Source organism: Pongo pygmaeus, chromosome 7 (assembly GCF_028885625.2).
Source record: "Pongo pygmaeus isolate AG05252 chromosome 7, NHGRI_mPonPyg2-v2.0_pri, whole genome shotgun sequence".
Classification (NCBI taxonomy): domain Eukaryota; kingdom Metazoa; phylum Chordata; class Mammalia; order Primates; family Hominidae; genus Pongo; species Pongo pygmaeus.
Genome location: NC_072380.2, coordinates 1,502,041 through 1,562,988, shown reverse-complemented (window position 1 = coordinate 1,562,988; position 60,948 = coordinate 1,502,041). Strand labels below are relative to the sequence as shown.

General features: G+C 48.3%; 2 protein-coding genes and 1 long non-coding RNA gene across 4 annotated transcripts; 1 reads left to right on the top strand and 2 right to left on the bottom strand.

Moving 5' to 3' along the window:
- Positions 1–11,019: 11,019 nt before the first annotated feature.
- LOC129042244 (uncharacterized) lies at positions 11,020–12,435 on the bottom strand. Its single transcript, XM_063668497.1, has one exon. The coding sequence runs from the start codon at positions 12,433–12,435 to the stop codon at positions 11,572–11,574; it is 864 nt and encodes a 287-aa protein (XP_063524567.1). The 3' UTR covers positions 11,020–11,571.
- CLN8 (CLN8 transmembrane ER and ERGIC protein) lies at positions 11,020–35,703 on the bottom strand. Of its 2 annotated transcripts, none has more exons than XM_063668498.1 (3): positions 35,685–35,703; positions 25,581–26,246; positions 11,020–16,957 (listed from the first exon to the last, which is right to left on the bottom strand). In XM_063668498.1, exons 2-3 carry the CDS (start codon positions 26,121–26,123, stop codon positions 16,640–16,642), a joined length of 861 nt encoding a protein of 286 aa, XP_063524568.1. In that variant the 5' UTR covers positions 26,124–26,246; positions 35,685–35,703; the 3' UTR covers positions 11,020–16,639. The 2 variants fall into 2 exon arrangements, with proteins under 2 accessions (XP_063524568.1, XP_054353957.1); XM_054497982.2 differs by lacking the exon at positions 35,685–35,703 and adding an exon at positions 33,039–33,199.
- Positions 35,704–41,077: 5,374 nt separating this feature from the next.
- On the top strand, positions 41,078–56,335 carry LOC134739979 (uncharacterized). Its single transcript, XR_010127140.1, has 5 exons — positions 41,078–41,296; positions 41,709–42,009; positions 44,550–44,860; positions 47,627–47,737; positions 53,169–56,335. It is a non-coding gene; the product is annotated as an uncharacterized LOC134739979 (long non-coding RNA).
- The last annotated feature ends 4,613 nt before the right edge of the window (positions 56,336–60,948 follow it).

Sequence of the window (60,948 nt, the reverse complement as noted above, 5' to 3'; positions counted from 1 at the left end):
GGGCTTTATTATGAACGGGCTAGGTCAACAGGACTGGCCTCGGGATGGGACGTGGGTTTGAAGAGAAAGAGGAATCAAGAAAAATCCCAAGAGTTTTGACTTCAACACCTGGAAGGAGAGCAGCCCCCTGTACCGAGATGGAGGTAACAGGAAGAAAAGCACCTTGTGGGGGAAAGCAAAGCCCTGGTGTGGGTGGCCTGAGGCTGTAGAAAGTGTGTGATGCCCCAAATAAGGTGTCAGCTGACTCAGTATTCAGGTCTGGGCTGGAGATGAGATTTTGGGAGCTTCTGGGGTATGGATGTGATTTATAGGTGACTTTGCCTGGGAAGATCCTACAGATGGAGAAGAAAGACAGGAGGAGGTTAGGATGATGGGAGGGGGACGAGGATCGGGCTCCAGGATCCCTCCCAAAAAAGCCCTTCTGGAGGAAGGGTTGGTGGAGCAAGTGCTGGCCGCCGGTGCCCTGGCAGGGGTGACTGTGGGGGGCAAAGGGCGCTGTGGTGGGCTTTGGGCCTAAGAGACAACAGGAAAGAGGAGGTGGGGCTGGCGTGTGTAGGAAGTCCTTCTGGGTGGTTTCTCCAGAAAGAGGAGAAGAGGTAGCTGCTGGAGGGATCTTTTCATGAAGATCCAGGGGTCTTTTCATGGCAGCAGCTCTCAGCATGGTGTAGATAGACCAGTACCCCTGAGTGTAAAGGGGCGACGGTCCCGGGTGGAAGGGGCTTTGGACAGGCACAGGAGGGGAGACGGCGTGGAGCCTCAATGCTGGTGGGCGGGGTCGATGTCATGGTAAGCAGACTGCGACAATCTCTCAGGATTTCTCCATAAAACCTAGTGGACAGTGAAAAAGAGGGGAGAGAGAGAGAGAGAGAGAAAGAGAGAGCAGTGGGAGTCCAGGCAGATGTGAGTTTGTGACCCAGGGAGGAAGCCTGGCAGAAGGGGCCCCTCTCCTCCAGATCTGGGGATCTGGGACCTAGGAGTGTCTTGGGATCTGTAATGACTGGGAAACATATGGGGCAGTTTCCACGGCAGCCCCAGTGCACCAACACCTGGTCCAGGAGGACAGAGAGATTTACTGAGTCCAGACTCCAAACAGAACTACACAAATGGGAAGGTGTGGAGGGGGACGTGGGTCCTGATTTGCAGACTGGGGCCTCCAGCCTTGGATGAAGGAAGTTAGGAAGGAAGGAAACAAGGAGAATTCAGGGACAGCTGGAGAAAAGGCCTGGAGTTCCTACCGGTCTATGGCAAAAGCAGCAATCTTGTGAGTGGGAGCACTATCCGGGGCTGGGTGGGTGGGAGGACTGTCAGGGAGGCTCGGGGCTGGGTGGGAGATGGCCCTGCCTTCCTTCCCCTCCCCTCTTCTGCAAAGCAGGCAGGTCTGCTCGTCCAGTCCTCAGGGGATGCTTAACCTCACTGTACTTTCAGCTATTTGTTTTTTAAGAGTTTGACTGTAACTCCCTGCCCCCAGATGCTGGCGGTAGGGCTAGAGCTAATGGAGTGGTTGGCCCAGACTCTTTCCCTTCCCAACCCCAGTTCTGGGGAATACCTGACCTGGGATCCTCCGACCAGTGTCTTATACCCCAGGGGGAACACACCCACTCCAAAGAGCTAACACCCAAGGACTGCAACCCCTGAACAAGAAACGAGTTGAGCTGAGGATACTGTTTAAAGTTTATTTATTTATTTATTTTATTTTTATTTTTTGAGACAAATCTTGCTCTGTTGCCCAGGCTGGAGTGCAGTGGCGCGATCTTGGCTCACTGCAACCTCCGCCTCCTCGGTTCAAGCGATTCTCCTGCCTCATCCTCCTGAGTAGCTGAGATTACAGGCCCACACCACCACACCTGGCTAAGTTTTGTATTTTTAATATAGACAGCGTTTCACCATGTTGGCCAGGTTGGTCTCGAACTCCTGACCTCAGGTGATCCACCCACCTCGGCCTCCCCTGTTCAAAGTTTTAAAACAGATGCACCAAGAATTTATACAAATAAACATATTCAAAGAGATAAAGGCAGACACCAGAGACATAAAGCAGGGAAGAAGGAATGTCTAGCATCCAATGAAATAATTGAAATAAGGAACATGATGAGGCCAAATGCAGCCAAAGCCAGGTGAGCAGGCTAGAGGCAACTTGCCCCAAAGGCAATAGGAAAAGAGAGAATGTATGAAAGAACAGTTAAAGGTGAGTAAGGTAATTAAAGAAGTGGCAATGTACAGATAATGGAGTTCCAGGAACACAGAAAAATAAAAATGGAGAAAAAAATATTCGAAGGTAAAATGAGAAAAATTAAATGAAAGCTCTCAAGTTGAAAGGGCTTAGAGAGTGTCAAATAGGATGGATGGGAAACTTACTCATAATTGATAGTGAAACTCAAGAATATCAAAGAAAATTCCAAAAGTTTCTATGAAGAGCAGATCACCGACAAAAGAGTAAGTTTGATTTCAAAGTTTCCAGCAGCCACAATGGGTGCCAGAAGACACTGGAGTAATATTTTTAAAGACCTCAAGGAAAATAATTTGACATAGAAGCCAGGTGCAGTGGCTCACACCTGTAATCCCAGCACTTCGGGAGGCCGAGGCAGGTGGATCATGAGGTCAGGAGATGGAGATCATCCTGGACAACATGGTGAAACACCATCTCTACTAAAAATACAAAAATTAGCTGGGCATGGCAGCACATGCCTGTAATTCCAGCTACTAGACAGGCTGAGGCAGGAGAATCCCTTGAACCAGGGAGTTGGAGGTTGCAGTGAGCCGAGCCAAGATCATGCCACTGCACTCCAGCCTGGCAGACAGAGCAAGACTCTGTCTAAAAAATAATGAAATAAATAAATAAATAAATAAAATAAAATAAAATAAAACATAAAAAAAGGAATTTTACATAGAATTTTATAGCCAGCTCAACTGTCACTGAAGTATAAGCACATATCAAATTATCTTCCAATATAAAAGGCCTCAGAAGATCCACTTTTCCAAAATTCACTTTGAAAACATTCTTCAAGGAAATTAGAAGATAAATAAATCCAGGAGGATGTTGATAGGAACTATGGGTATAAAAAGCTTTAGATCAAATAGATTTTGGTAGTCTATTGTTATCTAAAAAAGCCAGGAGCGACCAGGCGTGGTGGCTCACGCCTGTAATCTCAGCACTTTGGGAAGCCAAGGCGAGCGGATCACAAGGTCAGGAGATCGAGACCATTCTGGCTAACACGGTGAAACTCCATCTCTACTAAAAATACAAAAAATTAGCTGGGCGGGGTGGCGGGCACCTGTAGTTTCAGCTACTCAGGAGGCTAAAGCAGGAGAATGGCGTGAACCCGGAAGGCAGAGCTTGCAGTGAGCCAAGATCGCGCCACTGCACTCCAGCCTGGGCAACAGAGCGGGACTCCGTCTCAAAAAAAAAAAAAAAAAAAAAAAAAAAGGCCAGGACCAAAGTGAGGAGAGAAGATGAAGTACATTTACAACAATGCAAAAGTAAATATTTAAACAGAATCAACATGGGAGTCCAAAGATTTAATATTAATCTGCTCAGGAAATCAACACGATTAGCTATGTATTGATGTGGATCTTAAACTAAAGGTAACCACCATTAAAATCTATAGGAGAAACTTAGGGAAAAAGAAAGGAATGTAAAAGCCAATTATGAATGAAGGAGGCAGAAATAAAGTCCTGCTGCAACCAGACATGATCAACTTAATGAGCTAAAACACCAATACGAAGCTTGGATTTATAAAGAAAGAATCAACAGTTTTCCAAGAGAAGCATACTTAAAAGTAAAGGATACTAAAAAGTTTAAAATAAATAGAAAAAGAAGTGCTAGGCAAATTTGAATCAATATAAAACTAGATGGTAGCCCTGCTGTCTGCCAAGTCCCAAGCAAAGTAATCACCAACGAACAGCATGATGTTACACACCTGAAAGAGGAAACAGATGAACAAGATGCAACCATCATGATCATATGTGTACTTAAGAATGTTTCTTTGAAAAAGCAAAAACTGACCGGGTGCCGTGGCTCATGTCTGTAATCCCAGCACTTTGGGATGCCGAGGTGGGCGGATCTCCTGAGGTCAGGGGTTTTTGAGACCAGCCTGGACAACATGGTGAAACCCCACCTCTACTAAAAATACAAAAACTAGCTGGGCATGGTGGCGCATGCCTGTAATCTCAGCTACTCGGGAGGATGACGCAGGAGAATCACTTGAACCTGAGAGGCAGAAGTTGCAGTGAGCCGAGATCGCGCCACTGCACTCCAGCCTGGTGACAGAGGAGACTCCGTCTCAAAAGAAAAAAAGCAAAAACTGACACAACTATACAGAGAAAAACATAAGTTGGCAATTATATTAGCTATTTCTTAAAACATATAAAATAGCAGACATCAAAGATTTGAAACATACAAATTCTAAATTATTATATTTACATAGAACTCTGCATCTGATGGCGACTATAGTTTTAAAAATGCATAGAATGTTTACACAATTTGATCATACATCATGAAAAATGTATTTAGCAAGAAAGAAACACAATAAACTCTAAAGCAACAAAGTGTGTTCTAATGTAATAGTATAATACATTTTGAAATAAATAACAAAAGGATAGAAGTTTTAAAATACCACATTTTTGGAAAGGAAATGACATTACTAAATATCCCTTGGGTTTAAAAGTAAATCAGAAGAGGGTTACAAAATATTTAGAACCAAATGAAAATAAAAACAAAAATGTCAAACTTTGTGGGACAATGTTAAATTAGTACTTAAAATAAATTTTATAATTTCAAATGTATTTACAGGAATCAAGAAAACTTCAAAATAAAACAAAATATTCAATAGAAAAATCTGAAAACTGAATAGAAACACTGAATAAATTGAAAACAACAAGAAGAAAGGAAATAATGAATATAAGGACAGAAACAAATAAAAAATTATCAAAAAAAATTAACCAAAAAAACCACTTACTTCTTAGAAAGATTAATAAAATAGAGCTTGAACAAGACCAATCAAACCAAAAAACAAGCAAGTAAGATACAAATCAACAAAATATAGAACAAAAGACCCTACAGATATAAAGAGATTTGCTAACATAAAAAAGTACATTTTTAAAAATGGTACATTAGTTAGGAAATATAGATGAAAGACGTATGTTTTTCAAAAACATAAATGCTGAAATTGTAACAAGAAGGATTTTTGTAAAAAAAATCCTGCATGATTTCATGTGTAAGACAGCCTAGAACAGGCTAACTAATCTAAGGAGAAAAATAAACTAGAAAGGGATCAAAGATCTAAATGTAAAAGGTAAAACTAGAAAACTCTCAGAAAAAAATATGAGTGTCAGTCTTTGCAGTCTCAGGTTAGGCAAAGCCTTTTGTGATATGATCCAAAAACCACAAACAACAAAAGGAACATAGAAACTTCTAGAAACATCAAGAGAGTGAAAAGACAAGCCCCAGAGTGCAAAGAGGTCCGTGCAGACCAGGTGTCTCATAAGTGGTGTGCATCTAGAATAGATCCAGAACTCTTCCAGCTCCACGATGAAAGAATTACCCCACCAGGCCAAACGGACACAGGATGTGAAGAGGCTTTGCTCTCAGGAAGACACACGAAGGGGCCAGGTGCCAGTGAGGTCACTCAGCATCATCAGCCATCAGGGAAATGGGAATCAAGCCACATTCAGGCACCACCACGCACCCACTAGCATGGCGGTCGGGACGCAGATGGATAGTAACAAGGACTGCTGAGGATGTGCGGAGCCCGGAACCCTCATGCACTGATGGGAGCGGAAAGCAGCCATGGGTGCAGGTGCTTCGTGAAACGGTCTGGCAGTTCCTCAGCATCTAACCACAGAGCGAATGTGGGACCCAGCAGTTCCATTCCTAGTGGAATACATAAGAGAGGGGACGCCTATGTCCCCACAAAAACATGCAGACGATGTTCATCACGGAATGGTTCATAACAGCCAAAACGAGGAGATGACGCAAATGGCCATCAACTGATGGACAGCTACATAAAATGTGGTCAATCCATACGATGGGGTATGATTTGGCAATAAAAGGGAATAAAGTACTGGTACATGCTACAACACGGATGAACCTTGAAAACGTGGTGCTGTGTGAGAGAAGCCAGGTGCACAAGGCTATGTATTGTATGATTCCCTTTATAGGAAATGTCCAGAATTGGCAAATCTATAGAGACAAAAAGATAGCAGTTGCCTAAGGTCAGGGAGGAGGACTGGGGTGGGGCGGGGGGGGGGGCCGGGAGGGGTTGGGGGGGAAATGGGTAATAGCTACTAATGGGGACAAATCCTTTTTTTTTTTTTTAGTTGATAAAAATGTTCTAAAATTGATTGTGGTGGTTTCACAATTCCATGAATACTAAAAAAGCACTAAATACACTTTAAACGGGTGAATTTTATGGTATATGAATTATAGTTCAGGAAAGCTGTTAAAATAAACGAACTGGTTCCTTTTGGAGAAAACAGGGCAGGAGAAATAGAGAGGAGAAGACATTTCTCTGAGCATAGCTTTTTGAATAGTTTTAACTTTTGGAATCATGACATTTTACATATTCAAATAATAAAATTATCAAGAATCGGGGAAAATGCTACAACAGAATGCCAACAAAGGAACCCAAGTGTCTTTCAAATGATTAGCCATCATCTGAAGGAGAGCCGGGACAAAACAAATTTAAGTAATTTTTGAAGACAGCACTTTGACTGCATGTCCTCAGACTAAAGAAAAAAGCTGCAAACAGATCTGGAACTCTCCATGAGTTTGTTTCTTGTGGTCCTGTGGGTGGAGCCATTCCAAACCTGCTCTGTGTTACGGCGTGTTTGAGCCATGCGTGATGCTGCCTCTGCTGCTGTGAGCTGCGGTCGTCACCATGCAAGACGGGATATGCAGGAATGAGGCAGGCAAGGAAGTGCCGTGGGGCTGGGTTGCAGCAGAGGTAGAAGGGTCTGGAGGTTCTGATGGCCCATGAGCAATGAGCACATCTCCCACCCACATCTTAACTTCTAAATCCCATTCCTCACTAAAAAGAATCAGAATTCTCAGAGAAAGGGCTGGATCCAGCTGCAAGGCAGAGAAGGTGCATCCGCTGCATAGAAAATAAGGACGTGGCCAGGCGCGTGGCTCATGCCTTTAATCCCAGCACTTTGGGAGGCTGAGGCAGGCGGATCACAAGGTCAAGAGATCGACACCATCCTGGCCAACAAAGTGAAACCCCATCTCCACTAAAAATACAAAAATTAGCCAGACGTGGTGGCGCATGCTTGTAGTCCCAGCTACTTGGAAAGCTGAGGCAGGAGAATCGCTTGAACCCAGGAGGCAGAGGTTGCAGTGAACCGCCACTGCACTCCAGCCTGGCAACAGAGTGAGACTCTATCACAAAAAAAAAAAAAAAAGCAAGAAAGAAAAGAAAAGAAGGACGTGCTCCATATACACCATGGAATACTATGCAGCCATAAAAAATGATGAGTTCATGTCCTTTGCAGGGACATGGATGAAGCTGGAAACCATTGTTCTGAGCAAACTATCACAAGGACAGAAAACCAAATACCGCATATTCTCACTCATAGGTGGGAACTGAACAATGAGAACACTTGGACACAGGGCAGGGAACATCACACACCGGGGCCTGTTGTGGGGTGGGGGGAGGGGGAGGGATAGCATTAGGAGAAATACCTAATGTAAATGACGAATATAATGGGTGCAGCACACCAACATGGCACATGTATATGTAACAAACCTGCACGTTGTGTGCATGTACCCTCAAACTTAAAGTATAATAAAAATAATAATAATAAAAAGAAATGCAGACATGTTAAAAAAATAAAATAAGGACGTGCTCAGAACAAGGACTGGTACAAAGAAGGACACTGGAACAGCCTGAACAGACCTCCACAGCAAACCTGGAACAACGGGAGCAGCAACATCAGAACAACAATCAATTATAACCCACTATAAATAGAATAACATTGCCGAACAGAGAATCCATGAACCCACAGGGATAATAAACAAACACTGGAAAGAAAGTAGCCCTTCTTTATAGAATGCGGTAAGAAGTGACGGAGTTGGAAAATTAGCATATTGAGCCATCCCCATAAAGGTTGAGTGCAAACGTGACTTGGTGCCAGTGAGGCCAGCTTGGGGCAGGAGGCAGCTTTGTGGGCAGACAGGGCGTTCTCAGCCTCAGCAGATCTCCCGCAATACACCAAAGGAGGAGGAAAATCAGTGACTATTCAGCGGAGGAACCACCTTATCAGGGACCAAAATTAACATTGCCAATCAGGGCAAGCTGACAGATGTCTCTGCATTTGATATCTCAAGGACATTGTTTACAGAGCACTCCAGCCAGAAATATGTAACTCGAATTCCATCCTGACAAAATACCAGACCAAACCAAATTGAGGGCATTCTTTAATATAACCGGCTGGTATTTTTTCAAAAATATCACTGCTGTTAAAGACAAAGACAGGCTGAAGAACTGCAGCAGATTAAAGAAGAATAAAGAGATGTGATTACTAAATAGAGCATGTGATCTGGTACTCTGTCTTGGACCAAGAAAAAAAAGGAGAGGAAAGAAACTGTCAAAGTTAGAATGAAAACTGTAGATGAGATAAAAAGTACTGGCTCCATGTTACATTTCTTGAATTGATAGCTTATGTGGTTACATAAGAGAATATCCTTATTCTTAGGAAATAAACACTGAAGTGTGTTTGTTTGTTTGTTTTTTTCCACATAGTCTCACTCTGTCTCCTAGGCTGGAATGCGGTTGCGCGATTTCGGCTCACTGCAACCTCCACCTCCCGGGTTCAAGCAATTCTCCTGCCTCAGCTTCCCTAGTAGCTGGGATTACAGGTGTGCACCAGGCTGATTTTTTGTATTTTTAGTAGAGACGGGATTTCACCATATTGGCCAGGCTGGTTTCGAATTCCTGGCCTCAGGTGATCCACCCGCCTCAGCCTCCCAAAGTGCAGGGATGACAGATGTGAGCCACCGTACCCAGCCAATAAACACTAAAGTATTAAGGGGTAAGGGATACAAAGTAAAGTACGGGAAAGAAAGAAAGAGAAAGAGGCAAGGAGAGGGACAGAGACAGAGGGAAAGGGAAGAGAGACTGCTATGACAAATGTGGCAAAAAGTTAAAAATAGATAAATATGGCTAAAGAGTATATGGAAGATTTGTTCTTTTCTTCCCCCTCAAATTTCTGTAAGTTTGAAATTAGTTCAAAATAGGAAGCTAAAAACAAAAATAAAATGGAACAGAGTAACTTCCTTTAAACCAGGAAGCCTCCTTTTGAAGCTGCAGCATCTGAGATGCAGGCGGCGAGTCCAGGCCCCTCCACTCTGTCTCCCCTCCCAGCCAAGATGATTTTTAAAAGTCCACAGTTGCAAACTGTTAGTGTCTCCTAGTGAGGGTTTTCTATCATTCACGTGGTTAACATGGTTAGCAGGTTAACACCTTCATCCTGTGTGTTTAGGAACCTCTGTGAGAAAGGGTAAAGGTGAACACAGCAGGTGGGGCCGTCAGGCCGGTGTTTTTCTTGCGTGATGGGACCCCAGGCTGGTGGCCCAGGGCTGTGCCACCCGTTGCTTCCCATGCCTGAGTGTGGATGTGGATCCGCATGCCTGCCCCTCATGGTGCCAATGGCAGGTGCCCCTGTAGGCATCGGAACTGCATTTCAAGCAAAAAGGAGGCAGGAAGGGGCAGGAAGGTGTCCTCATTCTAGGCTTGCCTTCACTTGCAAAGGAAAACGCACTCAGCCGCAAGCCCTCCCCTTCTCAGTGCCCAGAACTGTGCTGTGTGCATGCCAAGGGCCAGAAGACAGACACCAGCTGGCAGAGGACTGGCTAACCAGGGACCCACGCTGGCAGAATGCAATTCCAGTCCTGCAACTAGCTCCAAATTAAAATGTAAAAAGCCACGTTTAGCAAATGAGATTTTTCCTGAGCTTTATGTTTTTTAAGGGCTGCATGCTTTCTATGCATGCAATGGGAATATCGCATGGTGGCCTCCACCTTTCTAAGCTTTGACTGTTGGCACAAAACCACTCTATGGCTCTAACGTTCTGTGCTCCGTGACTGTTTTGTGTGGAAACAAAATCTCTGGGGTTGACCAGATATGCTTGGAAATTCCTTGTAACAAATGAAACAGCGGCTAAAATGCACTGTGTTCCAATTGGGGTTTTGCATTTCACATATTATTTTTGAAAAACAACACAGAAAACGTGCAAGTTACAAGGACTATAAAAGTTTTGTATGTAGGCCAGGCACGGTGGCTCATGCCTGTAATCCCAGCACTTTGGGAGGCCAATCTGGGAGGACTGCCTGAGTCCAGGAGTTTGAGACCAACCTGAGCCAGACAGCAAGACCCCATTTCTACACAACAAATTTAAAAATTAGCTAGGCATGGTGAGATGCGCCTGTGATCCTAGCTACTTTGGAGGCTGAGGCAAGAGGATCACTTATGCCTAAGAGTTTGAGGTTACAGTGAGCCACGATCATGCCACTGCACTCCACGTCTGGCCGACAGAGAGAGAACCTGTCTTGAATTTAAAAAAAAAAAAAAAAGTTTTTTATGTAAAGTTTTGGCAGAAACTTTTCAGATTGAGACTTGACATTTAATAACTTTCTGTAATAATGGAAGATTTTAACTTTGGTTTAATTTTTGGAATCTTTTGATGGGTTTGAGGTTGCAGGTATCAAACCCTGCAGGAATGGGCTGTGCACGGCTTCAGGTGGGCTGGAGTGCTAACTGAGGCTGCCAAGTGTGAAACAGCACAACAGTAAAAGCAAAATACATGCAGTGAGAAAAGAAATGAATTCACTCCATGGGCCTGCAGATGTGGAAATGAAGTGTCACTAAGGCCAGGCGCCTGTGCTCTGGGGTTCCTGGCCAGGTTCCCAGAAGGAAGGGTGTGGTTTCTTTTTCCTCTTGGATGGCTGGCTCCGGGTCCTGGATACTTCGGAATCAATTCCAGACATTTGGGGTTGAGTCATCGGAAGAAAGGAAATAGAGACGTCTGAATTTTTCACATCACTATATTTTAAACATGATTAGGCAAGTATATTTTGGTTACTAAAATAGTAAATACATTTTACTAATAGTGAAGTACATTTTGTTACTAAAAAGGAGAAAAGTTATTCAAAATGATAAATATTGAATTAATAAGCTCTCGCATTGGAAGAAAATAGGAAGAAAGTTAGCAAAGAAAGGGGTGAACTGAAAGTGTCAACATGCATTCGTGAAAGTCTGGGCGCGGTTTATTCTGATTTACTCTGAGGTGAGCTGAAATCAGGACCACAGGGTGGGTGATGCATCTGTGACAAGGCTAGACAGACTCACTGGTGCCCGCGCCACCCTCCTGCAGCCACTCCCCAAGGGCAGGCCTCCTGTCCTGGGAGCCAGGTTGTTGGCATGTCACACAAAATCACATGTGCTGGGTTCTGCACAGAGCAAAGCCAGGTATGCAGCACAAGGCAGACTGTCTGGCTCTCGAAGACCCTGAGATGGAGCCCCCGCAGGCTGGGCATGTTCAGACCCCAGAGGTGGCAGCTTCCTGCAGTTCCCTGATCTGTCATTCCTGTCCTGTGACTTCCAGGGAGGGGCAGCTCCTGGGAGACCCACCAGGTGACACCTGGGACTCTGCCCTTCCCTCCTGGGCTGCCGTGTGAGTGGGGCCGGGGTCTGGAGACCCTGAAGGCTGCCCTAACACCAACACCCCTGCCTGTGCTCCTCTTATGACGTGGGTGCGTCCTGTCTTTACTGCCGAAGCTACAGCAGGGGTGTAGGGAGTCCATGCATCTGACTGGTACCTGTCTAACTGCACACTGCCTGTGCCACTGTAATCCGACCAGTACCTGTCTAACTGCACACTGCCTGTGCCACTGTAATCCGACCAGTACCTGTCTAACCCCACATCACCTGTGCCACCGTAATCTGACCGGTACCTGTCTAACCCCACGCTGCCTGTGTCACCGTAGGACAGAGCACAAAGGAGCACCCAGGATGCACACCTGACGCACTTTGCGGCCGAGCCGCAAGCCTGATGAGCAGGAGACCCTTGCGGTTCAGCAGCGTGAAGGCACAGCAACAGAGCCCCTCCGCTTCTGTCTGCGTGAGCACGTTCGCATAGAACAAGACTTCTGACCTGGTCAAACACTTGACACGCACAAAATGGAGGAAACTTTTGGCATGCTATCAAATGCTTTGTCACACGCACACAACATCTCCGTCCCAGCATGATGGAAAGGCAGCTGACCCTGGCCGACCCCACCCCAGGCTGGTCCCCACCAGAGGCCTGAGAGTTTCCCCTTCCAGCCACACGTTTCCAGTGGCCACTGTTCTCTACTGAGGACATCACCTCCAGCTGCTGGTCTTGCCAGGCACCCTGTGTGAGGGAGAAAATGGCTGCCCATTCTCCCAGCCCTGCCCTTACCATGGTAAATTCCCCCCTCAGCAGACGTCCCCATATCAGCCCTTGGGTCTGTCCCCTGCAGGGCCCTGCCTGGCAGCCCTGGGTATCACTGGTTCATCCACTCCCCACTGCGAAGCAGCCATCCCGTGCCAGGGACATGGGGCTTAGGATCAATCAGAGAATAAAACAGATGCAACCCTGCCTGTGTGGAGCTCACAAAATTCTGACACGGTAGAGAACCACATTCACCGGGTGCTAATGCTGCAGTGTGACCGTGTCCCCTCCAGAATTCACATGACATTGTAATTGTCATTACAGTGGTATTAAGAGGTGGGGCCCCCTACTCTTGCAAATGGCTTAATGCCTCATAAAAAGGCAGCGGAGAACTAGCTGAGGCCTCTTGACCTTCCATCCCCACCACCACATGAGGATGCAGTGTTCCTAGCAGAAACTAATCAGCCCACACCTTCATCTTGGACTTCCAGCCTCTAGAACTGTGAGAAATGATGTCCGTTCTTTTTTTCTGAGATGGAGTCTCACTGTGTCACCCAGGCTGGAGTGCAATGGCGTGATCTCAGCTCACTGCAACCTCTGCCTCCCAGGTTCAAGCAATTCTTCTACCTTAGCCTCCCAAGTAGTTGGGACCACAGGCATGCACCACCACCCCCGGCTAGTTTTGTATTTTTAGTAGAGATGGGGTTTTATCATGTTGGCCAGGCTGGTTTCAAACTCCTGACCTCAAATGATCCACCCACCTCGGCCTCCCAAAGTGCTGGGATTACAGGCATGAACCACCGTGCCTGGCCTGTATGTCTGTTCTTTATAAACTGCCCAGTCTTAGGTGTTTTGTTACAGTGGCCCATACTGCCTGAAGCACGACTTTCTGCACTAAATGCCGTGTTGAAGAGCCCAGCTCTGGCGCCAGAGCCTGTGCCCAAGGCAGGCACGGCTGTTAACGAATTGCATCACCTTGGGCACGTCATCACCTCTCTGAGCCCCGAGGCTCCTCGACGGAAGTGGAATCAACAGTGCCCATTTCATTCAAGTTGTCAGGGCGAAGAAAATGGAAAATCACGTCCCTTAAGCACAATACCTGGTAAAAAATCTCACACTGAACTGCCGCCATGACAACTCCAGCATCGCCCAAGGAGCCTGGACACCGAGAAGGGCAGAAGCCTGTGCGGCCCAGCCCCTGTAGTGCGGCGAGGAGGCTGCACCAACCCTTGGTCTTCAGTCACTCAACCTCCCTGGCCCATTCTGTTTCCCAACTTAAGAAACAAAACAAAACATGGGTATGGAGAAGGATTTCACTATCAAAAGAGAAAGCGCGGTGACAAGTGATCACACCGAAGCCAAGCTGGAGAGCCACATCCTGGCTAAAGGCAGGGCCATTTTCTATCCGGGTCACCTGCCATCGGGTGGAGTTAGGGCCGATATTGCCCAATCTTCCTAGTTTTCAAGCAGTTCCAGAATTCCTGTTATGTGAACTCACCTCGTTTAACACTTGCTGTAACTCTCAATAGAGGATGTGAAGCACGCAGCGCACACGTGCAGATGGATGCTGGCCAGTGTGGGCCGCTGAGTGGGCCAGGCCCAGGCTCACACCAACCTGGCACCAAGAAGTCAGAGCTCATGAATGTCGCTTGCACCATGCTCCACTACAGATACATCCCCTCACACTGCCAGTCAGGGAGACTGAGGCCAGTGAGGACCATGGGAAAGTGCTGTGCCATCTGGAAGGTGTACGCATCCTAACAGTTCATGAAGCCTTTTCCACCCCAAAACCCCCAACTTCAGGCTCTGCACTGAGGGGTCCCCAGACCAATGTGTGGGTGACACTAGACAGAGAGGGTGAGCCTGTGCTTCTCTACGGCACCTCCATCTCCATGCATCCAAACACGCGTATGAAGATACAGGAGGTAAAGTGTGGACCCCTGGGAAGGCCAAAGTCCTAGTGGAGGTGAGATAAAAATTAGGCTGTCCACTTCCAACTCCAAATCGAATTCTGAACACATGATGAATTTATCATTATATTTTGTATCTCCAAGATAAAGCATTCACAGCAATATGAATAAGTTAGTTTATTTTGAGAGAGAGGAAGACATCATTTGGGTTCTGTAAACATCAGTCACTTTATTATGCCTCTGTCTGGCTGAAAAACACCAGCTCCTGCTGACTCCACAAGGGCACGACTGCAGAGAGTGCTGCCTGCCAGGTGTGAAGTTTCTAGTTAAAAGTTTCAGCAGGGACACCATTTGCTCGATGGGTTTAAGATTAAAATCGCTTCGTAAAATGTGATAAATAGGTTACTATACACCTTGGTCAATAAAGTTAAAGCACCAGCAATCAAAATACACTGCTACAGGCCAGGTGCAGTGGCTCATGCCTGTAATCCCAGAACTTTGGGAGGCCAAGGTGGGCAGATCACTTGAGGTCAGGAGTTGGAGACCAGCCTGGCCAACATGGCGAAACCCTGCCTCTACTAAAAATACAAAAAATCAGCCAGGCATGGTAGAGGTACCTGTAATCCCAGCTACTTGAGAGGGTGAGGCAGGAGAATCCCTGGAACCCGGGAGGTGTAGGTTGCAGTGAGCCGAGATCACACCACTGGACTCCAGCCTGGGAGCCAGAGTGAGGCTCCGTCTCAAAAAAACGAAAACAAAAACTAAACAAAAACAAAACACTGTTCCGAGAGTTCCATAAAACATAAGGAACATAAGTCACACATGATTCTCATGAGCAGCCGACGTTTTCTACATACATTTCAAAGGTGCTTGTGATAAAAAATAAACTTTGAATTTTAATTGCACATTTATGTCAAAACACTCACATACACACACACACACAATTCTGTATGTGTTAACAAAATTGCTAAATTGGTGTATAACTTCTACCTGGGTATAAAACAGTAGGAACAATGTACCTTGGGACTCATCATCAGGCAGCTCATTGCCAGGGGCTGCTGCAGGACCATTCTAGGGACCCCAGGACCCTGCAGTTGAGCATCTCTCAGGGGTCCAGGTCCACCCTACAGCTCAGGGGGAAAATGACATCACTACTTGTCTTGAAATCTACAGAGGAACACCAACCACAGAATTAGGGTCTAGATTGGGTGCCTGTAGGTAACTCAGTCAATTAAAAACAGCTTTAAAACCCAGACAACCTGATTACGAAATACTCACCTTATTTTGTCAAATGAGCAATACAGTATGAATAATAACTTCTCATTTTAGAACAGGTACCATGATTTAAAAAAAAAAAAAAAAAAACTTGCAAGATTTCATCTTGACCAGCCCACGCTCTGGTTGGTGCGGGTTAAACTCCAAGGCGTCTCTGCTGCTACAGGAGTCACTACCCTTCAGCGTTGTCTTTGTACCATTTGCCACCAGATGGCACTGCCGTACACTTCGGTTTAGAATTTTTTTTTTTTGAGACAGAGTCTTGCTCTGTCACCCAGGCTGGAGTGCTGGAGTGCAGTGGTGCAATCTCAGCTCACTGCAACCTCCGCCTCCCGGGTTCAGGCAATTCTCCTGCCTTGGCCTCCCAAGTAGCTAGGATTACAGGTGTGTGCCACGACGCCCGGCTAATTTTTGTAATTTTAGTAGAGATGGGGTTTCACCGTCTTGACCAGGCTGGTCTCAAACTCCTGGCCTCAAAAGATCCACCTGCCTCGGCCTCCCAAAGTGCTGGAATTACTTTGGGTGTGAGCCACCCCACCCAGCTTAGAATTTCATACGCTGGGAAACTTTAACAAGGAACAAATCATGTTATTTTCTATCTTAGCCCAATTCTCTCCAACTGAAAAGAATGTGACTTCTGAATAAGACACACAGCATATGAGTGTGTGGCTGGAAACAGTCAACGCTGACCCACCCGCCCTGTGGGAGGCACTTCACTATGAAGCTATTTCCAGCATTCAAAGCCACCCCACTCCTAAACAGGTGTGATACCCGGATGTCTGGACACCATGGACTCCTCTCCTAGATGCTTGACACGGTCCGGCACGGCTAAACTGACAGAACCTGCCAGGACAGTCACAAAATTATAATTTCTTAAAAATACTTTGTAGCTACTTCAAAATTAATGCTAATGAGAAATAAAGTTAGTATTTCCCTTAGAACAAATACAAAACATTCACTGCCTCATTAATTCAAAAGCCATTATTCACGGAGCTTCCCAGAATCGGTGTGCCAGATCCGCGGCTGCCCAGGAGCCCTGGCTGGAGCAGCTATGGCCTCTTCTTCCGCAGCAGCTGCCCGTTGCCTTCTGGCCTGCTCTTGGCTTCTGGCTGTGCAAAGTTCCAGTCCACCGGATTGAGAAGCTGCTGAGTCTTCTTATGGGTCCAATATGGATTAATGATTAGTGTAAGCAGAGCCAGTCCGACAAGGAAGAGTGTCAAATGAGGCAGATACAGGCTGCTGACCAGGCTGTCCCAGTGCCAGAAACACACCCACCACATGTGGTAGGTCAGAACCATGCGGCAGTGAAACATGTGAATCATCAGCCACTGGTTGAGCTTCCAAAACAGAGACTTGGACCAGCCCGCCTGCATGGAGACAAGACAAATGCGCAAGTCAATACGAAACTGCCAAAATTCATTCTTCACATCACAAAAAGGTATTTGCTACCTTACTTACCAAACAAAACAAATTCATTTCAAAGCAACAGAATTTCCTCCCCAGGGCTCTGCTCTCACTGGGACTTCATTCTGAAAGGAGGCCACCAGCTCCGTGGGCGCACCTGGGCCAGCAGGGCTGACCCTTGCCCACGCATGCTGTTCTCCTGCTCCTCTTGCTCTTTGACTTCTGCTCCCTAAAGCTATGATAAATTCAACCTTTCTTTTGGTATCCCTTCAATCTTTGTTTTATCGTGAATTTGCACATATTAAGTAAATAAACAATACTTATTTGGCAAAACCAGACACAGGTATATCAAGCTCCCATACCTAGACCCTGGGAAGTGATGAGGTCTTGGGGGTGAGGACCCATGGTGGGATTAGTGTCATAAGAAGAGAAAGAGACCAGAGCCTTCCCCTCCTCCATGCTAGGACACAGCCAGAAGGTGGCCATGTAAACCAGGAAGTGGGTCTTCACCAGACATGAATCTGCTGGTGCCTTGATCTCAAACTTGCAGCCTCCAAAACTGTGAGAAAGGAATTTCTGCTACTCAAGCTGCCTAGTCTATGGCAGTCTGCTGCGGCAGCCTGAGCTGACTAACACAGTATACCTCCCCGGCAAAATATTCTAACTTGGGCTGGGCACGCTGGCTCACACCTATAATCCCAGCACTTTGGGAGGCCAAAGTGGGTAGATCACTTGAAGTCAGAAGTTTGAGACCAGCCTGGCCAACATGGCAAAGCCCCATTTCTAATAAAAATACAAAAACATTAGCCAAGCATGGTGGCGCACCATGTAATCCCAGCTAATTTGGGAAGCTGAGTAATGAGAATCATTTGAACCTGGGAAGCAGGGGTTGCAGTGAGCTGAGATCGTGCCACTGCACTCTAGCCTGGAGAAAGAGCAAGACTGTCTCAAAAAAATAAAATAAAATAAAAAATTCTATCATGTTCTTCTGGTAGTTTTGAATATTTAAAGCCCCAGGTATATTAGCTGTTATAGACAGTCCCCTACTCACAACGGTTTGACTTACAATTGTTTGATTTTATGGTGCAAATATGATACACACTCAGTAGAAACTGTACTTCAAGTACCCACATAACCATTGTTTCAACTTTCAGTATAGCATTCACTGAATTACGTGAGCTGTTCAGCATTCTGTTGTAAAACAGGCTTTGTGCTATATGATTTTGCTCAAACGTAGGCTGATCCAAGTCTTCTGGGCATGTTAAAGGCAGGCCAGGCTATATACCATGATGTTCGGTAGGCTGCACATTTCTGACACAATATTTTTAACTTACGATGGGCTTATTGGGATGCAATCCTATCCTGAGTCAAAGAGCATCCATTCTAAGTCTGGACTGAAAAAATAAATGCGAGGAAAATTAGAAGAGAAAGGCCAGCAGAATGCAGTAGCCCAGCCTGCCTCATACAACTGTCACGGGAGTCTTTCCCGGGTCTCAGAGGGGACCTCAGGGCTCCCGCATGTGCATCATAGCACCCTCATGCACACACACGCCTTCAGAGACCGCCAGTGCAGCTTTCCACAAACATACCAAGCACTTAGTTCACCCCAACCCCAGGTGCAAATGAAACACTCCCACCTGGGTTTGGGGCCACCTCAAGGTGGGCCAGGACCACAGGCTTCCCACGCATTCAGCATTGCTGAGGCACAGTGAACACTCAGGAAGAAGAGCAGAGGAAGCAGGATCCAAAACAATCCTGGAGCCTCCAAACTGAACGGGACAGGGGAGAAACCCACGCAGACCAGAAGAACCCACGGCTGTCAGTTCCGGACGGTTAAGTGACATGGGATTGAAATGAAATGTGAAGAGTTAATACTATAACTTATTTCTTACTTGTGAAATTATAGAGTTAGGCTACAAGTTCTTGGAGGTTCTTGATATGTCTAAAGCCAAAGTCACAAATATAGCTGGTTCTCAGCCCCTGGGGTGACTGCAGATCCTGGTTTGCCTGGGGCAGTCCCTGACATCCTTGTCTGGGTGGTAAACAGTATAGTCGCTCTGACAACTGGCCACAACCACCAGGGCCAAAAGTGGTGAAGGACAATGCTGGACTTTGGCACAGGCAAGTTTTCGATCTCACACCTCCCTCAGACCCATAGTGGCAGTACCAGGTGGGCCCACACCCAGGTGAGGCCGGACAACTGTACCTACAGCAGTGTCCAGGGCTCAGCACCTTTGTTTCAGTCAACAACACACAGTGTATAGACGGTGGTTCCACACAAGATTATAATGGAGCTGGACAATTCCTATCATTTACTATTTTACTATACTATACTTTTTATCATTATTTTGGAATGTACTCCTTCTCTGATGAAAATAAAGTTAACTATAAACAGCCCCAGGCAGGTCTTTCAGGAGGGTCCAGAAGAAGGCACTGTCATCATAGGAGGTAGCAGCCCCATGTCTGTTACTGCCCCTGAAGTCTCTCCAGTGGGACAAGATGTGGAGGTGGAAGACAGTGATATGGATGATCCTGACCCTGTGCAGGGCTGGGTGAATGTGTATTTGCATCTTAGATTTCAACAATTTAAAAAAAAGTTTTGAAAATTAAGAAAAGCTTACAGAATAAGGGTATAAAGAATATATATATGTATATGTATATATATATATACACACACCCACAATGTATTTGTGTTTTAAGCTAAGTGTTATTACAAAAGAGTGGAAAAGTTTAAAAAATTTAAAATATATAAATTTAAAAATGTTACAGTAAGTTAAGGTTACTTTACGATTAAAGAAATTTTTTTATATAAATTTAGCATTGCTTAAGTACACAGAGTTCATAAAGTCTACAGGAGAGTACAGTGACATTCTAGGCCCTCACACTCACCACTCATTCTGACTCTCCCAGAGCAGCTTCCAGTCCTGCAAGCTCCATTCCCATTTAACGCCCTGCACAGGTGTGCCATTTTTCATCTTTAACACAGTATTTTTACTATACCTTTCTATGTTTAGGTATGTTTAGATACACAAATATTTACAGTTGTGCTACACTTGCCTACAGTATTCAGTACAGTCATGTGCTGTACAGGTATGCAGCCTGGGAGCAATGGGCTCTGTTGCATAGAGCCAAGTGTGGAGTTGGCTTAGACATATGGAAGGGTACTCTATGACGGCCACTCGATGACGAAACAGCCTAAGGACACATTTCTCAGAACACAGCCCGTCGTTAAGCAACATATGACTGTATATGGAATGGTATCACATGCTGTGTACTCTTTTGGGTCTGGGTAACGTCTCTCACTGTGTCTGTGTAAACCATCCAGATTGCTGCCCACCCTTCTGCTGCGTGGACAAACTCAGCTCACAAGCCCTTTCCACTGATGATGAGACTTCAGTAGGATTCAGTCTGAGGCCAAATGAACAGCATGGCTAAGACAATCCCAGTACCCCTGTTCGAGTGAACATGTGGGTGCACTGCGGTCAGGCACAGACCTATGCGTGGAGTCGCAAGGACACCAGAAGTCTCACACACTGTTTTCCTTCGCTAGTTATCAAACTGAAGACACTCAAGCATTTATCAAGTAAACATACGGCTGACAAAAACCAAAGGAAAGACAATGCTCCTTCTGCCACGCAGTGGACTGCAGCATGGCTACACAAACGTGTGCCCCTCACAGAGTCCAGATTCCAGAACCTTCTGTCATCACGTGTGTGTGTACTGGAGCAGGGCCACACACACATCTGCCCCTCACAGATTTCACCTTCCAGAACCTTCTGTCATCACAGGTGCGTATACAGGAGCAGGGCCACATGCATATCCAACCCTCACAGAGTTCACCTTCCAGAACCTTCTGTCATCACATGTGTACCGGAGCATGACCACACATACAGCTGCCCCTCACAGATTCCAGCTTCCAGAACCTTCTGTGTGAACAGAAGCACAGTCACATGCAAGTATCCCCCTGACAGATTCCAGCTTCCAAAATCTTTTGTCATCATTTGTGTGCCGGGGCACTGCCACGCATGTGTGCCCCTCACAGATTCCAGCTTCCAGAATCTTCTGTCATCATGTGTGCACCACCCACGCGTGCCTCTCACAGATTCAGCTTCCAGAATCTTCTGTCGTGTGTGCTGGAGCACCACCACACACGTGTGCCCCTCACAGATTCAGCTTCCAGAATCTTCTGTCTGTGTGCCACGCCACATGTGCCTCCCACAGATTCCCACTTACGGAAGACTGAGAATCGTTTTTGTTATGACCCGACACCTGGCACAGGGCCTGCAAGAGTGCTCATTGCTCCTCAAGAGAGCATACAGTATCAACAGGAGTGAAAACAGTGTGTGTCTGAAGACAAAACACTGAAGAGTCGATGTTTTGAACGTCAGAATCCTCTACACTAGCTGGAAGGCCCCACACAGTGATGAACCGTACAGTACACCGCGCACTCAGCCTCAGGCTCTCGCGAGCTCAGTCTTCATTCACTCACCATTCCCTCACAATTCACAAAAAGTTCTCCACCATTTTCCTCACTTACTGAAAGTAGTCATCTTAAGTTACCAATAGTCATATCAGAATGCAATCACTACCTTAAGTTTAGAAAAACTCAAAGCTTGAGAACTTAGAGTTCTTTGGTTTTACTAAGGCACTAAAATTTTTGTAGTCAAAGTCACCAAAGGCTTTGAGAAAAGCAGCAAAATCTACAGGAACAAAATCTGTGACATAACACATGCAAAGCTCTGGAGCCCAGCAGTTATATCCATACTTAAATATACAGTCGCCCTCAGTATCCTTGGGGGACTGGTTCCTGGGCTCCCTGCAGATATCTAAAGCCACGGATGCTCAAGTCTCTTATATAAATGGCTTTGTATGTGCATATAACCTAAGCACACTGTCCCTTCCTCCTTAAATCATCTGTAGATTACTTATAATACCTAATACAATGTAAATGCTATATAAAATTGTTACATTTTATTGGCATTTATTTGTTATATTTTTTATTGTTGTATTATTTTAAATTTTTCCCAAATATTTTTGATCCACAGTTGGTTGAATCTAGACACAGAACCCATGGATACAGAAGGTCGACTGTATACATACATATATATACACACACGTATATATACAAAATATATAAAAACTGACAGTGGGTTGTTGTTTTTCTTTGAGATAGGGTCTCACTCTTGCCCAGGCTGGAGTGCAGTGACACAATCACAGCTCACTGTAACCTTGAACTCCCAGGCTCAGGTGATCCTCCCACTTCAGCCTCCCAGCTGGCTGGTACTACAGACGTGTGCCACTATGACCAGTTAATGTTTGTATTTTTTGTGGAGACGAGGTTTTGCCATGTTGCTGGTCTTGAGCTCCCGGGCTCAAGTGATCTGCCTGCCTTGGCCTCCCAAAGTGCTGGGATTACAAGTGTGAGCCACCACACCTGGCCTGACAGTGTTTTTATATCACCTCATTTGTATTATGAACTAGTGAGTCTGTGGATAAATAGTAGAACCAAATCTAAGACAGAAATACGAAGAAAAAGCCACTGTGCTCAACTTAGACACCCATCCTAAATTGATGGTAATATTTTGTCTTTACATCCTTTAGTTCTGATCAAATCAGACCTTGATGGGGGAGAAATGTTGAATCCTAATGCCCTACTACTATGCAAGAATCTATCAGCTTTAAAAGAATTTCAAAGAATTTCAATATTTTAGACATAGTGTTTTCTTACTGCATTTATTAGTATTTCAACTAGATCAAAATAGAACTATGTAGACATACTGGCCCTGAGCTATATTAATTTAGGTTATAATTTTCTGTTATTGGGGTCTGTTGGCTTTATAAAGTTAACATGAGCAGGGTTAGAAGTAAATACTTAAATAACCCTTTCTCCATTCTACACAAACAGCACACTAAAAGCTTTAGAGAATGTGCAAACTTCAAAATAAAGTCTCACTCCCTGAGTCTGTCCTCCTGGAGGCTGGGCTCCACCACCACACCGGGGGAGGGAGAACTGCTGGAGACGCCTGTGTTGGCAAATCCTGCAGGAGGCGCTGTCCCCACACCTGGCTCCAGGAGAAGCACAGATAAAACCCTGGAGAAATCCAACACTCCTTTCCCCTGAGGACTGGAGAGACAGAAAGACTCACGTCTTTCTTGTTGTTTTTAAAGAACTTGTAATAATAAAAAAAATACAAGATAACTATTAATCTATTTCTCAAAATACACTAATGACCCCAAGCACACGATCTTGTGGGATGTATTAATAATTTAGTCACTATTTACCACTTGGGACACTGATGTGGTATCGATGTTTAGGGCATCGATGTGAGTGAGCGCCTCTGCTTTCCTTTCAAGAACTTTATTTTCTGCCACAGCCGAGTGACTCCTAAAGTCCGGTGTTTCCAGGTGAGAGGAGTAGGCAATGCAGAGCACAGGCCAAGGTCTCTTCCTCCAGCACACACCTCTCCACTCCACACTGATCTCACACCAGAGAAACCCGGGGAAGTCACAGCCCTGCCCCTGCATCCCCAGAAGTCTGCACTCTTATGGAAATAATGCCCACAAAGAGAAAACTGGAAAACTGCATGCTGCACCCAGGATGCTGATGGGGTCCCAGGTCACAGCATCGTTCCCAAAATGACCCCACACTTAGACCAGCAGCTTCATATTCAGTCATTTGCTCGGCAAGGGAACTCAGTAGCCAGGTCACTCGAGGGGCTCTTTCAAACCATTCATGGTTCCAACCCTTCTTCCTTGGTAAGGTCTACCCAAATCACACCGGCCCCCAAACTCCTCCTGCCACCGCCCAAACCACTCACTCACAAGGATGTCTCCAGTATCGCCTGCCGTAGGCTCCATCTACCTCCATGGCCACCCTGTGAGGCTCTGTACTGGCGACGACTGTGCCTCACTCACCCTCATTCACTTGCCTTAACTCTGAGGTGCTCACCTGCTTCTCCTGCAGAGGGTCCCCATCTGGGGCCATGGTTTCTCTGCACTTTCCTGTCACTGCGCTCACACACCCCATCTGGTGCCAAATGGGGCCAGCCTCAGGGGACAGCAGGAACACAAGTTCTTCCTCGAGTTCCCAGGTGCCAGCATAGTATCTGACACCCGGCTGGTGTCCATGGTGGTTATGCATGAACAGTCTGTACTGTTTACACTGCAGTGCACTTTTGATGGACTGATACCATCTACCCACCTAGACCCTGAAGGCAGGAGGGATTTGTTATGCTTATTTTTCCTCTCAAGGCTACCAGTCTCCTGTACACAAGAAATACGCAGTAACATGACCCATTCGTGTGAATGGCTGAACATTTGCAGGATCTCAAATTTCATATCAAATATCCCATAAACAATGTGATGGGTCATAAAAGATAGCAAGAATCTATGTAAAAACAATTTTAAGGCTGTGCACGGTGGCTCATGCCTGTAATCCCAGCATTTTGGGAGGCCAAGGCGGGGAGATCACCTGAGGTCAGGAGTTCGAGACCAGCCTGGCCAACACAGTGAAACTCCATCTCTACTAAAAATACACACACACATACACAAATTAGCTAGGCGTGGTGGTGGGCGCTGTAATCCCAGCTACTTGGGAGGCTGAGGCAAGAGAATTGCTTGAATCCGAGTGGTGGAGGTTGCAGTGAGCCAAGATCATGCCACTGCACTCCAGCCTGGGCAACAGAGCGAGATTCCGTCTCAAAAAAAAAAAAAAAATTTAAAGAGTTTAACATGAAGAACATTTTGACATCAATATGACAATCAAGTGACAAACATTTTTAAAACATGCTCTTCAAAAACAGAAAGAAAGTGCTAGGCAAATAACTATGCTAGGTCCCAACACTTCTGAGCACTAGTAAAACAACCTTATTCAAAAATAAAAAGCAAGCAAGGTATGTGTGTACGCACAGATATTACTTCAGTTTTTCTAAAGTATTAAAAGAGGCCAGGCGCAGTGGCTCACATTTGTAATTCCAGCACTTTGGGAGGCCCAGGCGGGCGGACCACGAGGTCAGGAGTTCAAGACCAGCCTGACCAACATAGTGAAACCCCATCTCTACTAAAAAGACAAAAAAGGTAGTCAGGTGTGGTGGTGCACACCTGTAGTCCTAGCTACTCGGGAGGCTGACGCAGGAGAATCGCTTGAACCCGGGAGGCGGAGGTTGCAACGAGCCGAAACCATGCCATTGTACTCCAGCCTGGGTGAAAGAGTGAGGCTCCATCTCAAAAAATAAATAAATAAACAAACAAATAAATAAATAAATAAATATAGTATTAAAAGAAAGGAAAAAATTAAGTGCTTCCAGACGCTATCTACTGATCCATAAGATCTACTGAGCTTTCTGTCCTTAAGGAACAGAAAGCCTAAAAGACTTAAAATTAAGAAAATTGCCTCCAGCCTGGACGACAGAGCCAGACTCCGTCTCAAAAAAAAAAAGAAAATTGCATTCAACTAAAATGAGTTTGTAACTGAATGTATGTGCTGCAATCCAGCCTGCTGTTGAGTTTATGGCGGCGTCCAGGACATTCTAGCCAGTGATTAAATGCATGAGGTACATGTCATCTTCTGCTGATGCATGCACTTACCTTTAAGAGCATCCAGGAAACGCAGGTAAAGGGCGTGCTCATTTCCAGGAGCAACGTGGTCATAGCTAGATAGTGGCCAGCTTGGAGATTGACCAAGCAGCCAAGAAACCCAAGAAAGGCAAAGAGATGGTGGATAACCAGAAACAAGTCAAATGTCCGGAAGGCCAAGTTGGACAGGTGGACTGCAACATTTTCAAAGAAAAAGAATCCCGTTGCTGTTGTGATGTGAAACCAGCACCAGTTCTGCTGGCCACGTGCCTTGTCGGCATGAAGCACGGGGTCCCCCAGCAGAGCCCACAGGCCTGCGGCTGTGCTCTGAACACCAAAGACTGCACGCGTGGCCGCCAGGTCCCAGAAGACCTTCTCTTTGGCCACTAAAGAACGGTAAGTGGCATTCAGGGAAGAGGACAGCTGGTGGCAGACCACAAAGACACCCAAGTAGAAGACAAAGCCAGCGACCATCAGCGTGGAGCGGATCCCCCAGGATGCATAGTCCAGGTCAAAAATGCTCTCTGATGTGCCCCCATCGCTCGCAGGATTCATTGTCCACAGCTGTATTCCAAAGGAGTCCTGGGGCCAACACGGGCCGGGCCCTACACTGTGTCTTGTCTAAGGAAACGAAGTCAGTGCAGCGGTCCCTGCGATTGTCACGTATCCATCTTCAATCTAAAAGAAAGATCATTCATTTTATGTTGACTCAATAGAAGCAAGGACACATCACTACCCCAGTAACGCAAACATTAAACTACAAAATATTTAATTCTGTACCTTATTCTTAATGCACTTACAAGGATGCATAAATATACCAAGGTAACATCCACTGACAGTATAGGAGGAAAGAAAATGTAACTAAAACTAGAGCGGTCCAGCCATGAACAGGAGGCCGGGGCGGTGCTGGCAGGAACACAAGGTCCTATGCTCGTCCTATGTGCACCCCATTAGCAAGGCTCCCGCCTTCACAGCAGTCCCAATCAGTCACACAATTCAGGCATCGCAGGATGAAACATATTTAAGTCATTACACTGGGATACACTTTGTTACAGCACTGAACTTCTGCTGTTTGATCCTAGTTAACACCCCAAGGATGTCACGAGAACCTGTGCTCCTGTTCTTCATGTTATTTCTTGGTTAAGGCCGTGGAATGGCTTCTCAACAGCAGCAGGGAAGGCCTGAACTCCTGACTGTGACCTATGGCACTCTGCAGAATGTGATTATCAATTATACCTTCTCTGGTTCCACTCTCACCACCCCCTGCATCTCGCTCCATGCTATAACCTTCCAGTCCTTTGAAAACATCACACTCTCCTGCACCTCTGGGCCTCTGCAGCTGCTGGGCCCTCTCCTGGAAAAGTCTTTACCTCCCCCAAGTTGGCGCCATCTTACCTGTCAGGTCCTCACTTAAAGGCCATTTGCTCCAGATGCCCTCCCAAAGTAGGGGAGTCCCACGGACTGGGTTAAGTACCTTTGCTACAAGCTCCTGATGCATGCCCCAAACACTCATTTTTGGTACTACAAGTGCTTACTGAATCCTCACCTCCACTGGACAGCAAGCTCTGTGAGGGCACAGACCACACCTGCCTTCCATCACAGCATCTCCTCTGCCTGATGCAGCACTGGGTCCACAGTGGGCCCTCAAGAAACATTTATGGAACACATGAACAGATGCTGAATCATGCTGCAGGGGTCCACTTTACCGAAGCCTGAACCTGTCTGCAAAGCTACAAACACCAGAGTCTCAAGTTCTCAAAACTGGAAGGGACCTGTGATTGATTCCAGCCTTTCCTTTTACATGGCAGGAAACCCAGGCACACAACGAGGATATAGGAATGGCTACCGACAAAGCCTCAGATCCCCCCTCTTCCCCCCTCACCCAGTGTGCAGGGACTTGTCCAGATAATGGAATTTCTGCAGGAAGTGGGGACTCTTGTCACTAACACCCAGCAAACAGACAGCAGGGCTGGGAGCACCGCACTCCCCACACAGCTGGACCCTCTGCTCTCCAGAAGAGACCCCAGAACTGACTGAATTGTGAGACGGCAGGACTAGAGCCAGAAGCATAGGAGGAGCCATTCACTGTGGCCATTCAGCAAAAACTTGCCAATCATTATTCAGGCAAAAAGGTCGCTGTGACCACACCCCAAGGACATGGAAAGCACTAGCTCACACAAGCATGCAAAGAATGTGAGTCCTGGGACCTGATGCAAATGACAAGGGAGAATTGATCACTCCTAACCTCTTGGTTTGATAATGGTCTATAATCAAAGGCAAAATAGTACAAGAGTTTGTCTGTTTCTCCATTAACACTCCAGCTTTAACACAGACTAGCTCTGTGTGAACACAAATCTGATGTGGGGAAAGACAGCACTAGTATTCATGTTTCTCCCTAATGTGGGGAAAGACAGCACTAGTATTCATGTTTCTCCCTAGAGAAATGCTCCCGTGTCATGCTGCCCCTGGTGTGTGAGTTCAGGGCACACAGGCGTGCTCTCTGATAGATGCTATGGATGACAAGTGACGGGTTGCCATGTGCACGTGTGCCCTCGTGACCCACACTTCTGGTCATGCTCTATCAAGACTCCAGTGTACTTACACATCTCCAAACACACTTCTGTTAGCTTGTTGACAAATCAGGTTGAACATGGTATTAAGGGCTGGCAAGAGCACTCGGCTCTGGTATTCAGTGTGCAGCAAGGCATCGTTGAACCCCTATGTACTTCACAGGAGCACATCAACTTCAAGTGCAGCCTAACGCTTGGAGGGGAGACCGCTTACCAGCATTAAAGAAAAGCAGGCTGGGTGGAAAGGACAGGTATCAAGCACGGAATAGCAATCCATTACAAGGGTTACCCTGAACAACACTGTTAAAGGTTAAAATATGGACCTCTCGTAAAACTTCTTCCTGTACTTTTCCAAGAGTAGGTCATGAGATCTGGCTTATAGGTCCCATTTTGCCACAGTTGCATCAATGTCCTCTTGGCCAAGACCGCTAACTTCTGTAGGACCTTTGCCTTGAAACGAGAGAATCCCCGACTCCAGAAGGCTCTGCCCAGATCAATGACTCAAATCCACCTCAGTGGAAGTGGTGAGCCCAAGTGATACTTCAGGAGGTCTTTGGTTTGGTCAAAGTGAGAGGGACTGCAGAACACGAGAACCAAAAGCCAAGAAGAGCAGTTGGCTTAGTGGGTTCTGATCTTGATTTCACTATTTAGAAGCTAAGAAAACAAGTTTCAGGCTGGGCGCGGTGGCTCTCGCCTGTAATCCCAGCACTTTGGGAGGCCAAGGCGGGTGGATCACTTGAGGTCAGGAGTTCAAGACCAACCTGGCCAACGTGGCAAAACCCTGTCTCTACTAAAAATACAAAAATTAGCCGGGTGTGGTGGCGTGCACCTGTAATTTGAGCTACTCAGGAGGCTGAGGCAGGAGAATTGCTGGAACCCAGGAGGGTGGAGGTTGCAGTTAGCTGAGATCACACAACTGCACTTCAACCTGGGCAACAGAGCAAAACTCCATCTCAAAAAAAAAAAAACAAAAAAAAAAAGAAAGAAAGAAAACGAGTTTCTTTCTTAACCACCCTGGACCCCAGTGTCTGACTACGGGAAAAAGAAACACACAGAGCAGGCTGGATGCAGTGGCGCACGCCTGTAATCCCAGCACTTTGGAAGGCCAAGGCAGGTGGATCACAAGGTCAGAAGTTTGAGACCAGCCTGGCCAACATGGTCAAACCCCAACTCTATTAAAGATACAAAAAATTAGCTGGGCGTGGTGGTACGTGCCTGTGATCCCAGCTACTTGGGAGGCTGAGGCAGGAGAATCGCTTGAACCCGGGAGGTGGAGGTTGCAGTGAGCTGAGACTGCGCCACTGCACTCCAGCCTGGGTGACAAGATGAGACTCTGTCTCAAAAAAAAAAAAAAGAAACATACAGAGCAGTGGGAAATGAAGCACCTACTACGAGCCAGATGGCCAGATGTTCAACTAGTTTGTGTGATCTTCACCGGAAGAGCAAATAGCTACCAGGTCCTCAAGCTTTCTAGATACCTTTTTGGAGAGATTACCGTATCTACAGAAAATTGGCAGATACGTGAAAGACATGGAAACAGACACAGGTGAGCCAGAGCTGAGTGGGCAAACCCTCCTGGCAGTCAGAGAACAGGTGCCAATTAGGGATGCAGAAACAGTAGATTACAAAGACCAGAACGCTTACTACCCCTTCCAATCCTATAGCGAATCCCCCGTTCTGATTCTTTGGTCAAACCTCCTGACTTTCTGGGTAAGCTGGTGCTGTTCTACTCTAACTCGTTACTGTGGGTCTCTGAGTTTAGTTAGTGCCAACCAGCATCTTCCAGCCAGGAGTTCACAAAGGAGGTGAACTCCTCAGCTCTCTCAGCCGTGAGGGTAGAAGGCCAGTCCCAGAGGCAGGATCCAGCCCAAGCACCCAGTCTTCCTGGAGTCCTGCAGAGCTCTGCTGTCCCTTCGTGGCATCAGCGTTGTATTGAGAACAGCTGTGGTTCACCCCAAGTCACAAGGCGGGCACCCACAGAAGTGTGGCTAGGCCTTGTTCTGACAGGCAGCACAGAAGGAGTATGGGAAGAGCTCAGCTTCTCCTTTTGCTTCTATTTCTGCTCCTTCACCCAACCACACCCTCTCACTCTTGATATGTAAAATGGGACACAGGGGTTCCCACTGTTCCCTTGCTGTGCACCATAAGGCTCAGGCCACATGAAGGAGTCCTTAAGTGTCATGCACAGCTGTAAGTCACTGTTCCTTCCATGGGTAAAACTGGAGGCCGAACTGGCCGGGCAGGGTGGCTTACACCTGTAATCCCAGCACTTTGGGAGGCCGAGGTGGGCGGATCACGGGTCAGGAGATCGAGACCATCCTGGCTAACATGGTGAAACCCTGTCTCTACTAAAATACAAAAAAAATTAGCCGGGCGTGGTGGCGGGCACCTGTAGTCCCAGCTACTCGGGAGGCTGAGGCAGGAGAATGGCGGGAACCTGGGAGGCGGAGCTTGCAGTGAGCTGAGATAGCGCCACTGCACTCCAGCCTGGGTGACAGAGCGAGGCTCCGTCTCAAAAAACAAAAACAAACTGGAGGCCGAACCTAATGGACTCATCTGGTTCTTTCACTCTAGAAGGCTTCCAAGCCCTTCCACACCAGCCCCTTTCCTCTCTGCAGTAGAGGAAGTGGAGCCGGAGAATAAACAACTCCTGGAAGCCCACCATCTCTTGACTCTGCAGATCTTCATTTTCTTTGGAGAAAATGTATACAAAAAGCTTGTCTTATAAGATTCTGTGGTTTCAGCTCTTCTATTGCACTGGGCCATGCAGTTTTTAAAAAATCTTAATGCAAACACATCAGTAAGAGTGTTAGCTCTGTTGCTGCAGTGTGACCAGGAACCAGGCTCAGTGGCCACTGGAACCCTTCGACTCTGTCATGCATCTATGCGCTACTCTGGTTTACGGGGGCTAAACTGCTATGGATACCAGCATTTTTGTTTTTCATTGAGATAATTTATCCAAACTTGGAAGTGACGTCAAAAAGGAAAAAAAAGATTGCACGCTTTTTTCCCTGTTAATGCAAGTTCAGTGTTTTACAACCCCAACAATCACTTGACTTTCTAGGAGAAATAACTAAACTACCTACCACTGATTGCGGGTCACACATTTTACAATCTGCAAAGTTAATTCTCCTTTCCATCAAGAAGAAAAGAAAATCCCAAAGCCTGTGGTTTCAATGCACACAGGATATTCACCAATCTTATTATCTAATCCGGCAATCTTCTCTCAGCATTCCCGTTACCCACTCACTAAGAAAATCCTAGTTTTGTGTATTCTCTTTTGAACTGGCATTCCTATCTTGCTGTATACTGCATTAATGACTGAAATATAACCTGACAAGAGCTATTTACATGAGAATTATACTTCTAACATTTTGAAAATTATACATTGATAGTTTGTAAAAATGTTTTCCAAACTCAAAAGAAATACATGTTTAATACACAAAATTCAGAAAATATAAACAAGCATAAAAATACAAAAATAAAAACTTACAATCCTCTTACATAGCTCCAAGCACCATCACTATTTTTTGGTGCCTGCTGGGTCAATTGTTTTTCTAGATATAAACTCTTCCTTTTTACACAAAAGGGGATAACAGTATACAAGCTGCTCCCTGGCCTGCTTCTCTTCTCTTAGCAACAGCTAATCCTCTTCTGTAACACGGCTGCAGGGACTCCACCATTTACCTACCCGGTGTCCTACCAGGCTTTTGCCCAGTTCCTCGTTATCATAAGACATTCTGTATTGAACATCTCTGAGGCCACCTAGAGAACCCGTGCTCTTTTTATGGAAACTGGATGCTCAGGAAGAACTTCCTTAACAACCACAGCCTCGATGACGCCAGTCTGAAAGGCAGGCACAGAAGCGTTCAAGCTCAGTGGGGAGCTGTGGCCATCTCATATTCCCTCAATCACTTACACTTCCTTCACCATTGCTTTTTCCTCTCACAACCTTCCTGAAAAGTTGTATGTAAATAAAAATCAAAATACAGGAGTGACGTAAGCAGAAGCTGGATAGGTACAGATTTCACACAGAGGGTAAACTGAAACAGGAGTCAGAAACAGCCGCCTCGCCCCAGTCTTTCAGAGAACAGTCACAGCAGAATCTACACAGGCTGGGGAGCCCCTGGCTCCCCTCCCTACTGTCCACACCCAACCCCAACCCAGAGCAGCTGGCGATAGGGCCCAGAGCCCAGGCGGCTCCCACCTCCTGCTGACCTGACCCAGCGCCCGCTCTCTCCCCCGCACACTTTGGTGACCTGACCCAGAGTCCCTCCCCCAACACAGGTTCTGATTGACCCAGCGTCCCTCCGCCTCCCACACCATGTTGAGCAGCACCTTGTCCCCTTCCGCCCCAGCTAACTCGGTGACCAGTGGAGGCCACACCCACGTGACACCTGCTGTCCCTGACAGCAGCTCCGACGGCACCTCTGTGGCTCTGCAGGAGCCGCCTCCCCGCCTCGTGGGCACACAGGTGAGCTGACCATACTTGCCCAGCCGGTCTGCAGGAAGCGAGGTCAGGGGCGACGGCGCCGCCTCCGCCTCCGCCTGTCCCCTCCCTCCGTCCGGCATCCGCGCCGCTCAAGGACTCCAAAGTCAGCGTCGCGGTGAGGAGCCCCCCACGCCCAACCCGCGCAGGCAGGACCCTGGGCGGCGGGGCTCGAACGCCCCCCACAAGCTGCTGTCCGGGAACGGCACGGCCCGGGGTGCCGCACGCCCACTGGAAGGCAGGGCTGGGACTGCGGACGCTAGGAGCCACCCCGGCCCCTCACCCAGGCTCCCTCACCTGGGCTCCCCGACCCCTCACCCGGGCTCCCCCTCACGTGGGCTCCGGCGCGCCCATCTGGGTTCCCCCTCAGCTGAGTTCCTGGCCCCTCACCCGGGCACCCCGCGCGCTCACCTGGGCTGCCTCTCACCCGGGCTCCCTGCGCTTGGCGTCGCCCCGCCCCTGCAGGACTCCGGGCAGTCACTGACCGCACTGCCGCCCAGTCACGACTGGCCGGCCTCAAACACCGCCCGCGCACGCGCGCACGCACGCGCGCACGCACGCGTTCTGCCCCCCCACCCGGGGGCGTGGCTACGAGAGGCCCCGCGTAGGCACTACCACGGCGGCGGGCGCGGGAGGGGCGGGGCGGCGGGCGCGGGAGGGGCGGGGCGGCGGGCGCGGGAGGGGCGGGGCGGCGGGCGCGGGAGGGGCGGGGCGGCGGGCGCGGGAGGGGCGGCGGGCGCGGGAGGGGCGGCGGGCGCGGGAGGGGCGGGGCGGCGGGAGGGGCGGGGCGGCGGGAGGGGCGGGGCGGCGGGAGGGGCGGGCGGCGGGAGGGGCGGGCGGCGGAGGGGCGGGGCGGCGGGCGCGCTGAACCACGGCCGGCGGGAGGGGCGGGGCCGGGCTGAACCACGGCGGGTGGGGGCATGGGGGCCGCCGTGGAGCTCCGCGGGCCGCCTGGTTGCGCTGCATCCGGAGGGGGCCGAGGGGACCTGAAAGCTGCGGCAGAGCCCGACCGCGCCGTTCCCCAGAGCAGCCCCGGCCCGGCTGCGGCTGAGTCGCGCTCCGGGTGTGGACGGAGCCGGAGCCCCCCCGGGGCGCGCGCTGAGGTCATAGGGCCCAAGCCCTGGGCCTTCAAGTCTTGACCGAGCGCATCCCCGGCCCTTCTGCGCCCACGCCTGAGTTTTTGTCTGTAGGAGTTTCAGCAGTTCGCTAAGGTTGTTATTCGAGTTATTTATGTTTCTTCTCTCTAAGGTATTTTGTTCCCTCTTTAGAATCGACATCTAGAGGAGTACTCACCACTTAATTGGTGATCAATACACGTTCGTTGAAAGAACCGATAGCATGCGATGGCTACAGAGCATCTGCACTGGGAGTGTCCGCCCCGCCTGGCAGGGAGGCCTCGGGGGCTAATGGAGCTGAGGGTTTAGTTGGCCTTGGACCCTCGCTTTTTTCCTTTCCTGTACCATGAAGATAACTGCCTTATCTACCTCTCAGGACTGTTTTGGGGATTAAATAGGACGTTTAAATTACCAACGCTGTTTGAAATAAGCATTTCAAAATTGTTATAACCCTTTAGTACATGTGGGAAACGTTGACATACATGTTCAAATTTATTTTTCTGCTGGCTTATTTAGGTTTGTTTAAACCTTGAGTCCCTAGGATTGTCTAAGAACATGCGTAAATGTGTGTGGAGGCCTCCCTGGAGGCCAGAGAACTGCCAGCAGCCTTCATGGTGTTAGGGGAACAGGAACCTAGGAGAGCCAGGGTGACACCGTTTTAAAATCAACAACCCATCTTGGCCGGCGCAGTGGCTCACGCCTGTAATCCCAGCAGTTTGGGAGGTCAGGGTGGGTGGATCACCTGAGGTCAGGAGTTCGAGACCAGCCTGGCCAGCATGGGGAAACTCCGTCTCTATTAAAAATATAAAAAAAAATTAGCCGGGTGTGGTGGTGGGCACCTGTAATCCCAGCTACTCAGGAGGCTGAAGCAGGAGAATTGCTTGAACCCAGGAGGAGGAGGTTGCAGTGAGCCAAGATCACGCCATTGCACTCCAGCCTGGGCAACAAGAATGAAACTCCGTCTCAATAAAATAAAAATAAAATAAAATAAACTCCATCTTAAAACCAGTGAAACCACCGTTGCAAAATTATAACTGAGACAGTGAGAGATCTGACCTAACCAACTCCATCCTACTTTTAACCTCCAAACTGTCCTTGTTCATTCCTGGGTGTAGGCCAAAATAACTTTGGAAGAAACTTAGTTTATAGTTTCCCGAATCAAATCCTTTTCTTGCCTGGGGACTAGACTGCCTTTGTAGGACTAACAAATTAGCCACAATATTAGAAATTATGGCTTAGAATTCATGCAGCTGGAGATTACAAGATTCTGACCCTCCCTAAATTGCTCTTGGGGATAACATCACTATTGAAAAACCTAAGATCAGTGCTTGAGATATTTTGCAGACCTTGCACTTGCTGGATAGCTGGGGCCATCCAGTTGGATAAACTGGCTCATCTGATCTTGCCCCCACCCAGGAACTGACTCGGGCCAAGAGGACAGCTTTGATCCATATGATTTCATCTCTGATCTGACCCCTCAGCACTCCCAGCTTACTGGCCCCCTACCTACCAAATTATCCTTAAAAACTCTGAACTCCAGGGCTGGGCACAGTGGCTCACACCTGTAATCCCAGGACTCTGGGAGGCCGAGGCAGGCGGATCACTTGAGGTCAGAAGTTCAAGACCACCCTGGCCAACATGGCAAAACCCTGTCTCTACTAAAATACAAAAATTAGCCAGGCGTGGTGGCGCACGCCTGTAATGCCAACTACTTGGGAGCCTGAGGCAGGAGAATTGCTTGAACCCTGGAAGCGGAGGTTGCAGTGCACTGAAATCGCACCACTGCACTCCAGCCTGGGTAACAGAGCAAGACTCCATCTCAAAAACAACAACAAAAACTCTGACCTCCGAATTCTTGGGGAAATTGATTTGAGTAATAATAAAACTCTGGTCTCCCGCACAGCCAGCTCTGTGTGAATTTTTCTTTCTCTATGCAGTTCACCTGTTTAGATACATCAGCTCTGTCTAGGCAGCAGGCAACATGGACCTGTTTGGCAGTTACACTAGCCTGTAATCCCGGCTACGTGGGAGGCTGAGGCAGGAGAATTGCTTGAACCTGGGAGGCGGAGGTTGCAGTGAGCCAAGATCATGCCACTGCACTCCAGCCTGGGCAACAGAGCAAGACTCCATCTGAAAAAAAAAAAAAAAAAAAGATGGTTATAGTCATGCTTAGATGTAGGTACGCACTGAAGTGCCAAGGATAACTTTATTTACATCCACCAAGTACTATATTTTGTCACACTGTCAGCCCACCTGCACTTACACATAGCTTGGCTTTTACACTGATACAAGATGCCTTTGAAACAAAGACGGCATGTTCCTCCTCCTGCTTTCCGCGGGCTCCCCACTCTGTATCAGAGCAGCTGTCTCTCACTGCACTCTGTGACTGCCTTGAGTTCCTCCCTGGACAAGATCCGAGAACCCTTTCTTGGGGTCTGGACCGGACCCCTTTCTCCAGCAGCACTGGGTTCCTCGGATTCACACTCACAGCATGCTGAGGCCTGTCTTACAAAGAATGAACTGAGGCTTAGAAAGATGGAACCATAACTTGCTCAGTCATGTGGCCAGTAAGTTCTTCAGCTTGAATTTAAACATTCCAGGACTGCGTCTTTCCACTCGGCCATCTTTAAAGCAGACCGATAAAATAGTTTTGTTTTCTAAAAAACAATCACAAGCATAACTGATCACAGTTATAAGCAGTAACCATGTGGGATGCGGAAGACTGAATGAAACCCAGGCGGATTCCCAGCTTGCTCCGTCACAGCTTGGGCACTGCTGTTTACAGCCTGTGTACTCCCCTCCCGCCCTACCACCCACAGGTGTCTCACCTCCTTCCCTGACAGATCGAATGACACAACAAACATTCATCTTGGGTGCACGGTGTGTCCGGCATCAGGCTAAGCCCTTTGGGAAATTGGTTCTTTCAAACATCACAGGTGTCTGAGGCAGGCACCATTATCCACATGTCATAGAAAAAAAACAGTGTTCAGTGAGGCTGAGGTTAGCAATGTGTGCACCTCCACACACTGCTAAATGACAAAGCCGAATTTTGAAGTACGATGCCATGAGGTGTCTGGAGAAGACAACCGAAATGACTTAATCGAGGTGTCAGGGGACTGTCTTATTTTCTGGTCATATAAGCAATATACGCTCATTGGGAGGTTTGGTTGTTCCATTACAAAAAAGACAGACTGTTTTAACAGCCATTAGCAAAGGGATGGGAGGAGTTCTCTTCTGCCTGTTTCTTCTTCCTAAACAGAGCAGAATGACTGTGTTCTCAGAGGGATGTATAATGAGCGAGAGGGGAAAAAGAATGTCCCTGATTTTAAATCCACAGTGTCCTTCACCAGTGAGCAATCGTAGTTCTGTGGGTGGGAGAGCAGGACCGCTGTGCTTGCAAACAACACTTTAAAAAACTGGAACCCAAGTTCAGGATCTGCTGACAGCACATCTGCAGTAAGCATGAGGGTCTCTGGACTCCGGCAGATCAGGTGCTCACTTCTCCGCCTCACTGTGGCAAAGACTCTACCTGACCTAACTCTAGGCAGGGTCCTCGAAGCCCTCAAGGCTCTGACCGGGACCCCCGTCCCCTTTCACCCAAAAGAATCCTGCTGGGTCAATGCAGTGACAATTCCCTGCCCCCGATATCATACTCCTCATCCCCCACCCTCGGTATCTTATCACCTGGCCTGGCTGTGGCACGAATCCTGCTGAGTGGTTCTAGCAAGAACCCCCCTGGCCTGATGTCGCCTCTTCATAGTTTTCCATCCACCCTCACCCGTTCCGTGGCTGTGTATTCCCGTTTTTCTTGTTATACTCAGAGTTGAGCCCAGTCCCACTGCAGTGGCCCCTGCACCTATCATGATTCCCTTGAGACTGTAAAACAAAAATAAAATTCTGGTCCCCCCCTCAACCCCCACAGCCACGAGCTTTCCAAAGTAAACCTTAGAGACTAGTTCAGACCGTGATGGGAAGTGGGGGTCGGACAGGCTCCTTATACCCACCTTCCATTGAAATCCAGGCACAGCTGACCCACATTAACATCGAAGCAGAGATCTTAAGGCTGACAAAACAGACTCTCTGTAGCAGTAAGATACTACATTCCAACCTGACTCTAGTATAGCATCACATGACAGAGAGCAGGCCCTGGAAGAAATCAAGCATTTTACCACAGAATATATTTCTTTGACATATTTTGAAGGGGCCCCACACAGCTATCTCTTGAGGGGAAAATCCACATCCTGCCAGAATCCCCTTCCCTTTCCAGGTCTTTTCCCTGATCTAGGAGAGATTTAACTAAGAGTCTGGCACCTCTTTTAGGTCCAATAAGAGCTCTGAAGATAAAAAAACCCTTGGTCTCCACAACCTTTATCTTAACCCAGACAATCCTTTCTATTCGTTCCAGGTCTTTACAATAATAATTCTTTCAATTAATTGCCCATCAGAAAATCGTTGAATCCATCTATGACCTGGACACCTCCCACTTCCATCCCTGGAGCTGTGTCACCTTTCTGGACCAAACCACTGGACACCTGACATGTATCAGTTGGCGACATGTACACCTCCACACACTGCTAAATGACAAAGCCAAATTTTGAAATACGATGCTGTGAGGTGTTTGGAGAAGAGAACTGAAATGATGTCATGGAGGTGGCAGGGGATCGTCTTGCCTTTTTCTTATTTTCTGCCTGTAACTTCTGTCCCCCTAAAATGCATAAAATCCAGCTGGAACCCAACCACCTTATGCACCAGTTCTTAGGACCTCCTGGGGCTGTGTCACCAATCAAAGCCCTCATATGTGGCTCAGAATAAATCTCATCAAATAATTTACAAATTTGACTCTTTGTGTTGACAAGTCTGTCTTACCACTCTTCAATAAGGGCCGTGTATGATGTTTTCTTTAGCAACTGTGGCAAAATTAAACCTTAGAAATAAAGAGAAAAAGAACTCATTATAGAAAACTGTCTTTCTGCTGATGTGGGCATTCACTGTGTCCTTTTCTTTTTCCAAAAAGTGTATCTTTCTTAAAAACTGAAAAATATTGAGCCACAAAACACAGTACCGATGGCTTGCATGCGGGACACTCGGGATATCGTATTAAAGGGCTCTGATGTTGTCTTGATGATCTGTATGCTGGGTGTTACTTCTGCTGGCTGTGTGACCTTGGAGGGGTTGCTTAACCTCTGTGAGGCACAAGTGTAAAAGGATGAGATTGGTCCCTAAAGTCTCCTCCAACATTAAAGCTAGATGATCCTGAATCTTCTGCTGTTTGAGGATCAGACAAACAACAGTGGGCAGGGTTCTTCCTGTTGAAAATGATAACCCTGAGATAATAGCCGTAATTATTGGTACCCAAAGAAGCCTTAAATCCTCATTGGATGAAGCCATGGCCATAACAACCAGCCTTTAAAAAGTGCCCAGGCATGGTGGCTCCTGCCTATAATCCCAGCACTTTGGGAAGCCGAGGCGGGTGGATCACCTGAGGTCAGGAGTTCGTGACCAGGCTGGTGAAACTTCGTCTCTACTAAAAATACAAAAATTAGCTGGATGTGGTGGCACATGCCTGTAATTCCAGAAATTCAGGAGGCTGAGGCAGGAGAATTGCATGAACCTGGGAGGCAGAGGTTGCAGTGAGCTGAGACTGTGCCACTGCACTCCAGCCTAGACTACAGAGCAAGATTCCATCACAAAAAACAAAACAAAACAAAAAAAAGTGCCCTGACAAGATCATGTTGATTCTAGGGCTACAGAGACAGCTATTGTGGGGCCACCATAGCACACCGTCCTCTAGGCCCCCTCCCGTGGGGACATTTGGCAGTGTCTGGAGACGTTTTTGGTTGCCATGACCTTGGGTGAGAAGCAGGTTGCTCCTGCTGACCTTCAGAGGGGAGAAGCTGCTAGGCTTCTGACAAGGCCCAGGGCAGCCCCACGGCAATGGCCCAGCCCCAACGTCAATGGTGCTGAGCTTGAAAAATCTATATGCTGGAAGGGGACACACCTCCGCTTAAAAACTAAAACTGTAGAGAGAGGGACGCTGGCCTCGAAGTGGACTTTCCGCTGCCCCAAATAGGTCTGCTCTCCGGCTTCATCTCTTGGAATGATATCAAATGGCACTTGGGTGACCTAAAGGACTTTAGTGCAGTTTTAAGAAATGCTTAATTCAGGCCAGGTGTGGTGGCTCACGCCTGTAATCCCAGCACTTTGGGATGCCGAGGTGGGTGGGTCACTTGAGGTCAGGAGTTCTAGACCAGCCTGACCAACATGGTGAAACCCTGTCTCTACTAAAAATACAAAAATTAACCAGGTGTGGTGGTGGTTGCCTGTAATCCTAGCTACTTGGGAGGCTGGGGCAGGAGAATTGCTTGAACCCGGGAGGCGGAGGTCACAGTGAGCCGAGATTGCACCACTGCACTCCAGCCTGGGCAACAGAGCAAGACTCTGTCTCAAAAAAAAAAAAAAAAAAGGAATGCTTAATTAATTCATACCTAGAGAGAGGTACAATCACTTTGATTTATTTTTCATCCCTGTTACTATTTTAGGAACAAATTTACAGACTCAAACCTAGCCTCCCCTCTCCCACAAACACACAGCATAATATGGTATAAATCAAATATACAGATATATAAAAGAAATTTAAATTTAGTGAAATTTCTTTTTTTTTTTGAGATGGAGTCTCACTCCATCACCCAGGCTGGAGTGCAATGGTGCGGTCTCGGCTCACTGCAACCTCTGCCTCCTGGGTTCAAGCGATTCTCCTGCCTCAGCCTCCTGAGTAGCTGGGACTACAGGTGCATGCCACTACACCTGGCTAATTTTTGTATTTTTTTTAGTACAGACAGAGTTTTACTATGTTGGCCAGGCTAGTCTTGAACTCCTGACCTCATGATCCGCCTGCCTCAGCCTCCCAAAGTGCTAGGATTACAGGCGTGAGCCACAGCGCCTGGCTGAAATTTAGTGAAATTTCATGTATTTAAAATGTCAGGTAGAATGTTACAAAGTAGGCAGATCCAGAAAGCAGCACAGGGAAGTGGTATATTTGTTAAACACCAAACAATGAAAACTTACTTAAGAGTTTTCTTTCCAAATCTTCTTCCCACACAGCAGCATTGAGTTTAGCTTCACAGACAAGGATGTGAAACTTGGGATCAGCTGGTCAGAAACCAAGAACAGTACTTAGGAAATAAAATTCCATTTCACATTTTCCCCCTCTTCTATGAAATAGCTAGACCCACATGGTCGTGATGGGATGAGACATGCAAAGTCCTCCGTCTCATAGGGAATCCGCATTTCACATCCGCTCGTGAGTCTCCTCCCTGGGACAAGGCGGAGCTGACTCATTCTGAAGATGACTCTGCAGGCATGGAGTTCATTCCAGAGGAGGTCAGAGTCACTCAGCATGAAGAGAGGGTGTAACAGGATGTTGTCTCTGCTGAGGAAGTGGGGCTGCCACCTGATGGGCTGTCCATCATCACCCCAGGAGAGGCTGGGCCAGGTTGTGGTGCGTCCAACCCCCAGCCCTCTGGGCAGACCGGTTGTGATCTAAGTCATTTCAAGGTAAAGAGCAGGTGATATGTCAGGACCTGCGACACGGTGTTCAGAGAGCATCTAACACAAGCCAGCTGTCTTTGGAGGGGCGGAGCGGGGGGAGGCACTCGTATCTTGTGGGCAGAGGCTTCTTGCCTGACCACAAAGGTGGGGAGGGGTCTGTGTGGGGCCGCTGAGGGGCTTGGAGACTAAAGCCCCACGCCAGTGAGAGAAAACAGGATAGGAAGAGCCAGGGGAACCGGGTGGGGATCCAATCTCTCACTCCATGGAGGACTTTGTAAGGTTTGGACCTAGAGTAAAGGAAAGTTTAATGCATGACATAGACTCATCTCTCTGTTAGTTAGACTAACCCCTCTGTTAGTCTATGTCAGGTTGTGTCTATCAAGACCCATGTCATTCCATCAACTTCTCCCTTTCCCAGAAGGGTTACTTCTCTTTCGCTTGCTGGGAAAGGGAGAAGTTCATGGAATGACGAAGGTCTTGATAGACTCAACCTGAAGCAGCCCTTAGGAGCCAGCAGATCCGGTAGCCCCAGCAGATGTCATTGGCTCGGAGGTCTGTAGGGAAGAGGATATCACAAGACCAGCTGCACAGTCACGGAAGGGGCTCTGGGGCTTTGCAGCAAGGCTCCTTCTCCTTCAGTGACTGATCTCCTTTGAAGAAAGAACTTCTGGCCTGCTTCTGCGCAGGCAGCGACGGCCTGTTTGACCGCAGAGCACCAGGTGAGCAGGTGAACACAGACATGTGCTGTGAACTATCCACTGAGCCGCCAAGCCTTCCCCAGCTCACTGCAGCCTCAGAGCAGGCATGGTGTTGGCATGTCTCGAGATGGCTTGCCCATAGTCCCTGCTCTCCACTTTCAACTTGCCTTCCACCAAGTTCCCTCTTGGGTGCTTTCCCACGAGTAGTTGTCTGGGGGTGAAAAATGTGTATTCGACAGCAGCTTTAGATGCTGAAGTGTTTTGGAGAAGAAGTATATCACTGTTATACTCTCAGAAAGATCTCAAGTTCTGAAAATATCCGTTATCTCCTGGGAATGCTTATAAGAATGTCCTCACTACAAAAGAGAATCGGCTGATAGACATGTTGAGACCAAATAAAGATATTCAAAACAAATAAAGATAGTCAAAGACAAATAAAGAGACCCAGTTGAGAGGGAAAGCTCATTTTTACATAAGACTGGAAAGTAATTGTTGTGGGTGCCTGGCAATTATCTAAAGCCAATGGTGTGATGCAGGGGTTAAGAAGAATTTACCAAGACAGTTGTTGGTAAAGAAAGGCAGATTTATTAGAAAAAGTATGAAAGTACGTTGCAAGGGAGCAATGGGCAGGCCAGCAGGAGAGGAGCTGACTGCCAGGAGACAGAGACTTGCAGGGGGTTTGATAGGATGGTGCTCGTGGTGTGTGCTGGATAGGGCTATGTGCAGTGCTGGTAATGCCAAGGTTGCAGGGAGCTAACTTGCAATTTTTGTATCAGCTGAAGGTCTGGTGATCGCTGGGCACAGGAAGACTGAGTTATTTGTACAGGGGGCCTGTGTGTCCTGGACAATGAAGAAAGGCAGACTCACAGCTTATCCTTTTGCTTTCCTTTGGTCCCACCAACCTGAATCCCCTTCCTTGATTAGGACTGTACAGTAATGAGTATGCAAGGGAATGACAAAATTTCTTTTCTTTTCTTTTTCTTTTTGAGATGGAGCTTCACTCTTGTCACCCAGGCTGGAGTGCAATGGCGCGATCTCAGCTCACTGCAACCTCTGCCCCCCGGGTTCAAGTAATTCTCCTGCCTCAGCCTCCCAAGTAGTTGGGATTACAGGCGCCTGCCACCACACCCGGCTAATTTTTTTGTATTTTTAGTAGAGACGGGGTTTCACTGTGTTAGCCAGGATGGTCTTGATCTCCTGACCTCATGATCTGCCTGCTTCGGCCTCCAAAAGTGTTGGGATTACAGGCGTGAACCACTACACCTGGCCCTTTCTTTCTTTCTTTTTTTTTTTTTTCTTGAAACAGAGTTTCACTCTTTTCACCCAGGCTGGAGTGCAATGGCATGATCTTGGCTCACTGCAACCTCCACCTCCAGGATTCAAGCCATTCTCCTGCCTCAGCCTCCCGAGTAGCTGGGATTACAGGTGCCTGCCACCACGCCTGGCTAATTTTTGTATTTTTAGTAGAGGTGGGTTTTCACCATGTTGGCCAGACTGGTCTCGAACTCCTGACCTCAGGTGATCTGCCCGTCTCAGCCTCCCAAAGTGCTGGGATTATAGGCATGAGCCACTGCGCCCAGCCAGGAATGACAAAATTTCAAAATCACCATCTGTCAACTCCTAATAAAAATAATGAGGTGGGCAAGAATCAGTAATAGATTCCTGAAACCATTAGGCAGAAAGACAGTGAGGAGCTGCACACCTTGCCACGTACCAACCCCCCAACTTATGTGCCTTGCTGATGAGGATGAGGCTGCCACCACCTAACTCAGAGGAAGATCTTTGCATCATCCTAGTGGGACGTGAGCCACATGCCTATGTCCAGTAGGAAGCACACAGGACCACCTGTGCGGGATTCTCGAGTAAATGTTTAACCTAAATCGATAGAACTCTTGATCAACTTGCCAGTCGGCAGGAAATACAGGGAATAGGAGACAAGTTAAGTGGCACCACAAGAAAACAGACAAATTCAGATTTCAGGCATTGTCTTCTCAACAATTCAATGCTATGAAAGAAGAAAAAAAGTGACAGGACTATCCCATTAAATGAGACTTAAGACAGAGAACCAAATGTGTAGCCCTGAATTCAATCCAGATGTCAACTAACCAGCTGGAAAATACATTTTTCAAATAATTGGGAAATTATGGATATAGCCAGCATTAGATGATGTTAGATCATTAATTTTGTGGGATGGTTAGTGGCATTGTGGTTCTACAGGAAAATGTTCTTATTTTTTAGAGATGCGTAGAGATGCTTTTAGGGATGAAATGTCATCATGTCCACAATTTACTTTAAAATACATCAGGAAGAAGGAAAGCTAGATGAAGCAAGGAAGGCAAAACGTTAGCAGCCGTTAAATCAAATGTAAGAGCCTGTTTCTGTTCCTTAATTATTGTCATCTCAACATGTCTATATGTTTGGAAATTGTCATAATAAAAAGCAAATAATAAGAAGAAAATGATATTTGGAAAGATTCTATTAAAAGAGTGAAAAAGATAACCAGGTAGGCCAATGACATCTTCTCACCTGCGGCCCACTCTCCTCCTCTGTTTTGTCCACAGGGTTGCTCAGTGGACCGATGGCCAGAGGTTGGTGTGTCAAGAATTTGGGGTGTCAAGTTTAAGCACAAAGCATGGACCTTGTCTGACAAGACAGGCTGGCCACTGACTGTTAAGTATTTCCCCACAAAAGGGACAAGCCCGGAGCCAGGTTACCAGCCCACACCTCAAGACAGGCTCTTCTTTTAGAAAATGGACAAAGCTCTATGACCAGAAGAAGCACTTTGGGGAATTTAAATTTACTTTCCCGGACACGACTCCACTATCATCACTACCCCTGAACTTATGGGGCATCCAAACTTCAGTCTCAGCAGGTTTGTTTTGTGTCTGTGTGTGTGTCTGTGTGTGTCTGTGTGTGTGTCTGTGTGCCTATGTGTGTGTGTCTGGGTATGTCTCTGTGTATCTGTGTGTGTCTGTGTTGTGTGTCTGTGTGTGTGTCTGTGTGTGTGTCTGTGTGTGTGTGTCTGTGTATGTCTGTGTGTGTCTGTGTGTGTCTGTGTCTGTGTGTGTGTCTGTGTGTGTGTGTGTGTGTGTGTGTGTTTTGAAACACAGTCTTGCTCTGTCGCCCAAGCTGGAGGGCAGTGGTGCAATCACAGCTTACTGCAGCCTTGACTTCCTAGGCTCAAGCGATCCTCCCATCTCAGCCTCCTGAATAGCTGGCACCACAGGTGTGAGCCAACACTTCTAGCTAATTTTTGTATTTTTTGTAGAAACAGGGTCTTTCTATGTTGCCCAGGATGGTCTTGAACTCCTAGGGTCAAGTGATCCTCCTGCCTCAGCCTCCTGTAGTGTTGGGATTACAGGTGTGAGCCACCATGCCCAGCCAGAATATTTATTAACATCAGATTTTTCTTTTTTATTTTTTGAGACGTAGTTTTCTCTTGTTGCCCAGGCTGGAGTGCGGTGGCGTGATCTCAGCTCACTGCAACCTCCACTCCTGGGTTCAAGCAATTCTCCTACCTCAGCCTCCTGAGTAGCTGGGACTATAGGCACGTACCACCATGCCCAACAAATTTTGTATTATTAGTAGAGATGGGGTTTCACCATGTTGGTCAGGCTAGTCTCGAACTCCTGACCTCAGGTGATCTGTCTGCCTTGGCCTCCCAAAGTGTTGCGATTACAGGCGTCAGCCACCATGCCCGACCAGCATATTTATTTATTTATTTATTTATCTTTTGAGACAGAGTTTTGCTCTTGTTGCCCAGGCTGGAGTGCAATGGAGCGATCTCGGCTCACCGCAACCTCCGCCTCCCGGGTTGAAGCGATTCTCCTGCCTCAGCCTCCCGAGTAGCTGGGATTACAGGCATGCGCCACCGCGCCTGGCTAATTTTGTATTTTTTTTTAGTAGGGACGGAGTTTCTCCATGTTGGTCAGGGTGGTCTTGAACTCCTGACCTCAGGTGATCCGCACACCTCAGCCTCCCAAAGTGCTGGGATTACAGGTGTGAGCTACTGCGCCCAGCCATAAGTTTATGTTTTTAAGAGAAATGTGTTGAAGCACTGGGCTCGAGTGACAGTATGGTGGTTTATTCTGAAAGGGCTCAGCTGTGTGTGCAAAAGTGTGAGTGTGTGTGTGTATGTCAGCATATGTGTGTGAGTATGTATGTGTCTATGTGTGTGAACGTGTATGTGTGTGTGTGTATGTGTATGTGTGTGAGAGTGTTGTGTATGTGTATGTGCTAAAGTAAATATGACTGAACAATAAGAATCGTCAATCTGGTTGTTTGGTACATGAGTATTCATCTTATTTCTTTTTCACTTTTTCTGTGCATTTGAAAGCTTTCATAGTAAGTGAGAAAATGTATCTGGTTGTTAAAACAATATTGCAACGTACACACACAGTCCATTTCCTGTCCCAGAATTGAGACAGTTAGTGCAGAGGCCACTGGCTCAGCTGTGGAAACAAGACTGCACGGTCCGTCTGCACCCACGCTGTCTGTGAGCCCTAGGAATGTCGCTTCCTGTCTCTGGGTCTCAGTTTCCTTCTCTTTAAAATGGGCTGATGCTGTTCCTGCCACAGAGGCTGGGATTCAGGCCACATACCCCGGCACAGCAGCGTTCCGTTGTTACACACTTGAATACTCCCAAGCCAGTTGGTAAAGAGTTGACTCTCCGGGACGCCTTGCACGTTTCCACGACTCAGCAGTCAACGTGGAGCTGAACTGGCTGGGAAGTGTTTTGAGCACTGCCCGTGTTTGTCTCACAGCCCTCACGGGAATCCCGGTTAATGCACTCAATGAGCAGAGCCCTGAAAACCCCACCTGTCACCTCATAAGTGTTCTATAAGTGTTTGCCATTTTAGTAAGTCCTTGTATTTTTATCCAATCTTTGTTTGTTTTATGTTAAAAGGATAGATGGAAGGTTAATGTTGAAGTAATTAACTTCTTAATGGAAATGTATAATTACAAAGTAATTGAAAAGAAGAATAGATGAGTTCTGTGAGAGTTTGTCTTTCTGCCTCATGCTAAAATGTAAGCTCTTGTTGTGAACGAAAGCCTGTGTGCAAATGGTTTGCAGGCTGATCAGCGAATCTGGGGCACAGAGCTACCCAGGAGCTCTCACTGTCGATTTAACATCCAAGCATTTTATGTAGCTTCTTGATGCCAATGTTGGTAAGAGACACTAAATTGTCATGGGCATTATGGAGAAAATCCGTAGATGATTTCTGGAGCACAAAAGCCTGACCTGGAATTGGGGCAGAGCTGGGGAAGGTAGGGGGAATGATTCATTTGTACAGCAGGGGGGATGTGGGGGGCTCAGGCCAGAGCAGGGTGGGGCTGCTGGAAACCAGATAAGGAGAAGAACATAGATGTGACAGCAAAGACTCCTTAGTTGTGAGCTAATCAGTGAGCTCAATTATGTAGGGCAAGTTTAAAGAATTTAAACATTAAACCATATGTTCCTTATATAAAACAATTTTTGAGTGCCAGGGAACTTCCAGCCAGACATCGACCTAGGGTTGTTCATCACCATAGTGGCTGGTGGGGTACCATTCATGTGGGAGGTTGGAGGAGTGGGCAACGGGGTTAGGCTGTGTCGGTCTTCTTGACAGGTACTCAAGGACATCCGCTGTGTGCCTAGGTGCAGCTGTGGCACTGGGACGGACACAGGAAGCAATGTGGGATCTTTGCTGCCAGTGAGCTCCCAGTCTAGGAGAAGAGAGAGGAAGCATCTTTATCTGTGTTATCCCAGGTAGGTGCGCCAATTATATGTCTGTATCCTTATCTGTGTCTACATCTACAGTCATATCAATATCTATACCCATACCCATATCTCTATATATCTACATCTATACCCATATCACAGCTGTGTCTATATCTGTTAAGTCATTCTTGCATTGCTATAAAGAAATACCTGAGACTGGGTCATTTACAAAGAAAAGAGGTGGAATTGGCTAACGGTTCTGCAGGCTGCACAAACATCATACCAGCAACTGCTCCGCTTCTGAGGAGGCCTCAGGGAGCTTTTGCTCATGGCAGAAGGTGAAGCGGGAGCAGGTGTGTCACATGGACAGAGCTGAAGTCAGAGAGAGAGAGTGGGTTGGGGGAGCTGCCACACACTTAAACAACCAGACCTCCTGAGAACTCACTCACCATTGTGAGGACAGCATGAAGCTATGCGGGATCTTCCCTCACGAACTAAACTCCTCCCAGCAGACCCCATCTCCAACACTGGAGATTACAACTCAACATGAGATTTGCGTGGGGACAAATATCTAAACTATATTACTATATCTATATCTATATACACCTATGTCCATAGATCCTTCTATGTCCACATCTGTACCTGTAATGTGTGTGTGCATATAGATACATATGTCTTTTTACAAAGAAAATAAGGCCAGGTACGGCAGCTCACACTGGTAATCCCAGCACTTTGGGAGGCTGAGGCGGGTGGATCACCTGAGGTTAGGAGTTCGAGACCAGCCTGGCCAACATGGTGAAACCTTGTCTCTATTAAAAATACAAAAAAAAAAAAAAATAGCTGGACATGGTGGTGGGTGCCTGTACTCCCAGTTACTCGGGAGGCTGAGGCAGGAGAATCGCTTGAACCCAGCAGGCGGAGGCTGCAGTGAGCTGAGATCATGCCACTCCACTCCAGCCTGGGTGACAGAGTGAGACTCCTTCTCAAAAATAAATAAGTGAAAAGAAAATAAGCTCAGAGAAATCAGGTGGTGCCACCATCAATAAGCCTCAGAACCGGAATGCAAACGTGGGCTTTCGTGCCTTCAAAGCCAGAACTGTGTTCAACCCTCTCGCTTTAGGGTCTGTATCAGTTTGTTAGGGCTGCCTCAACAAAGTGCCACAAACAATAGGACTACCTTCTCTCCCAGGCCAGAAGTCTGAGATCCTGGTGTCCGCAGGGCTGAGCTCCCCTGAAGTCTCCAGGGGAGGGTCTGTCCCAGCCAGGCCTGGATCTGGCCTCTGGTGGCTCCTCGGCCGGTGGCCCCTCGGCTGCATGGCTCCTCAGCTGGGTGGTGGAGCTCCAGTCCTCACGTGGTGTTCTTCCTCTGTGTGTGTGTCTCTCTGTGTCCCAGTTTCCCCTTTTTATGAGAACACTGATTGTATTCAGTTAGGATGCTCCCTCATGACCTCATCTGAATTTGATTTAACTTCATTCCCTCTTTGGAAATAGACAAGACCCTATTTCCAAATAAAGTCACATTTTGAGGTATGGGGGGTGGTTAGGTCTCCAACATATCTTTTTTTTTGAATGGGGTATAATTCAACTCATAACGGTGTCTTTCACCAAAACCCAGTGATCCTACTTAATCCACATCCCATCTCTTAATGCCTAGTCCCATCGACTTGTCACTAGATGATGCTGAGAACAAAGGTTTCGTATCTGGGATAAAAGCTTTTTCATCATCATAGAAATTTGGCAAACTTCAGAAGCACCATTACTGTGTTTCAATTTTATCAAGCCTTTTAACAGCCGTACCATATCCTTGGACTACTTCTATTTTGTAGATAAACGCATGGAAACTTGTTTATGTGTACACGTGGTGCTCACACCGCATGTTAGAAGTATGCAATGTGCTTTCTTACACGTGTGGTCATTTATGGCAAACAGCTCTGGGAGGAAAGCAAGGCAGGAAGCAGCTTGTGCATCTGCAGAGGGCACGATGGTGTCTGCTGGGCTGGGTGACTCACCAGTCACAAGCTGGGGTGGGTGGGGCCAGAGAGCCACAGTGCAGAGCTGTTGGACCTCAGGCCCTCACAGCTGAATCAGGGTTCACTTTTTAGGGCTTATTGTTGGGCAGAGTCCAGAGACAGCCAGGGATCCCCACATATTGAAGCAGAAAGCACCTTCTAGCCGAGCCACGTTGGACGTGGGACCCATCACTCGTCTTATTTCGACATCTTATAACTTCGAGGAACACAGTTATTGCAATCTTCGCATCGTCTGCCTTTCCTCCATATGTGCTCTGTAGTGTTATTTTCTTGACATTTCTCTTCCTTTGGGGTGGAAAAAGAGGAAAAAGGTCACGGTGGGTGGAAACAAAAATGAGAAGAGAAAGTGCATGGGCAGAAGTTCAGTGAGGATGTTGTCACGTCAGAAACCCACACCTCCAACTTGTGGTCTGACGAGGTGATCAGACTCAGGACACAAGAGGGGCGTTCCTCGCCCCATCGCAGCTAATGTCAGTCACGTTACAGGGCAGTTCGTATGGAAAGCGCACAGCCTATACTGCGGTCCAGGTTAGATTCCAGCAGCGCGGCTTTCATGTCCTGCTCAGGCAAGCCTTGGTCACTCACTGGGTCTCTGATTCTGTGACAAATCCAGTGGGCAGACACCCTGAGAGAGCAAGAGGTGACTGAGTCATGGCCTGGCTGTGGGGGACAGCCCACAGTCTGGAGATAGCAAGCCGCCAATGCTGCAGTCACCCTTATAAAACATTTGGAATTACGGAAGCTGAGCAGAGCCGGTTTTCTTGTTTACTTTGTTTCTGGTTTGCAGAAAGCATTAGGTTGGAGGGTTTTTTTTCTTGTTCTTATCTCACAAAATGTAAACTATCAGAGACTTAAAGCTTAAGTACTTTTGTGCATCCAGACAAACCACGACAAAACAAAACAGCCGGCTACAGCCTACACGTTTGGGCCAGGGTCATGGTTCTCTCACGGAACGCTGTTCAGAAGTGAAAAGACACCAACATTGAGAATTCAGGAGAAGGAGAATTTCAGACATTGTATTCAGTGCTCTTTGTGGCTGAGTCTCTGCAATATACTGTCTTCCATTTAAGGACTAGAATCAAAGGCTGAGCTGTCTCCATCGCTCCCTGCCCATTGAGAGCCTGTGGCCATATGGGGAAACTACCTTTTCATCATGGAAAAGAAGAACTGGTGAGCTTCCTTTGCTGACTCATTAAGCCATTCATCCAGCGTTCACCAAGTGCTACATTCATCCAGCGTTCACCAAGTGCTACCGGAGTGCCAGGCTCAGGACCACACGGAGCTGTTTAGCTGTTCTTGTGACTTTTTTCCCACTTTTTCTTTTTTTTTTTTGAGATGGAGTTTTGCTCTTGTCGCCCAGGCTGGAGTGCAATGGTGTGATCTCAGCTCACCGCAACATCTGCCTCCCAGGTTCAAGCAATTCTTGTGCCTTAGCCTCCCGAGTAGCTGGGATTACAGGTGCCTGCCATCATGCCTGGCTGATTTTTGTATCTTTAGTAGAAACGGGGTTTCCCCATGTTGGCCAGGCTGGTCTCAAACTCCTGACCTCAGGTGATCCACCAGCCTCGGCCTCCCAAAGTGCTGGGATTACAGGTGTGAGCCACCATGCCCTGCCAATTTTTTTTCTCCTAACATCTCAGGGGAAGGTTTTTATCCTCGTGCACTTTGCCCATCACGAGCCGGGTCCCATGTTGATGCCAAGGTCATAGCAAGTGTCACGCAGCACGCCATTGGGTACTCGAAGTGTTTGGGTGCCTGCCCTCCCCTCGGATTCGGCCCCATCCAGGGGCCCTGCTCCCGTTTCCTGCCCAGCACCTTCCTCCAGGAAGTCCCCCTCCCGGCCACCCAGCCCATTTCCAGACCTCACCCTTGACCTTCACCCCTTATTTGTGCACGTGCTGCCATCTTTCCCGGTGTCACGTCTCACCGTCACATTCCCAGCCAGGAGAGTTCCTGCATATCACACAAGACCTGCCTAGGGAGCTGCCTTCCCGAGTTTTCATCTTCTCTCGTCCTCAAGGAGCCTCCCCAGAGCCTCCGGCCAGGCACGCGGCTCCTTCTGCTGGCTCTCCCCTCCCTCTTCTGTCACTAGAAGGGCCTTGACCCGATCAGTGATGAGCCTTTGTCGTGATGACACATTCGTCTTCTCTCTGAGTGGCTCTGTACCGTGTTCACTTAGCTAATCTGTGTTTCTCAAAGTTCCCTTCCCTGAATGGTTCCAACTTCCTGTTGGAGGAAAGAGAGATTTGCAGAAAATTTGGAAGGTGGAAATGAAGGAGCAGCTATTTTCTACAGGAACATCGTCTGTGTTTATTCACACTGTGAGGCTCAAAGAGGTTGCTTTCCCCCTACCAGGGGAAAAGGGATGCTGCACGAAGGAATTTTAGGCAGTTACACTGTAATGGTGGGTACGTGTCATTCTACATGTGCCCAAACCAGAGAATGGCCAACACCGTGAGTGCTCCGTGTGTTAACAGTTGATGAACCTGCATTGGGGTATCGGAGTCGCCAGTGGGGGCACAAACATCCACGGAAACATCAAGCCCCACTCATCCCCTCCTAGTGGGAAGCCCTCCCTCCACTCATCAACGCCACAGGTGCCTTTATGGGAGAGTTTTAAAGGTTGTAGTTTTAGACTGCCTACTTGTTCAGGGCAGAGAAAGAGAATAAGCTCTGAAAATGGCAAAGGCATAGCAGGAGGAGATTGGGCCCGTGGTGGAGATAAGCCCCCAGGCCAGGGCTGCACAAGCCCTCCCTCAGTGGGAGGGACCTTCCTGCTTGTGGTGGGACTGTTTGCCTCACAGTGAGCGCTCATTCTCCCGCCCGGGGCGGCTGGCACCCATCATTGCAGATCTGTGGGTGCTCCTATGCCTCCAGAGGACACTAAAGAGCAGGGAAGATGCAGTTTCCTTCCAGTCCAAACCAGCCACCTGCCGGAAGGAAGAAGGAGAACCAGGGCTGCATCCAAGGAAAACACTTTCATTTCTCAAAGGAAAACATTAGGAAACTGGAGGAAGCTATTTCCGGGTGTGTAACTGACCCAGGATCTTCCTCTGGAGCAGGGCTGGCAAAACAAGGCCCTCAGGCCAAATCAGGTCCACCATCCATTTATTTTGTATTCTCTGTAAGCTAACCATGACCTTTATTTTTTTTTAATGATTCAAAAATGTAGAAGGAGAATGATGTTTTGTGACATGTAAAAATGATATGCTGTTCACATTTTCAAGTTCATCAAAATAAGATGAACTTGAACAGCACCAGGCTCATGGGTTTAGTATTGTCTGCAGCTGTTTTACGTGGCAGCAGGAGAAAAGGTCCCACAGAGACCACATGGCTCACAAAGCCTAAAAGGTTAACTTTCTGGCTCATTACTGGAAAAGTTTGCTGATCCCTGACTATTTTTATGTTATTTTCTTTTCTTTTCTTTTCTTTTATTATTTTTGAGACAGGATCTCACTCTGTCGCCCAGGCTGGAGTGCACTGGTGCAACCTCGGCTCACTGCAGCCCTGACGTCCCGGGCTCAAGCGATCCTCCTATCTCAGCCTCCTGAGTACCTGGGACAGCAGGAGTGCAACACCACACCAACACCAGACCACAGCCTTGACCCCTGAGTTTAGAACATGCAAGAAATTCCTACAAATCAATTAGAAAAAACAGGCGATTTAATTAGAGAAATGGGCAAAAGACCTGAACAAGCACTTTACCAAAGAAGAGATCAAAACAGTTACTCAATGGATGCTCAACTGTGTTATTCATCAGTGGATGCTGCTTAAAACCACGTTGAGATATCACTACATAGCCGCCAGGACAGCAAAGTCAGGAAAGAGGAGCAGGAATCAGTGAGGATACAGAGAAACTGAACTCAAACATTGTTGGTGGGAACTGAACTCACACACTGCTGAGGGGAACTGAACTCACTCACACACCACTGGGGGGACTGAACTCACACAGCACTGAGGGGACTGAACTCACTCGCACACCACGGGGGGAACTGAACTCACTCGCACACCATGGGGGGGACTGAACTCACTCGCACACCACTGGGGGGACTGAACTCACACACCACGGGAGGACTGAACTCACTCACACACAATGGGGGGGACTGAACTCACTCACCTACCACTGGGGGGACTGAACTCACACACCACGGGGGGACTGAACTCACTCACACAGCACTGGGGGACTGAGCTCACTCACACAGCACTGGGGGGGACTGAGCTCACTCGCACAGCACTGGGGGACTGAGCTCACTAGCACAGCACTGGGGGCACTGAGCTCACTCGCACAGCACTGGGGGGACTGAGCTCACTTGCACACCACGGGGGGGACTGAGCTCACCACGGGGGTGCCTGAGCTCACTCACACACAACTGGGGGGACTGAAGTCACTCACATACCACTGGGGGGACTGAACTCACTTGCACACCACTGGGGGACTGAACTCACACCCACACCGCTGGGGGGACTGAACTACTCACACACTGCTGGGGGGACTGAGCTCACACACCACGGGGGGACTGAACTCACTCGCACAGCACGAGGGGGACTGAGCTCACTTGCACACCATGGAGGGGACTGAGCTCACCACGGGGGGGTCTGAGCTCCCTCACACACCACTGGGGGGACTGAGCTCCCTCACACAGCGCTGGGGTGACTGAGCTCCCTCACACAGCGCTGGGGGGACTGAGCTCCCTCGCACACCGCGGGGGGGACTCAGCTCACATGCACAGCACTGGGTGGACTCAGCTCACTCGCACAGCACTGGGTGGGCTGAACTCCACTCGCACAGCACTGGGTGGACTGAGCTCACTCACACACCACGGGGGGCCTGAACTCACTCACACACAACTGGGGGGACTGAGCTCACTCACACACCACTGGGGGGACTGAACTCACACACACACCACTGGGGGGACTGAGCTCACTCACACAGCACTGGGTGGACTGAACTCACTCACACACCACAGTGGGGACTGAACTCACTCACACAGCACTAGGTGGACTGAACTCACTCACACACCACTGGGGGGACTGAGCTCACTCACACACCACTGGGGGGACTGAGCTCACTCACACACCACGGGGGGCCTGAACTCACTCACACACAACTGGGGGAACTGAGCTCACTCACACACCACTGGGGGGACTGAGCTCACTCACACACCACGGGGGGCCTGAACTCACTCACACACAACTGGGGGGACTGAGCTCACTCACACAGCCCTGGGTGGACTGAACTCACTCACACACCACAGTGGGGACTGAACTCACTCACACAGCACTGGGTGGACTGAACTCAATCACACACCACTGGGGGAACTGAGCTCACTCACACAGCACTCGGGGGACTGAACTCACACACCACGGAGGGGGCCTGAACTCACTCACACACCACTGTGGGGAAACTGAACTCACTTGCGCACCGCTGGGGGGAAGTACATTTTTGCATTGACCCTAGAGCAGTAACCACTGAAACCGAACTGAAGCTTCCATGGCGACGCTGTGATTCCTCACGACCCGCAGAAATTCAAACATGTTGCACACAAGGTCATGCGCAAGAATGTTGACAGGATCACTGTTTGTGTGTTTATCTGAACCTTCACCTGCTCATGAGAGATGAAGGTTATCATGTGAACGTGGGGAAGACATTGCCAAACATCCAGGGGAGGTTTCCCCGGAGAGCAGACACCACCTCCCGTCACCGTCCTCTTGGAAATGCCTTGCAGCACGGTCAAGGGACTCTGCTGCTCTGCCAGTCCACTGCGTAGGTCTTCCTGCTTCTCCACTTTATTTCCACCAGATTATAAACTCTTGGAAACAAATATTCTGCCATCACTCATTTCTTTATCACTCACAGCATCTGGATGTCCTCCACAACAGCAAGTGGCACCTGTCATATTTTGTTTTGTGTTTTTTTTTTGTTTTTTTTTTTTTTTTGAGACGGAGTCTCGCTCTCTTGCCCAGGCTGGAGTGCAGTGGTGTGATCTCTGCTCATTGCAAGCTCCCCCTCTCGGGTTCAAGCGATTCTCCTGCCTCAGCCTCCCTAGTAGCTGGGACTACAGCTGCGTGCTGCCACGCCTGGCTAATTTTTTGAATTTTTAGTAGAGACGGGGTTTCACAGTGTTAGCCAGGACAGTCTTGATCTCCGGCCCTCGTGATCCACCCGCCTCGGCCTCCCGAAAGTGCTGGGATTACAGGCATGAGCCACCGCGCCCGGCCACCTGTCATGTTTTACAGCTGAGGAAGCTGAGGTCACATGTCCAAGGACTCAAGCATGGGATGTCTCTGTCCCTACCCAGCGTGGGTCTCACCACCACTCCTTATTGACTCCACTCTGATCAGACTGTGCCTCTGATAACTCCCAGGACAGGCTCAGCCTTTTCAAGCTTCTGGGGCTTTGCATTTGCTTTTGCCTCTACCTGGGTCTTTATTTCTTCCATTGTCCAAGGACCAAGTCCTCCTCATCCTTCAGGTCTCAACTCCAGCTGGGCTCCGAGGAGGAGCTACCACCTGGGATGCCACTACCTGTCGGGCCTGCCTCCCTCTCTTACTCGCTCGTGTCCTTGCATTTCACTCATTGAATGATCTTAAACTGTAATGACATGATAATTATTTTTATCTCTTTGTGGACTGTTTATTTTCTGTCCTGCCCTTCCCACCTCACAAGAATGGGAAGCCCCATAGGGGGCTGGGACATCATCTGTCTTATTCACACATGATGTTAAAAGAGATTGTTTTCTTCCTAATGGTGATGAAGTTACACTGCACAGAGGATTATCAGGGCAGTGAAGCTACCCTGCATGGCACTATCATGGTGGATAGGAGCAGTGCACATCTGTGCAGACCCAGAGGATGGACAACACCTAGAGCGAGCCCTCGTGTAAACCACGGACTCCAGGCAATGAAGACGTGTTCATGTGGGTTCACCAGTGGTAACAAATGCACCACATTTGCTGGTGGGGGTGGCTGTGCGTGCAGGGGAGAGGGGACAGGCAGCACATGGCAGGTGTCTGTACCTTCTGTGCATTTTACTGTGAGCCAAAAACTGCTCTAAAAAAATTGTCTATTTTTAAGTTCTGATGGGTTCTCTGGCTTCAGGGAGTTGCCATTTTGGATCCTGAAGAATGAAGAGATAGGCTCATTTGCATGAGGTAGGCAGAGTCAAGTTGGAGGTTGCACTACGCGCTGGGACTGAGGCCATCAGACTCCGGAGGGAGGAGGGGAGCATAGCTGCTGTCTTGCTGATAGCTTCATGGGGAAGCTGGTGTCTGAGTTAGGATGAATGTCTTAGTCCATTTGTTTTGCTATCAAGGACTACCTGAAGCTGGGTAATTTATAAAGAAAGAGGTGTATTTGGCTCACCTCTCTGCAGCCTTCACAGGGAGCATGGTGCCAGCATCTGCAACTGGTGAGGCCTCAGAAATGTTAGAAATCGGCCAGGCGCAGTGGCTCACGCCTGTAATCCTAGCACTTTGGGAGGTTGAAGGGGGCAGATCACCTGAGGTCAGGAGATCGAGACCAGCCTTGCCAACATTGGTGAAACCCCGTCTCTACTAAAAACACAAAAATTAGCTGGGCGTAATGGCAGGCACAAGTAATCCCAGCTACTCGGGAGGCTGAGGCAGGAGAATCGCTTGAACCCAGGAGGCAGAGGTTGCAGTGAGTCAAGATCACGCCACTGCATTCCAGCCTGGGTGACAAAACTAGACTCTATCTCAAAAAAAAAAAAAAAAATGTGAGAAATCATTCTGCTCATGGCGTCATGGCGAAGGGGAAGCGGAGCAGGCGTCACATGCCAAGAGGAAAGAAGCCGTAGACAGGGACAGAGAGAGACGAAAGGAGATCTTTTTAACAATCAGATCTCGTGCGAGCTAATGAGATGAGACAAATAGAGTAAGGATGGCACCAAGACATTTATGTAGGGGCTACATCAGTGACCAAACACCTCCCAGCACACCAGCGACCAGACACCTCCCAGCACACCAGCGACCAGACACCTCCCACCACACCAGAGACCAGACACCTCCCACCACACCAGAGACCAGACACCTCCCACCACACCAGAGACCAGACACCTCCCACCACACCAGAGACCAGACACCTCCCACCACACCAGCGACCACACACCTCCCACCACACCAGAGACCAGACACCTCCCACCACACCAGTGACCAGACACCTCCCAGCACACCAGAGACCAGACACCTCCCAGCACACCAGAGACCAGACACCTCCCAGCACACCAGAGACCAGACACCTCCCACCACACCAGTGACCAGACACCTCCCAGCACACCAGAGACCAGACACCTCCCAGCACACCAGAGACCAGACACCTCCCAGCACACCAGAGACCAGACACCTCCCAGCACACCAGAGACCAGACACCTCCCACCACACCAGAGACCAGACACCTCCCACCACACCAGAGACCACACACCTCCCACCACACCAGAGACCACACACCTCCCAGCACACCAGAGACCAGACACCTCCCAGCACACCAGCGACCAGACACCTCCCACCACACCAGAGACCAGACACCTCCCAGCACACCAGAGACCAGACACCTCCCACCACACCAGAGACCAGACACCTCCCACCACACCAGAGACCAGACACCTCCCAGCACACCAGCGACCAGACACCTCCCACCACACCAGAGACCAGACACCTCCCACCACACCAGAGACCACACACCTCCCACCACACCAGAGACCACACACCTCCCAGCACACCAGAGACCAGACACCTCCCAGCACACCAGCGACCAGACACCTCCCACCACACCAGAGACCAGACACCTCCCAGCACACCAGTGACCAGACACCTCCCACCACACCAGAGACCCACACACCTCCCACCACACCAGAGACCAGACACCTCCCAGCACACCAGTGACCAGACACCTCCCACCACACCAGAGACCAGACACCTCCCACCACACCAGAGACCAGACACCTCCCACCACACCAGTGACCAGACACCTCCCACCACACCAGAGACCCACACACCTCCCACCACACCAGAGACCACACACCTCCCAGCACACCAGTGACCAGACACCTCCCACCACACCAGAGACCACACACCTCCCAGCACACCAGTGACCAGACACCTCCCACCACACCAGAGACCAGACACCTCCCACCACACCAGAGACCACACACCTCCCAGCACACCAGAGACCAGACACCTCCCACCACACCAGAGACCAGACACCTCCCACCACACCAGAGACTAGACACCTCCCAGCACACCAGTGACCAGACACCTCCCACCACACCAGAGACCACACACCTCCCAGCACACCTGTGACCAGACACCTCCCACCACACCAGAGACCCAGACACCTCCCACCACACCAGAGACCACACACCTCCCAGCACACCAGAGACCAGACACCTCCAACCACACCAGAGACCCAGACACCTCCCACCACACCAGAGACCAGACACCTCCCAGCACACCAGTAACCAGACACCTCCCACCACACCAGAGACCAGACACCTCCCACCACACCAGAGACCAGACACCTCCCACCACACCAGAGACCAGACACCTCCCACCACACCAGAGACCAGACACCTCCCAGCACACCAGAGACCAGACACCTCCCAGCACACCAGAGACCAGACACCTCCCACCACACCAGCGACCAGACACCTCCCAGCACACCAGAGACCCAGACACCTCCCACCACACCAGAGACCCACACACCTCCCAGCACACCAGAGACCAGACACCTCCCACCACACCAGAGACCCACACACCTCCCAGCACACCAGTGACCAGACACCTCCCACTAGACCCCCACCAATACTGGGGATCCAATGTCAGCCTGAGGTTTCAGGGGTGTGAAGCATCCAAACGATATCACTGGGGTGTGTGTGGGGAGGCAGGATGATGGCAGAAGGGCTCGAGACAGGAAGACCTTGCCTTGGGTGGGAAGCCTGTGCACAACCATCAGGAAACTCATCTGTTTCTGCTGGAGTTTAACTTGACTTTGATTGGTTATTAAAAACAATCCTGTAATCCCAGCAGTTTGGGAGGCTGAGGTGGGCCGATCACGAGGTCAGGAGTTCGAGACCAGCTTGGCCAACATGGTAAAACCCCGTCTCTACTAAAAATAGAAAAACTAGCTGGGTGTGGGGGTGGGTGTCTGTAATCCCAGCTACTCGGGAGGCTGAGGCAGGAGAATTGGTTGAACTCAGGAGGTGGATGTTGCAGTGAGCTGAGATTGCACCACTGCACTCCAGCCTGGGTGACAGAGCAAGACTCCATCTCAGGAAAAAAAAAAAAAAATCATTGGGCTGGGCATGGTTGCTCACTCCTATAATCCCAGCACTCTGGGAGGCCGAGGCAGGTGGGTCACCTAAGGTCAGGAGTTCAAGAGTGGCATGACCAACACGGTGAAAACCCATCTCTACTAAAAATACAAAAATTAGCCGGGTATGGTGGTGGGCGCCTATAGTCCCAGCTCCTCACTAGGCTGAGGTGGGAGAATCGCTTGAACCCCAGAGGCAGAGGTTGCAGTGAGCCGAGATCGCGCCACTGCACTCCAGCCCGGGTGACAGATTGAGACTCTGTCTCAAAAATAAATAAATAAAATAAATAAATAAATAAATAAATAAAAATAATCATTGGTTCTCACCTCTTTTATGATTTTTTTGCCCCATTCTCTCTTCTCTCCTGGGGCTGTGTGCGCACAGAGGACCTGCTCCCCTGTCCCAAGCACCCTGGTCTATTGTGCCCCCTGCCCGTTTCCCTCCTCTGTCCTCTGCCTGTTCTGGCTGTGCAAATGTTTTGGAGGACTCACCCACTTTCCCCGTCCCCTCCTTTGCTGCCTACAGTCCATGTTAGAGTTCTTATTTTCAGTATCACATTTCATATTTCTAAAACTTCTACTTGATTCTTTTATTATTATAATTTTCACTTTTCTGGTGAAATTCTCCATCGGCTCGCTTCAGTACTTGGATGGAGTAACCCCGTATTTTTCAGAGGACGCATCTCATAACTCCAGCTCCTGAAATTCCCACGATCCCTTCCTATTGCCTGTTTTTCTTGGCTGTCGGTAATTTCTTTCTTGTCTTATCTCTGTCAGGCAAGTTTTGGTTGAATGTTGCTATTGCCTATTAAAGGTTGTAGAGATGATTTGAGGACCTGGATGTATTATCTTCAGGAAGCATTTTCTTTTACTCATGGCAGGTATGTGGGTGGGGACAAAAAA

Bases quoted from the DNA above. Each gene is read 5' to 3' on its own strand.
- CLN8 (XM_063668498.1), bottom strand. From the start codon at position 26,123: ATGAATCCTGCGAGCGATGGGGGCACATCAGAGAGCATTTTTGACCTG. The intron at 16,958-25,580 runs GTAAGTGCATGC...GTCTCCATGCAG, and splicing joins TTTCCTGGATGCTCTTAAAG to GCGGGCTGGTCCAAGTCTCT.
- LOC129042244 (XM_063668497.1), bottom strand. From the start codon at position 12,435: ATGGTAAGGGCAGGGCTGGGAGAATGGGCAGCCATTTTCTCCCTCACA.